The sequence below is a fragment of the Apium graveolens genome, chromosome 11 (genome assembly GCF_009905375.1).
Source record: "Apium graveolens cultivar Ventura chromosome 11, ASM990537v1, whole genome shotgun sequence".
Taxonomy (NCBI): Eukaryota; Viridiplantae; Streptophyta; class Magnoliopsida; order Apiales; family Apiaceae; genus Apium; species Apium graveolens.
Window position 1 is genome coordinate 224,770 of NC_133657.1, and position 52,418 is coordinate 277,187.

The window sequence follows — 52,418 nt, forward strand, 5'->3', positions numbered from 1 at the left end:
CTTTCTCCTCCTTTTGATCTTTAATAACCCAAAAATCTATTTCTCCTTCTCTTAATCTTTAATAACCCAATATTTTAACAGTGACACTCCAGTTAGCTCTTCTCTGACCTTCTTGCACATGTAGATCCAAAGCTTCCTTTCTTATGCACCAACTCTTCTATCTCACTCATAAGTTATATAATATAACTATTTTTCCATTTTGTTAGCTATCGCTCTAAGATGAGTTTTTTTTGTGTGTGAATGCACTAATAGGGTGACTCTGTTTATATAATAAGTAACTCAACAAACTATTAACTATCACCCGGTTTGAGTCATATTCAAATTTTAAACAACTAAAAGATAGCTTACAAAATTCAAATTTTTAACAGCCTATTATCTACATAAAACATTATCCATAATTTTGAATTCTAAAATCAATTAATAAATATTTACTAAGTTATTGCACCAATAATGTACCAAATAAAATATGGGGTGTTATACCAAGCATATAAACAGGTAACAATAAATTAACAAACCCATATATCAAAGCAAGTAACAGAAGCAGATAAAATAAAACCAAACGATGGATCAAAAATCAACGCATGCATAAACAGATCCAAACAAATACATATATCCAAAAAAAAACAAGCAGTTACACTTATTTAATCAAAGCTTCATCATCCTCTTGACACAATTCATCCTTCTTCTTCTCGGGCACCAGGTGATTAATCAATGCATCAACACTAACATCTGCATGTCTAGATTTGATAAACCTCAACTCCTCCAACGCAACAACATCCCCCATCTCTCTTTTCAAACCCCGAGTCTGGTTCTCAAGAGATTCCATAGCATCCCCAACTTCCCTCGTTTCTTGTTCCTCACGCCAAGGCCTGGATGCACCAGACTCGACAATATAATCAGAATTTTGTGGGTCGGTTATCACAGTGATCTCACTACAACAAGCGGAGCACTTGATGTAAAACCTAAAAATCTTGATAGTATCTACATATCTCTGCCCAATAACCTCTTCTTTTCTCGAATTAAACTTGGTACCTTCCCCAATATAATTTCCACATAAATTGCATCGAATATTCAGGGACATCATCATACGAACCTTTATTTGGTTGTTGTTTGCATGCACTTTTCTCCGCGGGTTTTTGGCAGGATTAAAATCAGGCGAATAGTACTTGTTCAACACTTTTCTTTCTCCTATAGTAATTTAAAATACACTATATAAGGATTATCAAAAGTAACCGGTATTTGTGTTCTTCCCGATTACTGTTCGTTTATCTTCGGTTCTAATCATGAGAGATTGTTCTATATATAACCGATACAATGCAACATTATAAATAGGAGTGTAAGAAATCGAATCTGATTAGCATTTATCTCATCAATATATTATAATAAGTTTCGGATTCAAATATTTGTATTGTGATTTCATGTTCAATATATTATTATTATTGTCAGTTTTAGGTGTTTAAATTATAATACAGATAAATTTTTAAATTTTTATTTTTCATCATTCCTAACCAACGAATTTAGATTTTAAATAGATTAAATCTTAAATTAATTATCTTAAATTAAACATTTTAAAAAGTTTAATTAACATTAAAATTTACCAATTTTGTGTACTTACAATTATTTTTCAATATAAATTTTTGAATAAAAAAGTCCAATTTTAGCATATACAAAAATATTATAACCAATGCAATTGACAAGAATTGTTACATTAAAATTTTAGAACTTTCAATCAGTGATCAATAAATACAGCTTAGCTTCAAATTATTAAATTCAGAATTTTGAATTTATGAACATAAGGAGCTTCTTCGTAATATTATTATTATGTCTGGGTGAATTTATATGTTAGTGTCAATATAATATTTGTTATTCTAACTGTTTAGACGAAACTAAAATGGGATAATATTCATATTCAGGCTTTTACCGATATGAATTTTGTTACTGAGCTTGACTGTGTTCGTGAGATAAATATTTGTGACATATCAGAATTCAACTACTCGACTGTTAGTTCAGTTTATAAGTACAAGTAATACTACTTAGTGTACTAACAAGTCATGATTTTTTGGGAGCGTATGGTGGGCTTATCGATCCAAATTGACTGCATTTGGGCCAGTTTTTGTAGATTTATTGGATACGGATTTCGGGACGTATTTCTACATGGATTTCACTCAAAAATCCATGGGAAACATTTCACAATATGCTTCTCATCTAAAAACTCTTATACAAATAAGCATTCCTGTTCTTATTTCATACATCATGTGTCCTCAAATTTCCATTTTTTAACAGAATCTGCATGCATATTTGCACACTAACTAACAACATCTGCAGACGATCTTGCATTAAGAAACACATTTGCACACATGCTTGAATATAACATGTCCTCTTACAATAAAAAGAAGATGAACTAATAGACCAACATATGTACAAAAACATAGCATATACTAAAAGGTCAAAGTATCAACTTGTTGCTTGTGCAACAGTTTAGTAAATGATAGACTGATTTTTTTTAATACAGAGTGATAAACTGAATAATACAGAGAAGCTTCCAGTAAAATGCACGGGTGAACACCAATAGTTAAAAAGATTTTAATCGCCATGCCTAATAAGCTAGCGAATATAAGGAGCTCGATACTGGACAGGTTTTCCTAAAAGCAGGAGACGCATGTAGCAGTTGCAAGAGGTGAGGGAACATGTGGGTATTAGTTGTTCCAGCATATGTATATGATCTATCATATATGTATTGATGTATTGTGTATACCTATTAGTCATTTTAGGATATAATTTCTTCTTGGAAAAAAATTTAGCTACTCATTGAAAATTCTTTATGCCATTGGCCTGGGGTCTTTAAGTTGAGGTTATTAAACTTTTGATATCTCTTTCTTATCTGATTTGGCCTTTTTCATTTAAAAACCTTCATCTGGAGATGATCTAATGGATACTGCTCGTGAAGCTTATGTTCGTTAAAGTACCTGAAAATGTTTAGTATCTGCCTAATTTTTTGCAAAATCAGCATCAAGCAAATTAGCTAATAACTTATAAAATGGCATAATATATGGTTTCGATTTTAAGAAAAGATAATATCAAGTGTTTAATAATGTATGAGGTGCTTTCAGATGTATCTTTCTAGATATCTAGAGATTAGATATTTTAAAAGTTCTTTCACGAAAAGGCTTAAAAAATATTTTCATATTTATTTATCAAACATTAACACTATCTAATTTATAGTAATATAGTAATTACATGAGTATGGTTAACTTTTACGATGATTTTCAAAATAATGGCTGAATTTTCAAATGTAAAACACAATGACTAAATTTTCTTTCCGCCTTTCAAAAACGTATCTGCCGTTAAATACCCCTTGATGGCTTTAACGGAGTCGTGGGTAAAACTGGATTTTTATATTTATATTAATTATATTTTTTATACATTTAAATTATCATCATCATTCATCCACATTCCTCGTCTTACTCTTTTTTCCTGCCAACACTACAAGGATTCCTATCAACCCATGTGTCGTGACAGTCTTAGGTTTTGACCACTTTTAAGTCACTATTAGTAGCTATAATCTGCATTAGCCATTGATAGCTGTTAGTCATAGAAATCCTTAGCCATTGGAAGTCATTCTGTTACAGCTTTCCTTAGCCATTGATAGTCACTTGATTAGCAGTTGATAGGCTGACGTATATAGCAGTTGATAGGCTGACGTATATAGCAGTTGATGCTTCTCTTTATTTAGCAGCTGAAGATTCAACTCACTTAATCTGGATTACATGGCATCGAATATTTACACTGAGCCATCCTATTCTAGATTATATATTGAGTCAACATTACTTCTAAATATGAATAATTGCATTGCTATTTATTTATTGAGTTCTCAGATAAGATGTTATAATGACCACATCATTTGGCGGGGTACTTATTAAATACATATTTAACAATTAAGGAATAATTATTAAATAATTAAATCTCGAATAATTCTATTTTAAAAAAGTATTTGAAATAATATTTCTCAACTGATTTATGTTTAAATAATTAAATTAATCTTTAATTAAATATTAAATAATTGCAATTATTAATAAAGTAATCATTGGAGAATACTTCTACTTTTTAAATAAATATCTGAGTTAATATTTATTGTTCTAATAATTAATATAGTTGAGAAAATACGATATTTGGAAATTGTTTTTAAATATCGAGGAATCTAATATTTTTCAAGAGAACATCGTCCCTTGGAATAAAACAATTACAAACTTTAATCGTCCAAAATATCTCCAAAATATTTTTCTGGTTTTTAATTAATACAAACTGACCGACTCCCGATCTATAAATTATCATCACGCTACTTACTAGTATTAACATATAATACAATATATATATTATATTTCTAATTAATATTGATACGTAAAACTCGTAATTTACAAGCACGACAAACATGCCATTTAAATAGATATAGAAGAATTTTATAATCTTAGCCTCGTTAATCTCTTTGTTTTACACTAAATGATATGACAAGAAACACACATGATACATATAAAACCGAATCTGTGGTTTTTTAAATATAAAAATATTCCACCTACTCATGTAATTAATGTTAAAAATAAATTAAATCCTTGATATCACTAAATAACTGAACCAACTCAAATGGAACTATGTAAATTAGATATTTGAAATAAATAATATAATTGAATTTGAGAAAAATCATATCCTAAACATAATTATTTCGTATTGGACCGGTCAATATCATGAAAACTGTAGTAAATTATTTTTCTTCCAAATTTTCTTTATTAGTTTCGGAGTATAAAGTATTATTTTTTCACAATTCAAACCAAATTCTTATAAGTATCCAAGTGTAATGCGTTAATTTTTGCTTCTCAATTATTCAGACCAAATTCACCGTTTGTTTTTATTAATAATGTACTCGTGAAAATTTAATGTTTTTAATGCGCTAACCTTAATATGTGTTGTAACAATAATTCTTGGAGTTAATGAGAATCAAATATATAATATCGATTTTAGTCATTTCGATTGATGAGTAATTAATATCCAAAAAATTTAGAAGGGTATATTAAAGGGCTTTTTTCATAAATATTCAAGTTTTACAAATTTTTGTAAAAATACTGTCATTTTTTAAAACAAATTGCAAAAATACTATATTTCAAAAAATATTTGCAAAAATACGGAGGTTGCATTTGCAACCATATCTGCAACTGCTAGTAACAATATATGCAACCACAAATGCAAATTTGAAAAAATCTGTTAAAAATTACATCTAGTTGCAAAATAAGTTGTCCAGATGGTTGCAAATGGCTAAAAAGGAATGCCCCTGCGGGGCCAATACAATAACAACTAAAAATAACCCTAAAATCAACTAAAAATAATCAAACCCACTCACCACTAACTCAACAAATCCACCTCCAACCACCACCACTCCCCCATCATCACCTGTTGCATCCATTTCTCCACCTCCATCTGCTACGACATCTCCGCAATATTTACTTCAACTCCTTTCTCACTTTCATAACAGGCGGTCTAAAATTCTTCACGAGAAACGAATCATCTCTCGTCACACTCTGTTACACTACATCTCTCACACCTTTTCCAAACTCCACACTCATCTCCGCGAAGCCTCTCCAAAACTCCGATTCCGATCGCCACCGCCGCCATACGGAACCGCCGGAACCGTTGGAGTCGCCGGAGGTGCTGCCGCAACTCTGATTCCGACGCCGTCGGGAATGAAGGTAGTCAACTCGTCTCCCCATGACATCGTTTCAGACATTTTGAAGAGAATTAAGGTGTATAGAGAGGGGGAGATCAGTAGATAAACATTGATTGGTGTAGTTTGAAAGTGAAGATTGATTAAAAAGTGCAACGCAAGTCTCTGTACAAACACGTATAGATATTTAATTGTGATGAGATGGTATTTTTGTAATTTAATTGTTTGTATGTTTAAAATGATAGTAAATTTGTAAGATTTTAAGTAAGATAGTAGAGTTGCAAATAAATATCCAAAAGTTGATATATTTGGCAAATTCCCTATATTAAATATAAACTTTAGACGATCAATAATAATCCGTATTTTAAAAAATTTGCACGTCTTTTGCGGCCTGGGTTGTTGAAGGATATTAACGTATTAACTTCTCAAGCATCAAAGTTTTGCTATATTTTGTTCTTGACAAGTTCTTTTTATGTTTGCAGAGGTATGGAAAACTGAAGTTATTCCTTCAAATTTCAGATTTTATAAAATTTGGATATAAAAATGTAAGTTTTTCAAACTTATTGTCTAAATTAAAGAGTTGATGGATATTTTACACCGACGTTGGAATATCTAATTCATTAGTCTGAATCATACGATTTATCTGCATTGAAAAAAATAATACTCCCTCAATCCCTTTCAATAGTTATCGTTTCTGAGAAAGTATCCGACATATATTTTAAGATAAATTGAAAATATAGTTTTATAATTTTTTTTACAATTTTCTTTTTTTTTTCTAAATAAAAGTTTAAATATTCTATTCTTATTCAGTTTTTTTTAAAAAAAGTGATAATACTATACTTTATATTCATCTTAAAATGCATATCGAACACTCTCTCAAAAATGATAATAATTGGGAGGGACGGAGGGACTAACGGTTTAGATCCAAAAACGATACAAATACAAAAAGTATATTAGGTGGTTGCATAAAAGGACAAACTTATTCATAAAAATACAAACTTAAATATAATGTAATCTCCATTTTCGTGCGTAATAGTTTGAAAATAGTGGAAAAGATATCTCTAAATCTTATCGCAAGATCTAATTAAATTGTTCCATCTTTTTGATTAAATAATAAAATCTGATAAAATCTTGAAGAAATTTGTTAGGTCACACACACTGTAAAAGGGGGTTGAATACAGTGTTTAGCACAATCAAATCGAATTAAAAACACAAGTATGAAACACAGAATAATCTTATTAATAAAATAGTATTACAATGAAACCGTCCTCTCTCAGTGATGAACAAATATCATGAGAGCTGCTAGGGTTACAATGAATAATATTCTCGATTAAGATAACACTTATAGTGTAAACCCTATGCTGTGTTTATATAGACACACAGTTACAAGATAAACTTCTAATTGATATCGAACATAAGTCTGCATCCTAGAATATATCAACTAGTTATCTTTTCTTCCAAGTATTCTATTCTTCATAGAATTCTTCTCCATGCATATCTCTTCTTATGTTTGTCTTGATCTTCTTTCCTTTCAATCAACCGCCTTCCTTATCTGAAAGTCTCCTTAAGTCCAGATATTATCTCCTGATAAATATCTTCTAATAACTTAAGTTCTGACAACTTAAGTTCTGATATCTTAAGTTCTGACTTCAGTATAAGTACTGATTTCCAGTTAAGTCCTGATTTGTCCTGTTAGTTAAGATCTGAAAACTAAACACAAATCATTATTTGACATGACATCACAAATATATCTAATAATCGCCCCAACTTGTAAATTAGCATAATATACAAGTTCAACAGATATTTGATGATGTCAAAAACATTAAGTACAAATGCATGAGAATTTGACTAGATAACTACAACTTACAGTCCTTACAGCTTTACCATCCTTAAAGTCTGATATCAGTTTCAGTCTGTATACACTTCAGAATTTAAGCAGTTGTAGACCTTTGACTTGGCTTCAATTTCTGATCTCTTTGATGTCAGGAGTTGTTCTGAGATAGTTCTTCAAAAGTGTTCTCTCGGCATATTCAAGTTCATTGACCATCCTCCTTTTAGCATTTTTCAGTTCAACTGTATCTTCACCAGTTTGAAAGATAGCATCCCCGAGATCATTTATTTTTGATTTTCTTATATCCTGATATAGTTTGATGATATAGGCTTTATCAGACTCTAGATTGAATTCAAGTTCCTTAATACCAGAAAATGTAGTGATGATTTTAACAGTATTTGGCTTCATTTCAACAATATCTCCACTGTGAGATCTGTACTTAGGACAGTATGGGCTGTCAGACTTTATAGAGTAAAGCTTCTTATGTCTTTGAATATTTGATTTTAAATAACCTGCAGCACCATATGTTGATCTGTTTTTCACTTGAAGTAGAAATAGAACATGTTCCAGTTCTTCAAAATACTTCAATGAAATAACATTCTCCCTGATCTGGAATACCCTCCCATCTGTCATAAAGTATAACATGATATCTTCTTTCAAAACAGAGTGATAAACCATTTGTACAAATTCAATTTGATTCAATCTTTCAGGAGTTGCTCCTACTCCTGGTTCACTTAAGGAAGTTGGATCATTGGTAGTATTGTTTACTCTCTTCTCTTTAGAACTACCCAATCCTGATTTGTCTCTAGCTTTCTTTCCTCTAATAACTCTTGCATCAAAACCACTTGATGTAGTCTTCAAAAGTTGAGTCTGTTGAGCTTTTGTGAATCCTGGTAGTAGCATCTTTGAAGGTTTAACATGAGCAATGTCAGAGGTTTCCTTTTCTTTATCTTCTGATATCAAGCTAACTTGAGCTATGTCAGAGGTTGCTTGCTTCACTGTAATATCAGATTTTACTAAGTCCTGATCTTGAACAACATGAGCTCTGTCAGAGGTTGTTTGAATATTCTTTTTCTTCAAAATCAGACTAGTATCTTCATCATTAATTATTTCTTCATCCATGATTGGCATGTATACCTTTACAGGTTCATCAAATTTTGCTTTGCCCTTGGATCTTAGATCTACCTCCACTTGTGATTTGGCTTTGGTTGACTCAGAATTTGTCTTCTCCTTAATCACAATACCCTTAGGCTTTGGAAGTTTCTTTTCAACATAGAAGCTTTAGACTTGGATTTGACATTTTCTGCTTTAAGTCTGGCTTCTTCTTCCTTTAGACTTTCAAAGTCCATTCCTAGATTGTATTTAAGAAATAATCTCTTTAAAATTTCTTCATCCAGCTTCTGCAACTTAGGGTCTTGATAGTAAACTATTGTTTCCTTCCCCTTGAGCTTCAGTTTCTGCATAAACTCTTGACTTTCACCCTGTGCAGGAACATCAGGCTTTGTCAGAACTTGTTTACCAGAACTTATTCTTCTATCAGCATCAGAGCTTGATCTCTGTGTAGAAATTTCAGCTTTCCTAGATGAAGAACCTTGACCTTGACCATGACCTCTACCCTTTTCAGAGTTTCCCTGGTCATCATTTCCATCATCCTTACCCTTTAGTACTTGACTAGATTTACATTTGGACTTAATCATTTTCTCCCCGTTTTTGGCATCAGCAGGTAGAAGAAGAGAGACAAGCAATTCCACTGAGGATTGGATCTCATTGAGTTGAGTTTTCTGAGAAGCTTGATTCTTTAGAATTTCAGAAATCTGATCTTGTTGCTTCTCCTGAGTCTTTTCAATATACCCAATTCGGTCAAAGGCTGGCTTGAAAAAAAATCTATTATTTTCCAATTTGACATTCATATCTTGCTGAATCAAAGTTTCTTGAATTTTGTTCACCTTGGCATGAGTTATTGAGTGTTGACCTTGAAGGTGCCTAGTACTCAATGCAGTAACTCTAAGCTGTGCCTTGAAATAATCATTTATCAGCATTTCATCAGCTTTGGCCAGGTGCTCAGCAAGAATTTTTTCAGTAGGAACAAAATCAACTTTGTTCCACTTCTTTCCTCTAGGAGTTTCACTCCAAGGTACTAGTGCATCCTCTCTAACAAACTTCTTGATTAGATCAGCTTTGCATGAAGCTTGTTGAGGTGCATGTCCAGATGGACCAGCTGCATCAGCATCTACATTTGTAGCAGCTTCACCAGTAATTTCAGCATTGTCAACATCAGAACTTACAGAGCCTGCAGTATCAGCATCCTCTGATAGAATAACAGTATGTGAGGCTATAGAGGTTTCAACATCATCCTCTAAATTCTGATCTGCAACTAAGTTTTGATCAACATCCAAATTTTGATGCCCACCTACAATCTGATCTTCATCATCTAGATTCAGAACTGGTGTTGTTGGAATATTTGTATTGAAATCAGCATCTAGAAGTGGTGTTGTTGGTGGAGTAACTTGAGTGGGTGGAGCTTCCAAGTACAGAACATTAGGTACAACCAAGTTGTGAATATCTATTTCATCACTTGTACCTGGATCTTCAGCATGTATTGGATCATTAATAGGAGACACATAAGGTGTAGGCACTTTCTCTGGAATATCCTCTTGTTCTTGAATAGGAGACTTGTGAGCTGATTCAGCAGTGGGAAGTAATTCAATTACTATAGGTTCTGTTGAGATCAGAGATTCCTGACCCCCTTCCTTAGCTGTTGCTTCTAGAACTTCTTCAGAGTGTGATGATTCACGGACAGCCCTCCCGACTCTTTGCTTTTTAAGTCTCTTTGCTGAAGTTGAGACTTTGGGAGCTTCATCATCAATATTTAGCTTTCTAAGCCTTTTGAGGGGCCTAGAACTCCCAATTTCAGTATATTTCTGAGAAGAGATCTTCTCAGCTTCTACAACAACATGTTCTGATATTGGAACCTGTTCCTTATTATCTGACTCATCTCTCAGAACTATCCTCCTTCTTTTATGTTGTGACTGAGGTACTATCTTAGTCCTCTTTGCTCTTGAAGAAGAAGGCTTCACTGGATGTGCTGAAGGTTGTTGTTGAGTTTGAGGTTGGTGAGAGATGGTATGTTCTGATGGTTGTTGTGTTGGTTGTGATAAGTTGGTGGGTTGGACATCAGGATAGGCAGATGTATAAGTTTGTGGATCAACATTTACCAAGATTTATTTTACTGACTGAGGAATCTGTAAGGGTCTCAGCACTTGTTTCTTATTGTCAGCATTTAACAAATCATTAAAGGCCCTTTTTGCAAGCTTAAAGGGTGAAATTAAATCATTGGCTGGTTGGGGTTTATCAGCACAACAATAAGTATATATAAGTTGACAGAATCTAACAAAGTATACTACATTCCTATCCGCTGTCATCCTATCCCCTATAAAACCTAGCACAACACTTGTAAAATCAAAATGAGTTTGATGGATAAGGGCATACCCGATTTGCTGACTCATGATGGGAATAGAATCAAAGTTGGAGCATTTATTGGCGAATGCCTTGGTGATACAATCAAAGAAAAAGCTCCATTCCTTTCTGATATTTGATCTTTTCATTTGACCCAGCTTTCCCAAACTTTTCTCATAGCCCTGACTGGCCATAAGCTGCTGTAAAACAGGATCCTCCACTGTTGGGAATGTACAACCTTCAGGTAAGTGGATAGCTTTACGAACTGCTCCTGGAGTCACCACATGCTCGACATCTCCTGATGTGAAAATTATGTTTGGTGAACCAGCAACACCACCATTATCAAAAAGCCCAGTTCGCCAAAATGTCAACACTTGATTGCTTGAAATAGTTTGAGGTTGGGTCAAAGCATACCCAATCTCACTATTGGCTAATAAGTCTTGCACAAAGTACAGATCTGATGGAGATTCAACCTTATTCAAGATTGCAGCATAGTTATTTGGTACAAACTTGGCTCCATCAACAATTAAATCCTTGGGCGCCATCAGAAATAAGTGAGAAATAAGTGTGCCTAAAAGGTGTTTGGTGAAATGTCTGTATAGAAAACCGTCAGAAAATGTGAGAGAATAAGAAAAAAAGAGAGAGTGAATAGAATAGAAATGTGAATAAAAGATTTGAAAATCTTTTATCTCTTTTACTTAGACAACCCACGTGACAACAATTATTGAGAAGTGGAACAGACCTTACACCTGTCAGCCATGCAGCAGTTAAGACAAAAGTTAATGGGCACGGTAAATAAGTAATGATTACTTTGCACGTTCAGTTTTTCAAAAAGAAACTGTTCCCACTAAACAAATGATTATTACTGCTTTATCTCACATAGTCCAATATTCTGAAAAAAATATAACCGTTCAAGTATTGACTTAAAAGTAAACCAAGTAAATAAATATTGCCACGTCAGCATTAGAACTTGATTATTATCAGAATTTACAAAGTCATCGGAATATGTCTCCTTAACTCAAAAGGTGAATGTTTATTTCTGTAATTTTTCACACAAATACTGATATGGTTACAACAGAACTTAATCATCAGAACTTGTCCTTAGAATTTATGCAACTGATACTTAAACTGTCCATCCAAAACAACATTGATCACCACAGTAATTTTCATCATTCATATGGAGTGTAAGTGTGTGCATTAAGCTAAATATCAGACAAAGAGTAAAGTCTGATTCGCTTCAGTACATCTTAGAAATAAGGCATAACTAATAACTTTGCTCAAAATCTGTCATTAGTCTGAAGTCTACTCTAGAATGAGTTTATGCATGAATCCACCTCAACTGTTTTATGCTCATTTTATGCATCTTTTGAAATTCCTTTTTACAGTGGCTTCTCAGTGTAAGTGAGTCACGACTGCTTATCAGAATTTATGCTATTATCAGAGTATTTCTCCAGTAATCAGAGAATGTGAAAAGTCACCAAGAAAATTTTATTTTACTTTTCTAATACATATTACTTAATACCAACAATGCACTTGGGTCTTACCTTCCACATGTATTTTTCTCTAGATCTCAAAGGAGAACCTGATTTTTATTTCTTTTCTTTTTATTTTTTCTTTTGATAAGTGAGGTTTATCAGCACTTAGTACATCCATAAGATTTACCAATATCAGAACTTAACAGATAAGAAGCACTATTCTAGTTTTTGACTTAGTAATAAGATACACAAAGTAAACCTAACCAAGTTCAATATCAGAATTTGCTTGTGTTAAAAATTTCTACATAAACAATTACTTCAAACATGGGATCTTTAGTATATTCAAGACTAATAGGTCAGCATCTAGCACAATTATCCTCATTGGATTGAATAGTCACAAAAACATTCAAATCACTATCAGAGTTTAGAAATTCACATCAGACAACAATCAACACTTAAGAAAATTTCAATTTAAGCACAGAATACACAAAGATAGTAATATCTGTAAATACTGATCATAAAGTCTGATGTATCAGAACATAAACTAAGCAGATTTAGAGAAAGAACCTGAAACCATTCCAATTTCATTTACCAATCTTGTAAAAGTAGCTTCACACAGTGGTTTTGTGAAGATATATGCTAGTTGTTGATCTGTTGGAACAATGTGCAATTCCACTGTACCCTCCATCACATGTTCCCTTATGAAGTGGTACCTAATGCTGATGTGCTTTGTCATTGAGTGTTGAACTGGATTACCTGTCATAGCAATAACACTTTGATTATCACAGTAAATAGGGATTTTAGAATATGTTAACCCATAATCCAGTAACTGATTCTTCATGCAAAGAATCTGTGCACAACAGCTTCCTGCAGCAATGTATTCTGCTTCTGCAGTTGATGTGGAAATTGACTTTTATTTCTTGCTAAACCAAGAAACCAATCTGCCTCCAAGAAATTGGCAGCTTCTACTTGTGCTTTTCTTGTCAATTTTGCATCCTACAAAATCTGCATCTAAGTAAGCTATTAGCTTAAAGTCTGATTCTCTAGGATACCACAATCCCAGATCAGCTGTACCTTTAAGGTACTTGAAAATTCTTTTCACAGCTGTTAAGTGAGGTTCTCTTGGATCTGCTTGAAATCTTGCACAAAGACAGGTAGCATACATGATATCAGGTCTACTTGCAGTTAGATAGAGTAGTGAGCCAATCATACCTCTGTAATCAGTAATATCTACTGATATACCAGTATCCTTATCCAATTTTGTTGCAGTGGCCATATGAGTGGATGCACTTGAACAATATTGCATTCCAAATTTCTTCAACAAATTTCTGGTGTACTTAGATTGATAAATAAAATTTCCTTCTTCATTCTGCTTGACTTGAAGGCCCAGAAAATAGCTAAGTTCTCCCATCATACTCATTTGATATCTTGACTACATTAGCTTGGCAAACCTTTTACAAAGTTTGTCATTTATAGAACCAAAAATGATATCATCAACATATATCTGTACCAAAAGTAAGTCCTTTCCATGGTTGAGATAGAATAAAGTTTTATCAATAGTCCCTCTGTTGAATTTATTTTCCAGAATAAACTGAGCTAATGTCTCATACCATGCTCTTGGAGCTTGCTTAAGGCCATAAAGTGCTTTATCAAGTCTGTAGACATGATGAGGAAATTTTGAATCTACAAAACCTGGAGGTTGTTCAACATGTACTTTTTCTTCCAATTCTCCATTAAGAAAAGCACTTTTTACATCCATTTGAAAGACTGTAAACTTTTTGTTAGCAGCATAAGCCAAAAATATCCTTATGGCTTCCAATCTAGCAACTGGTGCAAATGTTTCATCATAATCAATTCCCTCCTGTTGAGAATATCCTTTTGCAACCATCCTTGCTTTATTCCTTGTAATTATGCCATCACTATCAGTTTTGTTTCTGAACACCCATTTTGTACCAACAACAGATCTGTTCTTTGGTCTTGACACTAGGGTCCAGACTTTATTTCTTTCAAATTCATTTAACTCTTCCTGCATTACTTGCACCCAATCAGCATCTTGAAGAGCTTCTTCCACTTCCTTTGGTTCAGTCTGAGAAAGAAAAGAGTGATATAGATATTTATTTGAAGTTGCTGTCCTATTTCTTATACCTGCTTCAGGATCTCCAATAATCAAGTCAGGTGTATGTGCTTTAGTCCACTTCCTTGCAGATGGAAGATTATCTCTAGAACTGGATACTCCCCCATGATCCATGTTGTCTCCATCAACAATCTCTGATGCTCCCCCTGAAATTATGCTCTCTGAGTTGGATCCTTCAGAATTTGAGTTTCCAGAATTATCAGAACTTGTCCCATCAGAACTTAATGAATCAGAACTTGAAGAGCCTGTTCTAGGTTCTGATGCTTCTTGAGATGTGGTTGTATCTTCAATATGTTCTCCCTGCACAAGTGTATTTTCCTTTGGCGTAGTTACCACAGTTTCAATAACATCTGAGTTTAACCCATCAGAGTTTGCAGTATCAGGATTTAGACTGTCAGGATTTAGACTATCAGGATTTAGACTGTCAGGATTTACAGAATCAGAATTTAAAACTTCATTCTCAAATCTCAGCTGATAATGATCATTGAAATCTTCAAGTCCTGTACTCTTCTTATCATCAAAAGAGACATTGATAGATTCTATGACAACCCTTGTTCTTAAATTGTAGACTCTGAAGGCTTTTGTGGAAAGTGGATATCTAATAAAAATTCCTTCATCAACTTTTAGATCAAATTTGGATAGCTGTTCAGGATGAATCTTAAGAACAAAACACTTGCATCCAAATACATGAAAGTACTTCAGATTTGGATTTTGTTTAACAACTATAGGCTCAATTTCTACAGTTCCTTTATAATTCTTATCATCTCCATAACCTAAGCCCTCTTTCCAGTTTCCACTACTTAACAAATTCTGAGTTGTTCTTCTAGAGTTAGTCCAAGTCCTGATAATCTCTCTTTCCTTTTCTAACTCGGTTTTTAGAGATTGATTCAATTTTAACACTTCATCTCTAACATAAAAAGCATCATCTCTTTCTTTCTGAGTTTGATGGAACATAACTAACTCCTTTTCTAAATAGTCATTCCTTTTCTTAAAAGCCAAATTTTCAGAAGTTAACCTTTCACATGTTAAAGCTTGATCTCTATAACTAATGAACATGATTTTAAGATATCTTCTCAACTCAGTAATATCATCAGTATGAAAAGCATAAGTTGTTTGAGGTACCTTTAACTCAGCAGCTTCAGAACTGCTATAAACATTTGCAATCAAAGCATAGTTCACCTCACTTTTAGAATCTGAAGTGTCTGTCAAGCTTTTCTTCTTTGCGACAAGTGCTTTGCCTTTGTCACGTTTTCCTTTCTTGCAGTCAGGAGATATGTGGCCTTTCTCACCACAAATGTAGCATTTAAAATTTGAGTAATCTCCTCTGCAGACTTTCCAGCTTTGCCTTCAGATTTTCTGAATCCCTTCTTATCAGAATTTCCAATTTTCCTGGAAAACTTCTTCCCCCTTCTGAATTTCCTGTAAGCTATCTTTGTGATACCCTTCACCATAAGAGCACACAATTTTATCATCTCTTCATCAACATCCTTCTCAGATAGACTTTCAGTTTCTGAATCCTCATCACTATCAGAACTTGATGACTCAGTATCAGACTTTGTGATGAGAGCCTTTCCTTTGTCTTTCTTTGAGACAACCACTTTAGGGGATTCCTCCTCAGCCTTAAGAGCAACTGTCCTTGACTTTCTCCCATGCCTCTTGCTTCTTTGATCCATCTCAAGTTTATGAGTTTTGAGCATACCATAAATTTCATCAAGAGTAGTTTCATCAAGAGCATAGTTGTCTCTTATAGTAGTTGCCTTCAAGTCCCAACTTTCAGGAAAAGCTAAAAGGAATTTAAGATTAGTATCTTCAAGATCATATTCCTTATCCACCAGTGACAGATCATTCAAGAGTTTGACAAATCTGTCATATAAACCAGTTAATGCTCATACTTTTGAGTGAGTATAGTCCTCATGTTCTTCTTAATTGAATCAGTTCCCTGGCATCTTATCTCCAAGGCATCCCATATCTCCTTTTCAGTCTTGTAGTTAATTACCCTGTTTGATATGATATTATCAATGGCACTATGCATCAAATGTCTTATCTTTGCATCCTTGGCAATAGATGAGATATCTTTAGCTGTATATTCACTTTTCTCCTTTGATACAATCTGTGCTGGCTGATCTATAACTATAACAGAGAGCTTGGTTGGCTTATGTGGTCCTTCATTAATCCTGTCAAGGTATTCTGGATCTGTAGCTTCCAGAGACATAAACATCCTCACCTTCCATATGGGATACTCAGAAGGTTTCATTATGGGAACCTTAATAGTCTCATATCGATTATGGATTTGAGTCTTTGGAGTTTCTTCAGTTTTGGTGGGCTTGGTTGGAGTTTGTGCTTCTTCAGACATGATTGTTTTTGGATCTTTACTGTATGTATGTTAATAGATTGCTCTGATACCACTTGTTAGGTCACACACACTGTAGAAGGGGGTTGAATATAGTGTTTAGCACAATCAAATTGAATTAAAAACACAAGTATGAAACACAAAATAATCTTATTAATAAAACATTATTACAATGTGTTATTCCTAGTGAACTAACAATGAGATTTACAGAAGGGGGGTTGAATGTAAATCTCAAAACTTTTTCAAGTTTTGAGCAGTTTCAAAGGCTGTGTGTTTAAGATTAACAAGTGTGTGAATTGCTTTAAGCTAATACAGACAGATATATATTCAAGCACAAAAGTACAGAACACAACAGATCTTAAAAAAAACTTTTCTGGTGGATTTGTTGTTCCACCAGAGATGGTATTTCAGAAAATCTGTGATTCAAGAAGTTGATCACAGTTGCATCCTAGTACAAACTAGATAATTTTTCTCAAGATTTTTCTAAACAGCTCTGGAAAAATTCTCTTCTAATTACTAGCTGCTACTTGGTTTATATAACACCAAGTTTACAAGTGAAGACAAAGATAAAAAATACAATAATAAAATAAGTTCTCCACTTGTTTCTTCTCCATTTTACTCCAGTGCATTGTTGACTATTGCCTCTTTATACTAGAGTAGAACGGCTGCTTTTTCTGATGTTCCTGAAATAGGCTACCACATCTCAGTTATCTCTGTCAACCCATGTGCCTCTGTTTGTAGGTACAACTACCACTTGTCAACTGCTATTTAACAGAACATCCGTTGAAGCCTTCATCCGTTGATGGCTTTATCCGTTGATGTGTTAGCAGTTGAAGCTCTATCCGTTGATGCACTCATCCGTTGAAGGATGTTATCCGTTGAAGCTTTAGAGACATCCGTTGAAGCTTTGTTTCTCATCCGTTGAAGGTCTTTAAGTTATCCGTTGATACCATTTCATTTATACAAAATTACAAGGCATGAAATATTTACAATTGGCCTTCCTATCTGCATATCCTTTAGTAGTCAACATGACTTATAATTTCCCTCAATATTTAAGAATTATATCTCAAATTCAGAGACTGAAATGTGCTACAACACTAGACTTATTTCTAAGTAAAGCTACACCATCAACGGATATCCAAAGTTGTCTTATCCGTTGAGGCTACAAACACTAGATTTCTACTTAAGTGTTTTGTTAAACATATCATCAAACTAATGCACATATATTCCTAACACAATAGAACCGTCCTCTCTCAGTGATGAACAAATATCACGAGAGCTGCTAGGGTTACAATGAATAATATTCTCGATTAAGATAACACTTATAGTGTAAACCCTATGCTGTGTTTATATAGACACACAGTTACAAGATAAACTTCTAATTGATATCGAACATAAGTCTACATCCTAAAATATATCAACTAGTTATCTTTTCTTCCAAGTATTCTATTCTTTATAGAATACTTCTCCATGCATATCTCTTCTTATGTTTGTCTTGATCTTATTTCCTTTCAATCAGTCGCCTTCCTTATCTGAAAGTCTCCTTAAGTCCTGATATTATCTCCTGATAAATATCTTATGATAACTTAAGTTCTGATATCTTAAGTTCTGACTTTAGTATAAGTACTGATTTTCAGTTAAGTCCTGATTTGTCCTGTTAGTTAAGATCTAAAAACTAAACACAAATCATTATTAGACATGACATCACAAATATATCTAACAAAATTATCTTAAGCTTTTTCAACCATAAATAGGACTTGATTGTTCCCGTGTCTTTCCACAAATTAGTCTATCTATCGAGCACAAAAATAAAAATTACAGGAGAATTAAGGGCCGCGAAAGAAGTGAATTTGATAGACGCACTGCCAATTGGACTCCTTTTGTCCATCTTAGCCTTGCTTCCAGTTTCATCCATCCATGCATGCAGGTGTGTATGCAAATTCTTCAATACACTCATCTCAGATGAATATTACACTACAATTTGCATTGATTCCCCATTTACCACCATTGTGTTTGACAATCGTTCTGGGGTTCACTTGCTTGAGTTGGCAAACGGATATCGTAAGTCTTATATATCTCGATTTCCCAGACATACCAAAGTTATCGGATCTTGTAATGGTTTACTTTGTTTGTCGATTTTAGCTAATTATAACGATACTTTCATACTAGATAGGAATCCTACTTAAAAACATTTGCTAGATAGGTTTGTTCTAGTGTGCAATCCAATTTTGGGGCAGTATTATAGCCTTCCAAAACTCCAAATCAAGTCTGAAAATCCTCTTAGTACTTTTAATCAAGAGGTTTACGGGTTTGGTTTTGGGTCACGTTCTCATTCCTACAAGGTTCTGAGAATTTCAATAAGAAGGAATCCGCCACACCTAATTTATAAAAAAAAGAGCAGAGGCTGAGATTATTACTGTTGGGACTGATCACCATAAATGGAGAAGTGTGGGATATCTCCCCTACCCAAGCAATCAGGAAATTATTGATGCTGCTACCTTGGAAGGAGCTTTTCATTGGCTGTTTGATAACGAGTTGGAAAAGATCATATCTCTCATTACATTTAACATTGAGGAAGAGCGTCACTATCAGATCCCGATTCCTTCTAACATAAAAAACTGCAAGGTTATGAGCGTTGGGGTGTTCCGCGAGTGCCTTTATGTATTTGATAACTCCGTTTCTGGCCAATTTAGCATATGGTCGATGAGAAAGTATGGTTGTTCCTCAGTTTCTTTAACCAACAAGGAATTGATCTCTCCCCTCGTAGGACATTTCCTCATGAAGTGTGCGCCGCCACAAAGATAACAACCCTTTTTCACTTGTCTAGGTTATCCTCATCGCCCCACTTCTTTTTACCCTTTTTCTTCTTATCTTTTCCAGCTCCTTTGTTGCCCTCAACAGTAGCCACAAATTCAGACCCACACTTATTAATACACACACACAGAGAGATTATTGTCTTGGAAATAAAACAAACACATTACTAAAGTTAATAAATCCACAAGGTGATAGTTATTACAAACCCAAAATTAATTATGTATTGTCAGTGGTGTAACCTTTACTTAAGGTTAGACCGGCGGCCAAATAAACGTTTCTTTATAATTACCTTACATAAGTCATACTTATAAATGAGGCGGACTAAAAGAAAACTAATCCAACTCATACGGTCTCCCTGACAACCTATTGAAAAATTGGCCATTTCCTACTCGCTTCCGGGCTATTAGCTTTCGGACCGACATCTTGGTTCATTGTTGTGTTATGAAATTTTAAGAAAATAAGTGTGAGCTATATTGCCCAACAATAATAATTGACACTGTGAAAAGACTGTAAGAAACTTATTATTGGATCCATATATGGATATGTTTGATTAAAGTAGTTTTCGTGGTGATACACACCTATTTTCAAAATAATTTTACTTTTGGTTGACTTATTAGTCTGCAAATATCTTAATGGTAAACCCATCACATACGCTTGAGTTACGATATTGCATCTCAATTCCAATTGAAAGATTAGGATATTTACCAGAGCCCCTACTATACGATGATCAGTCGTATAACAGAATATTATTATTATTCTTTACTAGTCGAAGGACGACTTCATCCAGTTGTCACCCTTGCCGCATTCGGGCATATTATGTGTGGCTCATACATCCAGCTTTTCACATACTTCACATGTTTACATGTGGCACACCAGTAGTCGCTCCAGTACACAAAGTACTAGAGTCTACCCCTCTTTTTCATTTTTAAGAGTCATATCGTATCTCTGGAACTCGAACTATATCGAAATTCTCCAAACGTTTTGCTTGTTGATAGGCACCACTCATCTTATATGTGTATATATGTACTTTCGAGAATTTTCGGAGGAAGTACTACGATAATGTGAGTTGACCGTTGTCAACAGATAAATAAATAAGGGGGAGTTTTTTTTTACACTAAAGACAAAATAATTAAGATATACAAAAATAATATTTTTTGATGATCTAAAAGTACTAGATTGATTTCCCGGTACTCAGAAAATATTTCAAAATAAGATTTATGATATTTAAATCACATTAACTCATTTAATAAATATTTAATAATTAAAATATAATTATTAAATAATTAAAACTCGAATAATTCTATTTTAAACGAGTATGTGACATAATATTGCTCAACTGATTTATAATTAAGTAATTAAATTAATCTATAATTAAATATTAAATAATTAAAATTATTAATAAAATAATCGTTGGAGAATACTTCTCCTTTTTAAATGAATATCTCAGTTAATATTCATTGTTCGAATAATTAAATATAGTTGAGGGAACACGATCTTTGGAAATCGTTTTAAAATAAATTCGAGGTATTTAATACTTCAGAAGAGAATATCGAGTCCCTTGGAATAAAGCAATTACAGACTTTAATCATCCAAAATATCTCCAGAATATTTTTCGGGTTTTTAATTAATACAAGCTGACCGACTCCCAGTTTATAAATTATCATCACGCTACTTACTAGCATTAACATATAATACGATATGTACATTATATTTCTAATCAATATCGATACGTAAAACTCGTAATTTGCAAGCAGGGCAAACATGACATTTAAATATGTATAGAAAAATCTTATAATCTCAGTCTCATTTTTCTCTTATACTAATTTATATTTAAACTTGTTTTTATGTTTTACACTAAATGGTATGACAAGAAACACACATGATACATATAAAACCGAATTTGTGATTTTTAAAACATATAAATATTCCACCTAATCCTGTAACTAATTTTAAAAAATAAATTAAATCCTTGATATCACTAAATTACTGAACCAAATCAAATTGAATTACGTGGACTAGATATTTGAAATAAATAATATGACTGAATTTGAAAAAATCATATCCTAAACCTAATTATTTCGTATTAGACCGGTCAATATCATGAAAACTGTAGTAAATTATTTGTCTTCAATTTTTTTTTTACAAGTTCCACAACACAAAGTATTATTTTTTTACAATTCAAACCAAATTCTTATAAGTATCCAAACGTTATGTGTTAATCTTTGCTTCTCAATTATTCATACCAAATTCGCCATTTGTTTTTACTAATAACTAGCTCTATAACCCGTGCGAGGCACGGGTATATTCTAACCTCGGTTATTATACAATTTTTATACATACTTGTTAAGTGAAATATATGTTTGTAAATGGGGTATTATTATGTTATGAGTAGTTATTTGCGTTTGCATACAATAACCTCTGTTGTGATGATGAGTTTCTTCGATTTGTGTACTTTATAACTCGTGCGAGGCACAAATATTTTTTAAACTCATGTGCGTTAATAACCTATGCACATGTTACATCAATAAAATATATGTAATTTTTGTGTTATAAAATTAACTTTCTTCCAATTTTGTATCAGACAACTGATAAATGATGTTCGTAAAAGATGTACGTGAAAGTATTTTGAAATTTTGAATTCTACGATTACTGTCATTGAGCATGAATATTCATTTTTTTGACAATATCATGTTAATTGATTAAAAAGAACTTAAGTTCAATTATATTATTTACCTTCATTTTCTTTGTTCGGTGTGCATAACGAACGTACTCTATATATGAATACATTGTTATTCTTTTTAATATATGAATAATAGTCAATAATGAAGAAGTATATTATTATTAATAATTAATGAGTTAGAAGTAATTAATATATAGTATTAAATTTGATATTTATTAATATGTATTTATAAGGGGTAATTGAGTAATTTTAATTGAATAAACTGTCTCAACTAACCCCCTATTTGCTCTATTATATATAATAGATGTACCCGTGAAAATTTAATTTTTTTAATGCGCTAGCCTTAAGACATGTTGTAATAATAATTCCTAGGGGCTAATGAGAATTAAATATATTATATCTTAGTCATTTTGATTGACGAGCAATTATTATCCACAAAAAATTTAGAAGGGTGTATTTAATATGAACTTTAGACGATCGATAATATTTCATATTTTAAAAGATTATTGAATACACTCAAATTTTTTAAAAAAATTATAATCTTTGTTAATTTTTTTAAATTTAAATTGAATAACTCTTAACTTCAAAAATCCTAAATAATATTTTAAAATCTTGACCGAATACACATTTTTAGCGGTCAGGGTTGTTGAAAATATTAACGTATTAACTTCTCACGCATCAAAGATTAGCTATATTTTGTTCTTGACAAATTCTTTTTAAGTTTGCAGAGATATGAAAAAGTAAAGTTATTCCTTCAAATTTCAGTTTTTAAAAAATATGGATATAAAAAAGTAAGTTTTCCAAATTTATTTGTCTAAATCAAATAGTTGATGGATATTTTACACCAATGTTTGAATATCTAATTCATTGGTCTGAACCATACAATTTACCTTCATAGGAAAAAGTAATAACAGTTCAAATTCAAAAACGATAGAAACACAAAAATTAGCTGCATGGAGTATATAAGGTGGTTGCATAAAAAGACAAACTTATGCATAAAAATACAAACTTAAATTTAGTGTTCTCTCGGTTTTCGTGCGTAACGGTTTGAAAATAGTGGAAAAGATATCTCTAAATTTATTGTTGGCGCAAGATATAATAAATTGTTCCATCTTTTTGATTAAATAATAAAATCTGATAGAATCTTGAAGGGATTATCTTAAACTTTTTCAACCATAAATAGGACTTGATTGTTCCTGTGTCTGTCCACAAATCAGTGTGTCTTTCTCTTTCAGAGTACAAAGAAAATACAGTAGAAGTGAGGAGCTTAAAAATGTCTGATCTCACAAGCGAAGGTACATCCCAGAAGGGCAAAGCAGCAAAAATGAATTTGATAGACGCACTGCCAGTTGGACTCCTTTTGTCCATCTTAGCCTTGCTTCCAGTTTCATCCATCCATGCATGCAGGTGTGTATGCAAATTCTTCAAAACACTCATCTCAGATGAATATTACACCACAATTTGCATTGATTCCCCATTTACCACCATTGTGTTCGACAATCCTTCTGGGGTTCACTTGCTTGAGTTGGCAAACGGATATCGTAAGTCTTATATATCTCGATTTCCCAGACAGACCAAAGTCATCGGATCTTGTAATGGTTTGCTTTGTTTGTCGGTTTTAGCTAATCATAACGATACTTTCATACTAGATAGAGATCCTAGTCATATACATTTGCTAGATAGGTTTGTTGTAGTGTGCAATCCAATTTTGGGACAGTATTATAGCCTTCCAAAACTCAAAATCGAGTCTGAGAATCCTCTCAGTACTTTTAATCAAGAGGTTTACGGGTTTGGTTTTGGGTCACGTTCTCGTTCCTACAAGGTTCTGAGAATTTCAACAAGAAGGAATCCGCCACACCTAATTTATAAAAAAAGAGCAGAGGCTGAGATTATTACTGTTGGGACTGATCACCATAAATGGAGAAGTGTGGGATATCTCCCCTACCCAAGCAATCAGGAAATTATTGCTGCTGCTACCTTGGAAGGAGCTTTTCATTGGCTGTTTGATAACGAGTTGCAAAACATCACATCTCTCATTGCATTTAACATTGAGGAAGAGCGTCACTATCAGATCCCGATTCCTTCTAATATCAAAAACTGCAAGGTTATGAGCGTTGGGGTGTTCCGCGAGTGTCTCTGTGTGTTTGATAACTCCGTTTCTGGCCAATTTAGCATATGGTCGATGAAGAAATATGGAGTGCTGGAGTCTTGGACTTTAGACTGCAATTTCATCGCCTCGATTCCCGGTGGACTGAATGCTTCCGCGTTGTACCCCATAGCACTTCTGAAGGATGGATCGGTTTTGATGAAGTCTGAGAGTGGTAATTTCTATACTTACCATCAAAAGAACAAGATATTTACCAACTTTGAGACTGGTGACCTGAGGGTGCTGGATGATTTCAAGGGTCACATACTTCACTCATCAAATTTCCGTCAAGAAGTTATGTTGGAAACTGGATGTTTGAATTTAGAGGAGTCGGTAGAGGCCCTGGTCACTTCAGCTAGGTATAACTGGAGTCGATAGAGGGCTATTGGGAAGTATGATGTATTTTTGTACTAGCCATATTGAGCAAACCTTGTCGTAGTTCTGAACTTTTAAGTAAAATCTAATTGATATAAATTAATGATTGCTTTAAACTGAGATGTTGATGAATTATCATTTTTCCAATATTTTTGAGAGAAACTTCCTTTCAAATATTCAATGTCAGCAGGTTGTTTATATGATTTGTTCAGCTTCTTGTTGACGTATCTGTCTACTCAATTTCAGATACTGAACTGAAACATTTGAGGTAAGTTAACAAAAGCACACAGAAGACACTAAGAGTTGTTGTCTTGGTGCAGTACGCATTAGCTATGACTTTAAACCATCCATCAAACTCAACTGGTTAACTTAGGAACTATGCATTTTATATTGGATCAACTCCAGCAATCTGTCAAACAGTGAAGAATTCATCCTGCTTAGCATTTCAAGTTGTTCAGGTTCCAAATCAAGACTTCCCCAGACCTACAGTAGTATGGAATGTTTAAAACCTAGTTAATTATGCTTATAACCCTGGGGTGACATCGACTTTCGTTAGCCACCCTGTGTTTATAGCCCTAGCAGTCTTAGATGGTTATAACTTATAAATGCTTATATTCTGGGTGTGTTTATGTGTATATTAACTTATTTAAGTACTCTATAAGATCTAGCTAGATCGACACATCCAACATTCCAAACATATGTTTTTTCGACTGCTCAACACCTCCGATGAAGATGCGAATCTCAGCAGTTCAGAAACACATCATAAGCACTCTAAAGTATTCGTCAACTGCAAAGTGTATGCAATGTTTGTCGCTGTGCATGTCACTAGCAGCAATGCAGCAGGAACACTTAATATATATACTGTATCTGTAATTTTGTTACAAACTAAAATAGTCATCAATTTTTCCTTCTCATCTTTCTTTTTGATGGCTTCCAACGGAATAAATACGTTGAGAATAAGTCAAAATTGACATCGAGAAAGATGAGAAGTAAAGAGACCGATATATATAGATGAATAACATATATGGATAATCTTTAATTTTGTTTGATCATTGATTTTGAAGTAGTGAAGTCATAGTATAAACTACTTGACATGGGGCTTTTTAATTATGGTAACTAAAAAATTGGAATCTGGATAAAAGTAAAATCCTCATTTTTCAAATTTATTTCCATACCATAGTCGTATACACAGGAAAGCAAATTCTTGTTGTCCGAAAGGCAGTAATATCAGCTTCTACGTTGAATATGGAGCCAAACACATGCAATGGAGAGAGAAGCAACCCATAGCTCAACCAGTTCACTGCACAGAGAAATAGACCATTTCTCCATCTGAAATGGCAAAAGATTCAAAAATTAAGACAGAGGTGCAGGGTGCAAAGACCTAGTATTTGCCTAATTGGAATTTAATATGCAGACGGGAGAACTTATTTAATCGGTAGCAAGGATACGATGAACATGAGCACTGCTAATGTATAAGCTTTTGAGACCCACAATTACAAGGGTTAAATCACTCTTCCAAAACCGAATAAATAATGAGTTCAATTCATTATGTAAAATAATCTCAGGCACCCACCCTTAATTGGTTGTGATGATTTTCTGGAAGAGAAAGAGAGAAGGATTAGTTGAACTTGACTATAGGCAACAGTCGTCCAAGTCGTTCAAGTGCATAATAAACTAAACATGAACTATCGTAACTATAAGCGGTTAACAGAAAAGCACAGTTTCACAATTTCAAATTCCCAATTAACTTTAAAGTTTAAATCAACTACTATTATCAACAAATACCAAACCAGATATCTAGCTCGATGAATAGATTATTTAAAAAGCTGCATCCAGCATCGCATCCAATGAGAACAACAAACTTGGCCAATATAGTTGATTGATGCAAGGAAGGTAGTTCTTTGAAAACGCAAAAATAGACCGAGATAATATAGAGAAATCGGCAAAATTTACTTACTAATATAAACATAGATTGAAAAAGGAGAAAAAATAAAATTACATCTACACATAGATTAGGTGGAGAATCTTAGTTTTTACCATGTCTCTATTACACAAACCTTTTATTAGTGTTTCTCTTTGACTTCTTGGACAACAATAAGTTCTTCAAAAGCAGCATCACCCCCGGTATCTGATAGCACTCAAAATATCATCTTTAGATTTAAAATTGTATCTTTCACCAACAGCTCTAAGAAGCTGGTATACTTCAAACATAGTTGGTCTCTCTTTCGGACCTGGAATCACACAGTCACATGCAACCTTAAGAAACTGGAAAAGTTCACTCTCATAACCTTTTCCAAGCAATGGCTTGTCAATGGCATCTTGAAGCTTGGAGTCTATGAAAGATCTGTAATCCATTCAGCTAAGCTTCCTTTAAAGCCTTCTGGGGCTTTAGCAATATGAATAGGTCTCTCCCCTGTGACCAACTCAAGAAGCACTACTCCAAAACTGTATATGTCACCTTTTTGTGTGGCCACGAGAGTTCATGCATACTCAGGAGCAACATAACCCAAATCCCCAAACTCACCATTCACAAAAGTACTTAAATGAGTGTCGACTGGATTCATGAGCCTCACGAGACCAAAATCAGTAATTTTGGGCTCACATTCAACATCTAGCAAGACGCATTTAGAACCTATGTTCCGGTGAATGATGCGAGGATTGCAGCTTTGGTGGAGCCGGGCAAATCGTTTGGCTGCCTGAATACCAATTTTGAGCCTTAGAGGCCACTCCAAAATTTTATCACCATCACCAACAAAATGCAACTTATCATGGAGAGTACCATTAGGCATGTACTTATAAATGAGTAGCCTTTTCTTCTTAGCCACGCAAAAACCAAGAAGAGGGACCAAATTACGGTGTTTTACCTTTCCCAGAGTTTCCATCTCTGACTCAAATTCTTTCTCTGGATGCTGAGTATCCTGCAACCTTTTCACCATAAGGGAATTGCCATCTTCAAGCACTGCTTTGTATACCATCCCTGTTCTCCCGGTACCAATTATATTATCTTTGCTGAAGTTATTAGTAGCCTTCATGAGATCACTTAATCTCATTTTTGAAATAGACTTCTCGAACAGAGAAAAGCTGAAAATTGCAAAGGTACTAATAATTAATGCAAAATAAAATAAGCGACTAAAAGGAGAGTCACGAAATTTTTAAAAACAGGAAAATATCAAAAACAGAATCATTAGAATATAATTCTACAATGATCATGATTGCCTCACCTGGATTCCTTTTGCACCTTTGAGACTCTTTGCCCATTTATTTCCATCGGGGTCATCGTCCTTTCTACGGAAAAAGAATATCAAACTTACGCCTACCAGTAATGCTGCAACAACCACTCCTCCAACAGCTGCTGCAGCAACGACTGCATTATTACTTTTCTTTCGAGAGCCTTTACAAACAGGCAAAGGCTTTCCACAGAGCCTTGGATTACCTACATAACTATCGGCTAAGACGACTCAATCCTTAAATTGTGGAACTTGCCCACTCAAGCGATTGTTTGTCACAGTAAACGTTTTAATTCGACCAAGCTGACCAAGTTCTGGAGGAATCTGACCCGAGAGCTGGTTCTTGTCTAGCTTAAACACATTCAGATAACAACAATTTGCAAGGTTTGCCGGTATTGTTCCGGATAAACTGTTGGAGGAGAGATCTAGATTTGTAACAAATGGGAGGAGTTTAGAGATATCTGTTGGAATAGTTCCAATGAGCTCATTACTTGAAAGATCTACTCCAGTCACCGATGTACAATCTACAACACCAAGTGGGAACTCACCTTTGAGCCCCATATCTGAAAGCTTTATATTCAAGACCCTATTTTCATTTTCATGCCAACACTCAATTCCATTAAATTTACAGATAAGCCATCGGTGTTATTATTAAAATTCCAATTGTACAAGCTGTTCACAGGATCTTTCATAGAGTCTTTTATAGATCTTAAGCAGTTAACGTCACTCTGAGCACCATAGCTAATATCGATAATAAAGAACCACCGGATAAAGATGCCAATACAAACAACATGGGCTCTGCTAGTAAGTTCCATCCTCATTAAGCAAAAAACTTTACTTCAAAAATCTAATGACTTAGGGTTGTTGCTTCTGACATGCCATAGCTGCATGGTAATCTATAAAACAATAAATAATTTAAACTTAAAAGAGGAATCACAAAAAACAAAACCGCTATGTTCCTTTATTCCAAATATGAACCGTGGAGAACACAAATTTGACTAACATAACTAAGAAACATGCGAAGTGCCAACTTCCAACTAAAGATACTTACTTATGAATAATACATACTATATACTAATACAATCTACAAAGTCACCATTCCGGGAAAAATATTCATCACCCAATATGTTAATTTTCCCGTGAACAAAAAGTCAAAAAACACAAGGAAAATAACCTCAGAGGTTATAACAGAAAATTGCAAAGATTGTTTTCTAAATCATAGAGGCAAAATTGGGGGAAAGTGAACTGACACCTCAAAAACATCCTTATCATATTCGAGAGCTATTTTTTTGCCCCAGCATACATGAAATCAGATCACTAAACTATTCAGCCATTATTAGACAATTAATCAGCTAAAAACAAGCACAAGAAGCTACTAGTAATCAGTTGTATAATTACTGGATCTTTCATCTCAATAAACAAAAAGCCAAAAAGCAATTCACATGAAACATGAAAAATTGAAACTTTATGAAAGATGAACTAAAGATAACATGTTGAAAATACCCCACCTCAGAAATCATATCTCCAGCAGCTCAATACAATTAAAAACCATAACTTTCTTAAAATTGTATAAAAAATAGTATACACTATTTTTCTGAAAATATAGATATTCAGTTGGTCCTCAAAGGCAATGATCGGAAAGAGTAGAAACAAAGAAGATATACACTATGCTGTTTGTTCCAATATGATGAAGTCAGACTCTACTATATGATCGGAATTTTGTGGGTCAGTTAATATAGTGATCTCCCTTCTATAAGTGAAGCACTTGATGTGAAACCTAAAAATCTTGATAGCATGTAGATATCTCTTCCCGAAAACATCCTTTTTTCTAGAATTAAACTTGATACCTTTTCCGATATAATTTCCACTTAAATTACATCGGATGTTCATGGACAGCACCGTAAAAACCTTTAACTGGTTGTTTGCATGTAGTTTTCTCCTCAGAATTTTCCAGAATCGATTAGGATTCGGATTTCTAGTATATCAAAACTGAATCCAATTCAATTAGATCAAATTTGTCCATACATTATATTTCCCCGTAGGAATATTTTCTGACATTTTCTAATCCAGAAAAGAAGGAAAAAAATTGAATATTTAAATCTTTGGTTTAAATAAAAAATATTCAAAGGCATTACCCTCTTTCTTGTTCTCTCCATAAGCCCATGCCTAGATAGCTCAGAGACTATGACCATTGACCATATTCCGAATTCAGTGGTTTCAATAAGACTTTCTGTTGCCAAAGGGATATTAAATGAGTGGAATTGGGAAATGGATGGAAGGATAGATGGGGCGCCAGGGGATGAGCAAAAGAAATCATATGCAAGAATTATAGCATTTCGTGAAAAAAAATCTTTAGGCCATTTATTTCTTATCGGTCTCTCTCAACGAACTTCTTCACTTATTCATAATGATATCAGCAAATAAAGTAAGAGAGCTTATCTAATTGATACAACTAGCACTATCTGCAAAGATACATATTCCTATGGTAGAAAGAAATGCACAATGCAGAAAAAACTTGGTCAGCCAATGATAATGAAGTTTTAATGCTATCAGGAACTACTTAATCGATCAAAGAAAATGAGAGAAACTATCATCCTTTTCCATTAGAACTCATGCTTGTCAAGGTAAAACGACACTGGTAAGGGTGACCAAAGTCTCTCTGTCAATAGGTCCAAGGTAGAGCTCCAGAGCGAAATCAAGCTGGCCTAAAGGACCTAACAGTCCACTAAGACTTGCATGATGTCACCAATCTGATGTAACTATCAACTATAACTCCCAGAGTTAAGCTATACGCGGCCCACTAAATCTAGAGCACTAGTTACATACTTGACCCCCCAATCCAATCACTTTAGCGAATAACTCAACATGTTAACAGCCACATAAAAACAAAAATATGTGGATTAGATACTTGTAAGCTGAACTATGAGCAAGTTCATGCTTCGTTAAACAGCCACAAACTTCTTGAGTTTCATACTACTTCCATAATTTAAATATCCCATTTGAGGAATGTTACGCTAATAACTTCCCAGGATAACACAGATGACACTGAAAAACTCTATCAAGTACAGCCAAACTAAAAACTGACCTTGTCACAGAATTACATATTCTGTACATATAAATGATAGATTATCCAGTCATTTAAATTCCCTTGTATAAGAGTGGCTGTTAGTTTCCAAGTTCAATAACCGTGCTGGACAGTCACCCATCACAGCACACACGACACTGCATATCTAATCAGCTTATTACTTTTCCTCTTCTTTTAATCATCATTATTTTTAAGGCCTAGCTATCAAACTGCTAATATGAATTAAGATTATTATTGTGCAAGGTGGAAAAATACAGAGTGACACAATAACGGAAACAATTCAATAACAGTGATTGCAATTAATTTAAATGGCTTGACTATTAAAATTGGATAAACTTGAAGAGCCATTACCCTTTGACGTAGGTGATACCATTCTGCTCAATCCAAAAATTTGTTATGGTTGTATATGATAATATGATTCCAGCCGTTCAACTGATGCAAGAGGCGAATTACTGCTGAAAAACAATAGAAATGAGTTAAATAGTAAAACCAGATGACAGTAAAAGTATCCCATTAACTGTTAGCCAGTTGTATACACACATATTGATAATAAATAGAGGGCTAATTTAAACAAACAAATCTTGATTAAATCACAAATCAACAGTGATCAACTGAATGAACAACCTTTCAGGGGGATAACTAGACACACAAAACTTCCCATCCTACTCATTTCGCCCCTTTGATCCTATTCACAATATTCCGTTTCATTCTAATACATTCCATTCTCCCAGCGCATTGGACTGCTTGAGGATAACAACAATCACAGTTCTAAGCATATAAACAGGTAACAATAAATTAACAAACCCATATATCAAAGCAAGTAACAGAAGCAGATAAAATAAAACCAAATGATGGATCAAAAATCAACGCATGCATAAACAGATCCAAACAAATACATATATCCAAAAAAAAAACAAGCAGTTACACTTATTTAATCAAAGCTTCATCATCCTCTTGACACAATTCATCCTTCTTCTTCTCGGGCACCAGGTGATTAATCAATGCATCAAGACTAACATCTGCATGTCTAGATTTGATAACACTAAGCAAAGCACACTGCAAACAGTTCCTTCTCCGGTTATCCACAAGAAGGATAAAATGAAATGTATAAAACATTTCCCAAACAAACAAAATGATCATGATCTTAATCATGATGCTCGTATACTCATAGCACTTATACGAGTTAGTGCCGAGAGCACCAAAGACTGCAAAAACTCCATGTGTCTCGTCTGTGATTTACCCACACAGATAAGTTTAAGAGCCCATAACAAATGGTTACAAAGTGTTTCCAATAATATTGAAAATAAAAGTTGCATGTGACAAATCAAGTATACTGATAGGCAACATAGATCAAAATGGTTAAGCAACAACATGGATCAAAGATGGCTGAGCAAAAATTAACAAGTGTACATATACACTTAACAAAATAAAATTTGATAAGATAAATATGATGGTACAATAAGTACAGGGAATAAAATATATTTTAAATGAAGAGAGAATGAAAGATACTCAATGAGTCTAAATTATTAAATCACTACTTAGCTCCAAATCAACCTCCAAACCAATCTATAATATCAACACAAATATAATTTATAAACGCCAAACTCTAAAACCCACTAAAAAGTAAGCTAACAAAATTATAATATTTTATACAGCTACCACAACTAATACTGATTATCACCATCTCATGCTAGAGTAGTATAAACATATAACTAACAAATAATCTGAATAATATACAAGCTGGTTTACAAAATATAAAAGATATTTTATTAATTTATAAAAGTAATGTAGAAAACTTTAAATATATGACTTTATAAAAGTAGACAAACTTAAATTATACATTAATATAACACATTAAATTGTAAAAACAATTTAAGAAAATGATAAAAATAAATATAGCATGCTCTCTGTCTATCAACACATACCGACAATATTTATCAAATCCACCTCTCACACGTTAGTACTACAACAGTACTTACAAAATTTAAATTATTAATTAATAACATATTGGTAAAAAAAAGTAACAAATATGTTATGAGGAAAATATAATAAGATTAACAAATGTAAACAATTTATAATTTTAGATAAACAAACAACCAACTGTTAATTACTAAACTTATTTAACAAAATATTTTGACTACATATCTCCTGTAAAATAAAATACTATGCATATCATTAGTCCTGCAAATACATATTTTGTCAATTTTAATAAATTTCAATAAACTAAATCTTGTAAAAATAGATTTTATTTTACAAATATTTTTACATATTAACAAACTAGCATAATATAACATGATAATATTGTGAACAACTCACACACATAACTAGTAAATAATAATTAACAAAACTAGCCAGACACTAACAATATTAAAATGTACCATATCATCCACTTAATAAAATGTAAAAAAAAAACCTGAGAATCATATAATTTCTTAAACCAACTTAATGACATAAAAATTAAAAACAAAAACAACAGGAACATGACTAATTAAAATACTACTAATTAAACATCTTGTAGCCAATACAAATAACAATTAATCAATTAAATCAATTAAACATGCATTAAACAATAATCTAACACAATATATAAACACATAAACAAATAATATAATATTTTGATAAAACTTACCTGAATTTAGAGCCTGATTTAATATGTAAAAAAAATGTGTACAAATAATTATAAACCTGAAAATAAAATGATTAATATTAGTATACAATATAAATAGTAATCATCTTAAATTACATAATTAAATTTTAAATAAACCTCCTCAAGATGTACACTTCTTTGAAAGTTTTGGCCGACCTAGCTATCTTTCTCCTCCTTTTGATCTTTAATAACCCAAAAATCTATTTCTCCTTCTCTTAATCTTTAATAACCCAATATTTTAACAGTGACACTCCAGTTAGCTCTTCTCTGACCTTCTTGCACATGTAGATCCAAAGCTTCCTTTCTTATGCACCAACTCTTCTATCTCACTCATAAGTTATATAATATAACTATTTTTCCATTTTGTTAGCTATCGCTCTAAGATGAGTTCTTTTTGTGTGTGAAAGCACTAACAGGGTGACTCTGTTTATATAATAAGTAGCTCAACAAACTATTAACTATCACCCGGTTTGACTCATATTCAAATTTTAAACAACTAAAAGATAGCTTACAAAATTCAAATTTTTAACAGCCTATTATCTACATAAAATATTATCCATAATTTTGAATTCTAAAATCAATTAATAAATATTTACTAAGTTATTGCACCAACAAAGTACCAAATAAAATATGGGGTGTTATATTCTTCCCTCCTTAAAATAATTTCGTCCTCGAAATTCTCGTGAAGTACCTGATTCGAAGAGGTACGGATATCTTGCACGAACTGAATCCTTGGTTTCCCAAGTGGCTTCCCGAACATCATGATTTTTCCATAAAACTTTAACAAAAGGGATCGTGTTCTTGCACAACACTCTCTCCTCCCTCGCCAATATAGCTTCAGCTTCTTCTTCACAAGACAAATCTTCACGAAATGCATCTAAGGGATACTGAACAACATGATTAGGATGATATACATACTTCCTCATAACCGATGCATGAACACATTGTGCACTCGTGACAATTGTGGCGGTAAAGCAACTCTATATGCCACAGCTCCAACCCTCTCAAGAATCTCAAAAGGTCCTATATACCTCAGACTTAGCTTACCCTTCTGACCAAATCGCTGAATGCCTCTATGAGGAGATACCTTAAGGAAGACCTTGTCTCCTACTTTAAATTCATATTCTCGCCTACCCTTATCAGCATAACTCTTCTGCCTAGATCGAGCTTGTTCAAGTCTTTCTGGAGCAACTGCTACCTTATCTGTAGTGACTTGGACTAGATCGGGACCTTCTAAAAGCTTCTCTCCTACTTCATTCCAATAAATAGGTGTTCTACACTTGCGCCCATATAGTGCCTCAAAAGGAGCCATACCAATGTTGCTCTGCCAACTGTTATTATAAGCAAATTCAACCAAAGGCAAATAATCATCCCAATTTCCATACCACTCTAATGCACATACTCGCAACATGTCCTCCAAGGTCTGAATTGTCCTCTCTGACTGCCCATCCGACTGTGGATGAAAAGCTGTGCTATAGTTCAACTTGGTGCCCCATGCCTTTTGAAATCCTTTCCAAAATCTTGAAGTGAATCTGGGATCTCTGTCGGACACAATCGAAACTGGAATCCCGTGTAGTCTAACAATCTCATTCCTGTATAATAGCGCTAAGCTCTCCAAGTTCATGTTCTCACAGATTGCCAAAAAGTGAGCAGATTTAGTGAGTCTGTCTACAATCACCCATATTGCATCATGTTTCTTAAAAGTCTTAGGCAGTTCTGTGACAAAATCCATGCAAATATTCTCCCACTTCCAAGAAGGTAACTCCAATGATTGTAATAAGCCACTTGGCCTCCGGTGCTCAATCTTCACCTGTTGACAAGTTAAACACTTCGAAAAAAAATCGGCAATATCTCGTTTCATGCCGCTCCACCAAAAGTGTTCCTTTAAATCTCGATACATCTTTGTCTCACCTGGATGAATAGAAAATGGTGATCTATGAGCCTCTTCCATCAATTCCTCCCTGAGTTCCTTGTTAGCAGGCACACATAGACGATTATATATCCATAGAATGCCATGATCATCAAAATGAAATCCTGGTTGCTTTTCAGGATCAATATTCTGGACAAAAGACCACAATTCTCCATCTCCATCCTGAGCTGCCTTAATCCTAGTGATAAGACTAGGCTCGACATGCAAACTTGCTACCATACCAACTGTATTCTGATGATAAAACTCCAAACCAAATTTCTCAATCTCACGTTGAAGAGGTTGTTCTTGCGTCACCAAAGCGGCCAAATTGCCAAAATCTTTCCAGCTTAAAGCATCTGCAACCTTATTAGCCTTGCCGGGATGATACTGAATGCTCATATCATAGTCTTTCAATAATTCAATCCATCGTCTTTGCCTCATATTAAGCTCCTTCTGCGTGAATATGTACTTCAAACTCTTATGGTCAGTAAAGATCTCACACTTATCACCATACAAATAGTGTCTCCATATCTTCAATGCAAAAATGACGGCTGCAAGCTCTAAGTCATGTGTCGGATAATTCACCTCGTGAGGCTTTAATTGTCTTGAAGCGTAGGCAATCACATTTCCATGTTGCATCAATACAAAGCCAAGTCCCTTCTTCGAAGCATCGCTATAAATCATATAGCCTCCCAATCCTGATGGTAGTGTCAATACTGGTGATGTCACAAGTCTCTTTTTCAATTCTTGAAAACTAGTCTCACACTCATCGGTCCATATGAACTTGTTGCTTTTTCGAGTCAACTGCGTCAATGGCATCGCAATTGTCGAAAAGCCTTCTACAAATCGGCGATAGTAGCCCGCGAGTCCCAAGAAACTCCTCACTTCCGTCACAGTGCTAGGTCTTGGCCAATTGGTAATAGCCTCAACCTTGGCTGGATCCACCTTGATTCCATCTGCTGATACAATATGTCCCAAAAATGCAACTTGATCAAGCCAAAATTCACACTTCTTGTATTTTGCATACAATTTGTTATTCCGTAGTATTTCCAACACAATTCGAAGATGCTCTTCATGTTCCTCCCTTGACTTTGAATACACCAATATATCATCAATAAACACAATCACAAACTTGTCCAGAAAATCCTTGAATACCCTGTTCATTAGGTCCATGAAAACTGCAGGTGCATTTGTCAATCCAAAAGACATAACAAGAAACTCGTAGTGTCCGTAACGAGTCCTGAATGTTGTCTTCGGAATATCACTTGCCTTCACTCTTAGTTGATGGTAACCTGACCGTAGATCAATCTTCGAAAAGTATTTTGCTCCTTGAAGCTGATCAAATAAGTCATCGATCCTCGGTAATGGATATCTATTCTTTACTGTGATTCGGTTCAACTCTCGATAATCAATACAGAGTCTCATCGAACCATCCTTCTTCTTCACAAATAGAACTGGTGCTCCCCAAGGTGAAACACTGGGTCTAATAAAACCCTTATCAAGTAACTCCTCCAGCTGTTCTTTCAGCTCTTGTAGCTCTAACAGAGCCATTCTATAAGGTGCCTTAGAAATAGGTTGTGCATCTGGTAACAAATCGATAGAAAATTCCACCTCTCTTTCTGGAGGAAGACCCTCCAAATCGTCGGGAAATACATCTGAAAACTCACAAACAACAAGAACATCTTCTAAGTCTGGCTGCACTTTGGACGTGTCAATCACATGAGCCAAAAATCCTTCACATCCATGAGCAATCATCTTCTTAGCCTTGATGGCCGAAATGAATTTTCCACAACCACTAGGCTTAGAACCCCGAAACACGAACTCGGGCGAATTGGAGTCGCCAAAAATTATTCTTTTTCCTGGACAATCAATTGTAGCTTTGTGTCGCTCCAACCAATCCATCCCCAGTATGATATCAAAGTCCCTCATCTGAATAGGTAAGAGATCTACAAGTAGTTCTCTATCGTCTACTCTAACTACACAATCAAGATACTGAGAATTTACAAGTATAGTTACACCCATAGGAGTGCCAACAGAAAAATCCGATATAAGTGCAGTGGATGCAATGTCTAATTGTTTAGCATAAGATGTAGAGACAAATGAATGTGTAGCTCCAGTATCAAATAAGACTATAGCATTTCCATTACCGACAGAAAGTGATCCTGAAATGGTACCTGGAGTACTTGCAGCATCTTTTGCAGTGATGGAAAACACACGACCGGAAGTCTTCTGGTTGCTTTTCTCTCCCTGATCCTTACGATCCCAAGGCTTCTTTGGTGGCATCTGACAGTCTCGAATAGTGTGACCCTTCTTTCCATAATTGAAGCATGCTCTAGTAGCCCAATAGCAAGTGCTTCCTTCATGCATCTTTCCACAATGCTCACACTTAGATGCTTCCTTATTTCCAGTTTGGTTGAAAGACCTCTTTTGCTCATTTCCTTGATTTCCATTCTTTTGCTAAAAATTCCGAGTATTATACCTCTGATCATTTGGTTTGAATCCACCTGAAGAACCACCATTTTTCTGAAATCCATGTCGACGCTCGGAAAAGTCATCTTCTCTTTTTCTTTTCTGATTTTGCATGTCTCGTTTCTTGAGAAAGTCAGCCTGATGAAGCTCTTGATCTCTGGCACTGTCAACCAAGGTGTCCATAGATGTATAGCGGTTAGAGATGATATGGTTGCAGATGGAATTCTTCGATGCCCACTTAAACTTCATGATTTTATCCGCTTCTGACCCAACCACAGATCTTACATAACCAGCTAACCTCTGAAATCTGACTTGAAAGTCTGCCACCGACTCATCATCTCTCTGAGTAATACTCTGATACTCCCTTACATATTCCTCACGTATGCTGGCTGGAAAATACCTCTGGTCAAACTGAGTTTTGAATACCTGCCAAGTAAGAGTATTTTCATAGCTAGGTGCATGCGACGCTACCACAGACTTCCACCAAGTATTAGCATCCCCCTCAAGATGATAAGTAGCAAATCGAGCCTTTTCCACCTCTGAACACTCCAAGACCCTGAAAATTTTCTCCATGTGATCTATCCAAGCTTCAGCATCCATGGGAGTCTTGGCCTCCTTAAAACAATTGGGTCTTTGCTTCATAAAACGATCAAACATAGTTTGACCATCTCGATCTTGCCCGTTAGCAGTGGGATTCTGTCCACGTTGAACTTCCCGCAACATCTCCATAAAAGTACTCCTATCCATAACAATCTGCTGATTATCATTCCCCCCAGTATTTCGACTACTGCTACCTCTTGCCATCCTGCACAAAATTTTATGAGTGCACAGACACATATATCACAAAATCATATCCAAAATCTTAAATCTACCCGTATGGAGTCAACCCAAAACTCACAGGTCAAATCCTAAAGGACAGTCTACAGAAACTATAACCTAAGCTCTGATACCAACGTTGTAACACCCCACTTAAACAAGTAGATGCTACACAAGCTAAGTCTTATTTATTAATGAAAGCAAAACAAGCTAAACATAATTTATTAAACTAATAAAAGTTCAAAATCTTCAAAATAAAGTTCTCTAACAAGATCCAAAATAATATGGAATAAAACATGTCCTTCACTTTATTTTCAACTAGATAACAAGCTAAAATCTGGGCAACACTCATCATACCCCCGCTTTACCCCCGACTACCTGTGGAAAGAAATAAATACTAGTGAGCCAAATGCCCAGTACGAATATATCATTAAAAGGTAAAACAAAAGAATATATTTGATTTTAATAATTAGCCAAAAAGATGAGTAATATGACAGTAATTATTTAGAAGCAAGGAACCAACTAATCCAAACAAAATCAAAGAAATGGCTGAGAACAAGTAAGGTGGGTACTAATAAGGGCATCTTATAAAACCTCTGCTCGCTAGTAAACACTAAGCAAAACACAGTGCAAACAGTTCCTTCTCCGGTTATCCACAAGAAGGATAAAATGAAATGTATAAAACATTTCCCAAACAAACAAAATGATCATGATCTTAATCATGCCTCATACCCCAGAGACATGCTCGTATACTCATAGCACTTATACGAGTTAGTGCCGAGAGCACCAAAGACTGCAAAAACTCCATGTGCCTTGTCTGTGATTTATCCACACAGATAAGTTTAAGAGCCCATAACAAATGGTTACAAAGTGTTTCCAATAATATTGAAAATAAAAGTTGCATGTGACAAATCAAGTATACTGATAGGCAACATAGATCAAAAGTGGTTAAGCAACAACATGGATCAAAGATGGCTGAGCAAAAATTAACAAGTGTACATATACACTTAACAAAATAAAATTTGATAAGATAAATATGATGGGACAATAAGTACAGGGGAAGAAAATATATTTTAAATGAAGAGAGAATGAAAGATACTCGTACCTGGAATGAGTCTAAATTATTAAATCACTACTTAGCTCCAAATCAACCTCCAAACCAATCTATAATATCAACACAAATATAATTTATAAACGCCAAACTCTAAAACCCACTAAAAAGTAAGCTAACAAAATTATAATATTTTATACAGCTACCACAACTAATACTGATTATCACCATCTCATGCTAGAGTAGTATAAACATATAACTAACAAATAATCTGAATAATATACAAGCTGGTTTACAAAATATAAAAGATATTTTATTAATTTATAAAAGTAATGTAGAAAACTTTAAATATATGACTTTATAAAAGTAGACAAACTTAAATTATACATTAATATAACACATTAAATTGTAAAAACAATTTAAGAAAATGATAAAAATAAATATAGCATGCTCTCTGTCTATCAACACATACCGACAATATTTATCAAATCCACCTCTCACACGTTAGTACTACAACAGTACTTACAAAATTTAAATTATTAATTAATAACATATTGGTAAAAAAAAAGTAACAAATATGTTATGAGGAAAATATAATAAGATTAACAAATGTAAACAATTTATAATTTTAGATAAACAAACAACCAACTGTTAATTACTAAACTTATTTAACAAAATATTTTGACTACATATCTCCTGTAAAATAAAATACTATGCATATCATTAGTCCTGCAAATACATATTTTGTCAATTTTAATAAATTTCAATAAACTAAATCTTGTAAAAATAGATTTTATTTTACAAATATTTTTACATATTAACAAACTGGCATAATATAACATGATAATATTGTGAACAACTCACACACATAACTAGTAAATAATAATTAACAAAACTAGCCAGACACTAACAATATTAAAATGTACCATATCATCCACTTAATAAAATGTAAAAAAAACCCTGAGAATCATATAATTTCTTAAACCAACTTAATGACATAAAAATTAAAAACAAAAACAACAGGAACATGACTAATTAAAATACTACTAATTAAACATCTTGTAGCCAGTACAAATAACAATTAATCAATTAAACATGTATTAAACAATAACCTAACACAATATATAAACACATAAACAAATAATATAATATTTTGATAAAACTTACCTGAATTTAGAGCCTGATTTAATATGTAAAAAAAAATGTGTACAAATAATTATAAACCTGAAAATAAAATGATTAATATTAGTATACAATATAAATAGTAATCATCTTAAATTACATAATTAAATTTTAAATAAACCTCCTCAAGATGTACACTTCTCTGAAAGTTTTGGCCGACCTAGCTATCTTTCTCCTCCTTTTGATCTTTAATAACCCAAAAATCTATTTCTCCTTCTCTTAATCTTTAATAACCCAATATTTTAACAGTGACACTCCAGTTAGCTCTTCTCTGACCTTCTTGCACATGTAGATCCAAAGCTTCCTTTCTTATGCACCAACTCTTCTATCTCACTCATAAGTTATATAATATAACTATTTTTCCATTTTGTTAGCTATCGCTCTAAGATGAGTTTTTTTTGTGTGTGAATGCACTAATAGGGTGACTCTGTTTATATAATAAGTAACTCAACAAACTATTAACTATCACCCGGTTTGAGTCATATTCAAATTTTAAACAACTAAAAGATAGCTTACAAAATTCAAATTTTTAACAGCCTATTATCTACATAAAACATTATCCATAATTTTGAATTCTAAAATCAATTAATAAATATTTACTAAGTTATTGCACCAATAATGTACCAAATAAAATATGGGGTGTTATACCAAGCATATAAACAGGTAACAATAAATTAACAAACCCATATATCAAAGCAAGTAACAGAAGCAGATAAAATAAAACCAAACGATGGATCAAAAATCAACGCATGCATAAACAGATCCAAACAAATACATATATCCAAAAAAAAACAAGCAGTTACACTTATTTAATCAAAGCTTCATCATCCTCTTGACACAATTCATCCTTCTTCTTCTCGGGCACCAGGTGATTAATCAATGCATCAACACTAACATCTGCATGTCTAGATTTGATAAACCTCAACTCCTCCAACGCAACAACATCCCCCATCTCTCTTTTCAAACCCCGAGTCTGGTTCTCAAGAGATTCCATAGCATCCCCAACTTCCCTCGTTTCTTGTTCCTCACGCCAAGGCCTGGATGCACCAGACTCGACAATATAATCAGAATTTTGTGGGTCGGTTATCACAGTGATCTCACTACAACAAGCGGAGCACTTGATGTAAAACCTAAAAATCTTGATAGTATCTACATATCTCTGCCCAATAACCTCTTCTTTTCTCGAATTAAACTTGGTACCTTCCCCAATATAATTTCCACATAAATTGCATCGAATATTCAGGGACATCATCATACGAACCTTTATTTGGTTGTTGTTTGCATGCACTTTTCTCCGCGGGTTTTTGGCAGGATTAAAATCAGGCGAATAGTACTTGTTCAACACTTTTCTTTCTCCTATAGTAATTTAAAATACACTATATAAGGATTATCAAAAGTAACCGGTATTTGTGTTCTTCCCGATTACTGTTCGTTTATCTTCGGTTCTAATCATGAGAGATTGTTCTATATATAACCGATACAATGCAACATTATAAATAGGAGTGTAAGAAATCGAATCTGATTAGCATTTATCTCATCAATATATTATAATAAGTTTCGGATTCAAATATTTGTATTGTGATTTCATGTTCAATATATTATTATTATTGTCAGTTTTAGGTGTTTAAATTATAATACAGATAAATTTTTAAATTTTTATTTTTCATCATTCCTAACCAACGAATTTAGATTTTAAATAGATTAAATCTTAAATTAATTATCTTAAATTAAACATTTTAAAAAGTTTAATTAACATTAAAATTTACCAATTTTGTGTACTTACAATTATTTTTCAATATAAATTTTTGAATAAAAAAGTCCAATTTTAGCATATACAAAAATATTATAACCAATGCAATTGACAAGAATTGTTACATTAAAATTTTAGAACTTTCAATCAGTGATCAATAAATACAGCTTAGTTTCAAATTATTAAATTCAGAATTTTGAATTTATGAACATAGGAGCTTCTTCGTAATATTATTATTATGTCTGGGTGAATTTATATGTTAGTGTCAATATAATATTTGTTATTCTAACTGTTTAGACGAAACTAAAATGGGATAATATTCATATTCAGGCTTTTACCGATATGAATTTTGTTACTGAGCTTGACTGTGTTCGTGAGATAAATATTTGTGACATATCAGAATTCAACTACTCGACTGTTAGTTCAGTTTATAAGTACAAGTAATACTACTTAGTGTACTAACAAGTCATGATTTTTTGGGAGCGTATGGTGGGCTTATCGATCCAAATTGACTGCATTTGGGCCAGTTTTTGTAGATTTATTGGATACGGATTTCGGGACGTATTTCTACATGGATTTCACTCAAAAATCCATGGGAAACATTTCACAATATGCTTCTCATCTAAAAACTCTTATACAAATAAGCATTCCTGTTCTTATTTCATACATCATGTGTCCTCAAATTTCCATTTTTTAACAGAATCTGCATGCATATTTGCACACTAACTAACAACATCTGCAGACGATCTTGCATTAAGAAACACATTTGCACACATGCTTGAATATAACATGTCCTCTTACAATAAAAAGAAGATGAACTAATAGACCAACATATGTACAAAAACATAGCATATACTAAAAGGTCAAAGTATCAACTTGTTGCTTGTGCAACAGTTTAGTAAATGATAGACTGATTTTTTTTAATACAGAGTGATAAACTGAATAATACAGAGAAGCTTCCAGTAAAATGCACGGGTGAACACCAATAGTTAAAAAGATTTTAATCGCCATGCCTAATAAGCTAGCGAATATAAGGAGCTCGATACTGACAGGTTTTCCTAAAAGCAGGAGACGCATGTAGCAGTTGCAAGAGGTGAGGGAACATGTGGGTATTAGTTGTTCCAGCATATGTATATGATCTATCATATATGTATTGATGTATTGTGTATACCTATTAGTCATTTTAGGATATAATTTCTTCTTGGAAAAAAATTTAGCTACTCATTGAAAATTCTTTATGCCATTGGCCTGGGGTCTTTAAGTTGAGGTTATTAAACTTTTGATATCTCTTTCTTATCTGATTTGGCCTTTTTCATTTAAAAACCTTCATCTGGAGATGATCTAATGGATACTGCTCGTGAAGCTTATGTTCGTTAAAGTACCTGAAAATGTTTAGTATCTGCCTAATTTTTTGCAAAATCAGCATCAAGCAAATTAGCTAATAACTTATAAAATGGCATAATATATGGTTTCGATTTTAAGAAAAGATAATATCAAGTGTTTAATAATGTATGAGGTGCTTTCAGATGTATCTTTCTAGATATCTAGAGATTAGATATTTTAAAAGTTCTTTCACGAAAAGGCTTAAAAAATATTTTCATATTTATTTATCAAACATTAACACTATCTAATTTATAGTAATATAGTAATTACATGAGTATGGTTAACTTTTACGATGATTTTCAAAATAATGGCTGAATTTTCAAATGTAAAACACAATGACTAAATTTTCTTTCCGCCTTTCAAAAACGTATCTGCCGTTAAATACCCCTTGATGGCTTTAACGGAGTCGTGGGTAAAACTGGATTTTTATATTTATATTAATTATATTTTTTATACATTTAAATTATCATCATCATTCATCCACATTCCTCGTCTTACTCTTTTTTCCTGCCAACACTACAAGGATTCCTATCAACCCATGTGTCGTGACAGTCTTAGGTTTTGACCACTTTTAAGTCACTATTAGTAGCTATAATCTGCATTAGCCATTGATAGCTGTTAGTCATAGAAATCCTTAGCCATTGGAAGTCATTCTGTTACAGCTTTCCTTAGCCATTGATAGTCACTTGATTAGCAGTTGATAGGCTGACGTATATAGCAGTTGATAGGCTGACGTATATAGCAGTTGATGCTTCTCTTTATTTAGCAGCTGAAGATTCAACTCACTTAATCTGGATTACATGGCATCGAATATTTACACTGAGCCATCCTATTCTAGATTATATATTGAGTCAACATTACTTCTAAATATGAATAATTGCATTGCTATTTATTTATTGAGTTCTCAGATAAGATGTTATAATGACCACATCATTTGGCGGGGTACTTATTAAATACATATTTAACAATTAAGGAATAATTATTAAATAATTAAATCTCGAATAATTCTATTTTAAAAAAGTATTTGAAATAATATTTCTCAACTGATTTATGTTTAAATAATTAAATTAATCTTTAATTAAATATTAAATAATTGCAATTATTAATAAAGTAATCATTGGAGAATACTTCTACTTTTTAAATAAATATCTGAGTTAATATTTATTGTTCTAATAATTAATATAGTTGAGAAAATACGATATTTGGAAATTGTTTTTAAATATCGAGGAATCTAATATTTTTCAAGAGAACATCGTCCCTTGGAATAAAACAATTACAAACTTTAATCGTCCAAAATATCTCCAAAATATTTTTCTGGTTTTTAATTAATACAAACTGACCGACTCCCGATCTATAAATTATCATCACGCTACTTACTAGTATTAACATATAATACAATATATATATTATATTTCTAATTAATATTGATACGTAAAACTCGTAATTTACAAGCACGACAAACATGCCATTTAAATAGATATAGAAGAATTTTATAATCTTAGCCTCGTTAATCTCTTTGTTTTACACTAAATGATATGACAAGAAACACACATGATACATATAAAACCGAATCTGTGGTTTTTTAAATATAAAAATATTCCACCTACTCATGTAATTAATGTTAAAAATAAATTAAATCCTTGATATCACTAAATAACTGAACCAACTCAAATGGAACTATGTAAATTAGATATTTGAAATAAATAATATAATTGAATTTGAGAAAAATCATATCCTAAACATAATTATTTCGTATTGGACCGGTCAATATCATGAAAACTGTAGTAAATTATTTTTCTTCCAAATTTTCTTTATTAGTTTCGGAGTATAAAGTATTATTTTTTCACAATTCAAACCAAATTCTTATAAGTATCCAAGTGTAATGCGTTAATTTTTGCTTCTCAATTATTCAGACCAAATTCACCGTTTGTTTTTATTAATAATGTACTCGTGAAAATTTAATGTTTTTAATGCGCTAACCTTAATATGTGTTGTAACAATAATTCTTGGAGTTAATGAGAATCAAATATATAATATCGATTTTAGTCATTTCGATTGATGAGTAATTAATATCCAAAAAATTTAGAAGGGTATATTAAAGGGCTTTTTTCATAAATATTCAAGTTTTACAAATTTTTGTAAAAATACTGTCATTTTTTAAAACAAATTGCAAAAATACTATATTTCAAAAAATATTTGCAAAAATACGGAGGTTGCATTTGCAACCATATCTGCAACTGCTAGTAACAATATATGCAACCACAAATGCAAATTTGAAAAAATCTGTTAAAAATTACATCTAGTTGCAAAATAAGTTGTCCAGATGGTTGCAAATGGCTAAAAAGGAATGCCCCTGCGGGGCCAATACAATAACAACTAAAAATAACCCTAAAATCAACTAAAAATAATCAAACCCACTCACCACTAACTCAACAAATCCACCTCCAACCACCACCACTCCCCCATCATCACCTGTTGCATCCATTTCTCCACCTCCATCTGCTACGACATCTCCGCAATATTTACTTCAACTCCTTTCTCACTTTCATAACAGGCGGTCTAAAATTCTTCACGAGAAACGAATCATCTCTCGTCACACTCTGTTACACTACATCTCTCACACCTTTTCCAAACTCCACACTCATCTCCGCGAAGCCTCTCCAAAACTCCGATTCCGATCGCCACCGCCGCCATACGGAACCGCCGGAACCGTTGGAGTCGCCGGAGGTGCTGCCGCAACTCTGATTCCGACGCCGTCGGGAATGAAGGTAGTCAACTCGTCTCCCCATGACATCGTTTCAGACATTTTGAAGAGAATTAAGGTGTATAGAGAGGGGGAGATCAGTAGATAAACATTGATTGGTGTAGTTTGAAAGTGAAGATTGATTAAAAAGTGCAACGCAAGTCTCTGTACAAACACGTATAGATATTTAATTGTGATGAGATGGTATTTTTGTAATTTAATTGTTTGTATGTTTAAAATGATAGTAAATTTGTAAGATTTTAAGTAAGATAGTAGAGTTGCAAATAAATATCCAAAAGTTGATATATTTGGCAAATTCCCTATATTAAATATAAACTTTAGACGATCAATAATAATCCGTATTTTAAAAAATTTGCACGTCTTTTGCGGCCTGGGTTGTTGAAGGATATTAACGTATTAACTTCTCAAGCATCAAAGTTTTGCTATATTTTGTTCTTGACAAGTTCTTTTTATGTTTGCAGAGGTATGGAAAACTGAAGTTATTCCTTCAAATTTCAGATTTTATAAAATTTGGATATAAAAATGTAAGTTTTTCAAACTTATTGTCTAAATTAAAGAGTTGATGGATATTTTACACCGACGTTGGAATATCTAATTCATTAGTCTGAATCATACGATTTATCTGCATTGAAAAAAATAATACTCCCTCAATCCCTTTCAATAGTTATCGTTTCTGAGAAAGTATCCGACATATATTTTAAGATAAATTGAAAATATAGTTTTATAATTTTTTTTACAATTTTCTTTTTTTTTTCTGAATAAAAGTTTAAATATTCTATTCTTATTCAGTTTTTTTTTAAAAAAGTGATAAAACTATACTTTATATTCATCTTAAAATGCATATCGAACACTCTCTCAAAAATGATAATAATTGGGAGGGACGGAGGGACTAACGGTTTAGATCCAAAAACGATACAAATACAAAAAGTATATTAGGTGGTTGCATAAAAGGACAAACTTATTCATAAAAATACAAACTTAAATATAATGTAATCTCCATTTTCGTGCGTAATAGTTTGAAAATAGTGGAAAAGATATCTCTAAATCTTATCGCAAGATCTAATTAAATTGTTCCATCTTTTTGATTAAATAATAAAATCTGATAAAATCTTGAAGAAATTTGTTAGGTCACACACACTGTAAAAGGGGGTTGAATACAGTGTTTAGCACAATCAAATCGAATTAAAAACACAAGTATGAAACACAGAATAATCTTATTAATAAAATAGTATTACAATGAAACCGTCCTCTCTCAGTGATGAACAAATATCATGAGAGCTGCTAGGGTTACAATGAATAATATTCTCGATTAAGATAACACTTATAGTGTAAACCCTATGCTGTGTTTATATAGACACACAGTTACAAGATAAACTTCTAATTGATATCGAACATAAGTCTGCATCCTAGAATATATCAACTAGTTATCTTTTCTTCCAAGTATTCTATTCTTCATAGAATTCTTCTCCATGCATATCTCTTCTTATGTTTGTCTTGATCTTCTTTCCTTTCAATCAACCGCCTTCCTTATCTGAAAGTCTCCTTAAGTCCAGATATTATCTCCTGATAAATATCTTCTAATAACTTAAGTTCTGACAACTTAAGTTCTGATATCTTAAGTTCTGACTTCAGTATAAGTACTGATTTCCAGTTAAGTCCTGATTTGTCCTGTTAGTTAAGATCTGAAAACTAAACACAAATCATTATTTGACATGACATCACAAATATATCTAATAATCGCCCCAACTTGTAAATTAGCATAATATACAAGTTCAACAGATATTTGATGATGTCAAAAACATTAAGTACAAATGCATGAGAATTTGACTAGATAACTACAACTTACAGTCCTTACAGCTTTACCATCCTTAAAGTCTGATATCAGTTTCAGTCTGTATACACTTCAGAATTTAAGCAGTTGTAGACCTTTGACTTGGCTTCAATTTCTGATCTCTTTGATGTCAGGAGTTGTTCTGAGATAGTTCTTCAAAAGTGTTCTCTCGGCATATTCAAGTTCATTGACCATCCTCCTTTTAGCATTTTTCAGTTCAACTGTATCTTCACCAGTTTGAAAGATAGCATCCCCGAGATCATTTATTTTTGATTTTCTTATATCCTGATATAGTTTGATGATATAGGCTTTATCAGACTCTAGATTGAATTCAAGTTCCTTAATACCAGAAAATGTAGTGATGATTTTAACAGTATTTGGCTTCATTTCAACAATATCTCCACTGTGAGATCTGTACTTAGGACAGTATGGGCTGTCAGACTTTATAGAGTAAAGCTTCTTATGTCTTTGAATATTTGATTTTAAATAACCTGCAGCACCATATGTTGATCTGTTTTTCACTTGAAGTAGAAATAGAACATGTTCCAGTTCTTCAAAATACTTCAATGAAATAACATTCTCCCTGATCTGGAATACCCTCCCATCTGTCATAAAGTATAACATGATATCTTCTTTCAAAATAGAGTGATAAACCATTTGTACAAATTCAATTTGATTCAATCTTTCAGGAGTTGCTCCTACTCCTGGTTCACTTAAGGAAGTTGGATCATTGGTAGTATTGTTTACTCTCTTCTCTTTAGAACTACCCAATCCTGATTTGTCTCTAGCTTTCTTTCCTCTAATAACTCTTGCATCAAAACCACTTGATGTAGTCTTCAAAAGTTGAGTCTGTTGAGCTTTTGTGAATCCTGGTAGTAGCATCTTTGAAGGTTTAACATGAGCAATGTCAGAGGTTTCCTTTTCTTTATCTTCTGATATCAAGCTAACTTGAGCTATGTCAGAGGTTGCTTGCTTCACTGTAATATCAGATTTTACTAAGTCCTGATCTTGAACAATATGAGCTCTGTCAGAGGTTGTTTGAATATTCTTTTTCTTCAAAATCAGACTAGTATCTTCATCATTAATTATTTCTTCATCCATGATTGGCATGTATACCTTTACAGGTTCATCAAATTTTGCTTTGCCCTTGGATCTTAGATCTACCTCCACTTGTGATTTGGCTTTGGTTGACTCAGAATTTGTCTTCTCCTTAATCACAATACCCTTAGGCTTTGGAAGTTTCTTTTCAACATAGAAGCTTTAGACTTGGATTTGACATTTTCTGCTTTAAGTCTGGCTTCTTCTTCCTTTAGACTTTCAAAGTCCATTCCTAGATTGTATTTAAGAAATAATCTCTTTAAAATTTCTTCATCCAGCTTCTGCAACTTAGGGTCTTGATAGTAAACTATTGTTTCCTTCCCCTTGAGCTTCAGTTTCTGCATAAACTCTTGACTTTCACCCTGTGCAGGAACATCAGGCTTTGTCAGAACTTGTTTACCAGAACTTATTCTTCTATCAGCATCAGAGCTTGATCTCTGTGTAGAAATTTCAGCTTTCCTAGATGAAGAACCTTGACCTTGACCATGACCTCTACCCTTTTCAGAGTTTCCCTGGTCATCATTTCCATCATCCTTACCCTTCAGTACTTGACTAGATTTACATTTGGACTTAATCATTTTCTCCCCGTTTTTGGCATCAGCAGGTAGAAGAAGAGAGACAAGCAATTCCACTGAGGATTGGATCTCATTGAGTTGAGTTTTCTGAGAAGCTTGATTCTTTAGAATTTCAGAAATCTGATCTTGTTGCTTCTCCTGAGTCTTTTCAATATACCCAATTCGGTCAAAGGCTGGCTTGAAAAAAAATCTATTATTTTCCAATTTGACATTCATATCTTGCTGAATCAAAGTTTCTTGAATTTTGTTCACCTTGGCATGAGTTATTGAGTGTTGACCTTGAAGGTGCCTAGTACTCAATGCAGTAACTCTAAGCTGTGCCTTGAAATAATCATTTATCAGCATTTCATCAGCTTTGGCCAGGTGCTCAGCAAGAATTTTTTCAGTAGGAACAAAATCAACTTTGTTCCACTTCCTTTCCTCTAGGAGTTTCACTCCAAGGTACTAGTGCATCCTCTCTAACAAACTTCTTGATTAGATCAGCTTTGCATGAAGCTTGTTGAGGTGCATGTCCAGATGGACCAGCTGCATCAGCATCTACATTTGTAGCAGCTTCACCAGTAATTTCAGCATTGTCAACATCAGAACTTACAGAGCCTGCAGTATCAGCATCCTCTGATAGAATAACAGTATGTGAGGCTATAGAGGTTTCAACATCATCCTCTAAATTCTGATCTGTAACTAAGTTTTGATCAACATCCAAATTTTGATGCCCACCTACAATCTGATCTTCATCATCTAGATTCAGAACTGGTGTTGTTGGAATATTTGTATTGAAATCAGCATCTAGAAGTGGTGTTGTTGGTGGAGTAACTTGAGTGGGTGGAGCTTCCAAGTACAGAACATTAGGTACAACCAAGTTGTGAATATCTATTTCATCACTTGTACCTGGATCTTCAGCATGTATTGGATCATTAATAGGAGACACATAAGGTGTAGGCACTTTCTCTGGAATATCCTCTTGTTCTTGAATAGGAGACTTGTGAGCTGATTCAGCAGTGGGAAGTAATTCAATTACTATAGGTTCTGTTGAGATCAGAGATTCCTGACCCCCTTCCTTAGCTGTTGCTTCTAGAACTTCTTCAGAGTGTGATGATTCACGGACAGCCCTCCCGACTCTTTGCTTTTTAAGTCTCTTTGCTGAAGTTGAGACTTTGGGAGCTTCATCATCAATATTTAGCTTTCTAAGCCTTTTGAGGGGCCTAGAACTCCCAATTTCAGTATATTTCTGAGAAGAGATCTTCTCAGCTTCTACAACAACATGTTCTGATATTGGAACCTGTTCCTTATTATCTGACTCATCTCTCAGAACTATCCTCCTTCTTTTATGTTGTGACTGAGGTACTATCTTAGTCCTCTTTGCTCTTGAAGAAGAAGGCTTCACTGGATGTGCTGAAGGTTGTTGTTGAGTTTGAGGTTGGTGAGAGATGGTATGTTCTGATGGTTGTTGTGTTGGTTGTGATAAGTTGGTGGGTTGGACATCAGGATAGGCAGATGTATAAGTTTGTGGATCAACATTTACCAAGATTTATTTTACTGACTGAGGAATCTGTAAGGGTCTCAGCACTTGTTTCTTATTGTCAGCATTTAACAAATCATTAAAGGCCCTTTTTGCAAGCTTAAAGGGTGAAATTAAATCATTGGCTGGTTGGGGTTTATC

The 52,418-nt window shown here is 33.5% G+C and overlaps 3 protein-coding genes and 1 pseudogene across 3 annotated transcripts; 1 reads left to right on the forward strand and 3 right to left on the reverse strand.

The window, feature by feature from the left end:
- Nucleotides 1-637: 637 nt before the first annotated feature.
- Nucleotides 638-5,761, reverse strand: LOC141697501 (uncharacterized). The gene is made up of 2 exons (XM_074501907.1): nucleotides 5,635-5,761; nucleotides 638-1,188 (listed from the first exon to the last, which is right to left on the reverse strand). Exons 1-2 carry the CDS (start codon nucleotides 5,759-5,761, stop codon nucleotides 638-640), a joined length of 678 nt encoding a protein of 225 aa, XP_074358008.1.
- A 17,962-nt stretch (nucleotides 5,762-23,723) lies between these two features.
- Nucleotides 23,724-24,974, forward strand: LOC141697502 (F-box protein At3g07870-like). Its single transcript, XM_074501908.1, has one exon. It carries the CDS (start codon nucleotides 23,724-23,726, stop codon nucleotides 24,972-24,974), a length of 1,251 nt encoding a protein of 416 aa, XP_074358009.1.
- A 2,058-nt stretch (nucleotides 24,975-27,032) lies between these two features.
- Nucleotides 27,033-32,347, reverse strand: LOC141698036 (probably inactive leucine-rich repeat receptor-like protein kinase At5g48380; annotated as a pseudogene).
- A 9,815-nt stretch (nucleotides 32,348-42,162) lies between these two features.
- On the reverse strand, nucleotides 42,163-47,284 carry LOC141697504 (uncharacterized). The gene is made up of 2 exons (XM_074501910.1): nucleotides 47,158-47,284; nucleotides 42,163-42,713 (listed from the first exon to the last, which is right to left on the reverse strand). The coding sequence occupies exons 1-2, from the start codon at nucleotides 47,282-47,284 to the stop codon at nucleotides 42,163-42,165; spliced, it is 678 nt and encodes a 225-aa protein (XP_074358011.1).
- Between the last annotated feature and the right edge of the window lie 5,134 nt (nucleotides 47,285-52,418).

Bases quoted from the DNA above. Each gene is read 5' to 3' on its own strand.
- LOC141697501 (XM_074501907.1), bottom strand. From the start codon at position 5,761: ATGTCATGGGGAGACGAGTTGACTACCTTCATTCCCGACGGCGTCGGA. The intron at 1,189-5,634 runs GTTTTGGAGAGG...AAATTACTATAG, and splicing joins CGGTGGCGATCGGAATCGGA to GAGAAAGAAAAGTGTTGAAC.
- LOC141697502 (XM_074501908.1), top strand. From the start codon at position 23,724: ATGTCTGATCTCACAAGCGAAGGTACATCCCAGAAGGGCAAAGCAGCA.
- LOC141697504 (XM_074501910.1), bottom strand. From the start codon at position 47,284: ATGTCATGGGGAGACGAGTTGACTACCTTCATTCCCGACGGCGTCGGA. The intron at 42,714-47,157 runs GTTTTGGAGAGG...AAATTACTATAG, and splicing joins CGGTGGCGATCGGAATCGGA to GAGAAAGAAAAGTGTTGAAC.